Raw genomic sequence first — 66,941 nt, 5'->3', positions numbered from 1 at the left:
GAAAAGTGTGATAAACTTTCTCCTAGATATTGCGGTCCTTTCAAGGTCCTTAAGAAGATTGGGGACGTAGCCTACAAACTTGAGTTACCGGAGAGTTCTCAAGTTCATCCTGTCTTCCATGTTAGTAAACTGAAGAAATCAGTTCACGGGTTAGAGAACGTAGTTTCTCTAGATATTTTGATGGAATTGATCACTCCACCAAAGATACCACATGAACCGGAAAGGATTCTTGGGTATCGAGACGGACAAACCCGACGTAAAGTGTACCAGGAGGTACTTGTTAAATGGACAGATAGGGATGAGGAGTAGCAACCTGGGAACGCCGCAGTGCAATTTCCAAAAGGTTTCCCCAGTATGTTTTCGAGGACGAAAACTCTTCTTAAGGGGGGGGTAATGTCACGTAGGCTGTAATGCCTGTGACCGACGGCAGACCGGATGGCCATGTCCGGGGTTCAGTGGGAGAGGACGCCCATGCGGAGTCATGGGCGGCCAGGCTAGTGTGGACGGCAGGCCACACACTATATAGCCTGGGGGATGAGGGGCAATCCTCATTCTTCCTCTATGGCTGGGTGGTGAGCCAGAGGCCGTCCCCTCTTGTGGTAATGCCCGTAGCGGCGTTACGGGAATGTAACAGCAAAGGGTGAGCTAAACATCGGAGAAGTGGCTAGGTAGTGTGTCCCCTAGATTCTCTATGCAGCTTCTCTGTTAGAGACTTGACCCAGATCAATTTATCTTCAACTGTAGCTACTGAAGGTTTTGTTGTGAAGTGTCGCCCCGGGGTCTATCTGAGGGGAACCCTTAAGTTTTATTTATTGTTTCTTCTTATGTTTGTGCCCAGGTCTCAGGGCTGTTGAGACACTATTGAGTTTTGTCTATCTCAAGCACAGAGAGTTGGGTTGGTGTCAGAGATGAGTGATTGCAGAGTCCTTTGATTTGATGTTTTAGTTGTGATGAAAATGTTATTTTTTTCCTTGATTTCATGAAGATAGAGCCTCTGAGTGGGTGTCAGTCTGATGACTGGGAAACTGTTGCTGAGTCAGTGTTGACTCACTCTGCATTTGCTGAGAAGGTACAGAGACAGTTCTATGTCAGTTGAGCATCAATATAGTCAGCTAATGGTGTAGATTTCTTGGTTTGACTTGTCTGAGTTGAAAGGAAGAGTTTTTTACTTAGGTTTGATAGTCAGAGGACTGTCAGCTTATCAGCAGTTAGATAGGTTTGAGGTCTGAATGGTTTCAGTATTAGCTATGTGTGAGCTGCTATCAGATGAGTGTCCATTATGATGGATCCTAGTTTGGTTTGAGTGTTCAAAGTATCTAGACGTGTCAGCGGGGACACAATGGACAAGAAGCATGCATAAGCTAAGTTAGTTTGGTCAATTTTAATAGGACAGTCAGGTGTGAACTTGTAATAGTCAAGCAGAGAGCTCAAAGTGTAATCTCTCTTTAAGTTTAGAGCAACCTGAGGGTCTGAGAGTGTCAAAGGACATACGTGAGAAGGTTTTTGTTTCAGTGGAGTCAGATGAATCAACCACTTCTGTGGGCAGGCTTCTAAGTCGATTTTCAATCGAGTTCAGTCAAAGCCTCCTATCAGCAGAAGGTCAACAGGGTCAACCAAGTGTTCAGGAAGAACCCGGGGTTGTGGCTTTAAGGTCAACTGATATTGGAGGAAGATTGGTGAGCCTCGAGGACAAGAGGAGGGTTTCGAAGGTAGTTTTCTGTCAATTGTGTATCGATTGAGGTGAATTCAGGTCAGCAAAGGAGTGTTGACAAGTGCTATGGAGCTCTAAAGCAAGGTCTTGTACTGTGCTGACGTTGGAGAACAGTTTGGGAGTCAAGCGGACGTATATTTAACTAGAGTCAACATCAACATTCGGACATACTTTTCAGACAGAATCTGATCTGTCTATGTCTGCTCAGAGTATTTCCAGTTAGTTGGTAGTCAGTTGAGGTCAGCTGAAGGGTTGTAAGGAAGAACACACCCATTGGAGGTCAGAGTTGACCAGGGAAGATGTTTGGAGTAGTCAACTGGGCTATCTTGAAGGGTTTGAAGAGTGCTCAAGTATCTACCTATGTCAATTGGAGACCAGGGAATGTCAACTAAGAGTATTGGTGCCTTCATTTGGTGTTTGTGCTGGGTTGTGGTGTTAGGTGGTAGTTTCCTCCTCATGGTGGTGTGTTTCGAACGAGCTATAGAGGCAGATCTCCCTGACACATCACTGTTTACAAGAGAGGGCATAAAGAGTGTGCAAGATAGAGCACAATTTTATGTGAACCAAAAGTGACGACCAACTAGAGTCCTAGAAGAAGGTTAATGGGTTTACTTGAGGGTTCCAAAAGATTCTCATGTAGGTGATGTGGACTGGAGAAGTCTATAAGTTGTCTCCAAGATGTCTCCAAGATGTGTTGGACCTTATATTATCTTGAAAAAGATTAATGAGGTTTCTTATGCGGTTGTATCTCCTCCCAGATGGACTACTTGTGCAACTTGTCTTTCATGTTAGTAGATTGAAAGAGGTATTGGGTGCAGGAGATAACTTGGCTTCTGAGACTAAAGACTTACGAGACTCAAAGATGTATATGTCTATGTTACCCATGAGCCAATGGTTGTTTAGGATCTTAACGATCACACCCTTAAGAATAGGATTGTTCTTGAGTAATTGAGTAGATGGAGAGGTTGTACAAATGTAGACAACACTTAGGAGAATGTTGCTTCACTCTGATGCTAATATCTTGATTTTATCTCCCATTTTTCCTCTCATTAGCAAGGGAAGAACGTTATGTCCCATGTCTGGACATAATAAGGCTAGTGTTTAGATATTGGTCAATGTGAATTTTTCATTGAGCTTTCTAGTTAGGTTTGTGGCTCTTGTAATAGAGTTCATGTGTTGAAGGGACCTGTCCTATGGTTAGCTGACTACTCGTTCTATGCCAGTGATAGTCATGAGTACTGGGGGGTTCTGGTATGGGACACACATGCCTTGTGTGTGTGGGCTTGCAAGGATTATGTTTCTCTCGAACTCGAGGTGGCTTAGTGTTGTGTATGGTTTGGAGCCAGTGAGTGCTAGTTGAACTCTTTTTTTATGTTCCTTTTTTTGTGTGTTCATGTGTTGATTGGATGTGCATGATTGTAGCGGCTTAGGCATGCTTCTCGGGCATACAATTATGAGTAATTGGCCTTGGACACACACATCAAAGTGGACGCTTACTTGGGGTGTTTCATATATAGTTATATTTCATTCACTATTCACTACAATGAATAGTTTCAAACAAAAGTAAACTTAATGAGTCGTCGATATGATTGTGCTTTTCTTTGATGATTCAGCATCAATGCCAACACCTAGTAAGTAAAGTCATCCAATGAGGTGATAAAAAGGCAAAGAAAGTCTTTGATCTACCACTTGTTTTGCTAGCAAAACCACAACCCAAGCACATTGCCCAACAAAACCACTGCCCAAGCACACTAATTACCTAATAAAATGATTACTTAAGCCTAATTATGGTTTTGTAATAGCGCTTAATAAAATATTTGAGCATAGATTGCATAGTATTTTCCTCGCTTTATAGTATTTATTGAGCCTAATTATGATTTTATAATAGCGCTTAATAAAATATTTGAGCATAGATTGCATAATATTTTCCTTGATCTATAGTATTTATTGAGCCTTATAATGGTTTTGTAATAGCACTTAATAAAAAGGTTGAGCATATTCCATGCTATTTCATATTCATAAAACTACATATATGTCGCATTATTTAAATGGCTTATCATGCTCACATAGTACGAAAGTCAGCCTTAGTGGCCCCATGGGATGAGGAGTATTCCATTGGAACAAAAACAATGTTGCCCTCCCTCCTTGCCTAGTCATTCTTGCACCTCTGAGCTACATGAGAGAGAGAGAGAGAGAGAGAGAGAGAGAGAGAGAGAGAGAGAGAGTAAACCCCTTCCCCTGGTACTCGTGCACGCATGCGCGACATGTGTGAGAGAGAGAAAGAAAGCTGTATTAGCGTCTACAAGAGGCCGAACTCGACCTATGAGACAAATCAATGTACAACTGTCAATGTCTTCTGGATGTCCATTAAAAAAAGGACAAAATGAATATGAAATAAAGTATGAAAGTACTGAGCTAGTGGGGGGCGGGGGTGTGATGGATGGAGCACTACTACTAGAGGCTTAGTATGCAACCTATATGCGTAGGGTATACAAGAATGCAATGCAGATCTCTCTAGCTCCAACCAATACCATAATGGGGGTGCAATATGTGATACATAGGCGATGGTGAGGCAAAAATACCTCGGAGCATGATCTCCGGGTACGAGTGTAAGTGAGCTAGCCGCTCTTGGATATGGTGCTGATGTCAAGCCCATATCTGTGTGATCTCCCTCTGATGTAGTCTAGGAGTCTGGTAGCCTGGTGCTCTCGGTCTCTGTCTGGCTCGGAGATCCGCTCTTGGATATGGTGCTGATGTCAAGCCCATATCTCTGTGATCTCCCTCTGATGTAGTCTAGGAGTCTGGTAGCCTGGTGCTCTCGGTCTCTGTCTGGCTCGGAGATCCGCAACGCGCTAAAGTGTAACCCCCTCCTGTGTCAGGGTAGGCACTGGGGTAGATCTCTGGAAGAAATCAGTGAGCTGTGTCACCCACCTCTCCTTGTGGTATGAGTCCGTATCAATCTCTCCGTGTGGCGCTGTCTCTAACAAGAACTAGCCAAATCTACGTTGGTCTGCGGACTCCATGATCTGGAGTGAGGGATGTCCACTGAAGATGGTAGTGTATCTCTCTCTAATCACACTATATGCTCTGCATTTGCATATACAATGTTCCTCACTCTCAATCTCCTCCTGGCATAGTCTGCATATCCTCTTTGCTCTGAGGATCCGTGCTACCCTACCTACCTCAATCTCAAGCTGGTGTGATGACACTCTGAGCTGTCCAATCGCCACTCGGGCACTGTGAGGCATGTACACATCCATGTATCCAGGTCTCTGTATGAATCCATCCGCTGAGATACGTATAAACTGATCTCTGTAGTATAGCATCTTCGGCGGTAGAGGCTGACTGGGTGTAATCCAAGTCTCTTGAGTGTATCGTTGCCATAAATCCTGCCGAAGGACTCTGTTCCTCTCACTATGAGACTGAGTGTGTATGCATGCACGAGAGAGAGAGAGAGAGAGAGAGAGAGAGAGAGAGAGAGAGAGAGGGATTGCACTTCTTTATATTCAAGCGAAATTGCCACATCGAGTGTAAGAAGAACAAGAAAAAATAAACCTACCCTACACTAAACCACACAAAAATTCTTATAAGTCTAAATCTTGGAGAAGAGCACGACACACAAGGAAAATAACTTTCTATTATTATAAAAAACATGTACAGTAATGCTCCTTGTAGGAGATACATCAAGCTAGATATAGACTAGCATCTATTTAAGATCAAGAGTGTCATAAAAGTAAATGCATGAGATTGGACTATGATTCAACCATATAATATCCAAATGATCTAACATCGAGATGCATGGCCTTGTTGAACATCCTCTACATGAAAATCTTTCCAAGGATTGGACTGGCTTGGAAAAAGCAAACACGGCCTACTTTGTAAGGTTGAAAGGCTTCAAAAAGAAAAAGAAACAATCCCTAAGGTTCAAGCTCCTTGTTAATTGAGAGAGTACACGTGACAAGATTTGATTCGACGAGGGAGGACACGTCACAAGGATTCTAAATTTGTTTGCTTGTGATGATACATGCTACACAAACTCATTAATACACTAAGGTCAAACCTTAGAGCACTAGGGATGATATATGCTACACAAACTCATTAATTAATACACTAAGGTCAAAACCTTAGAGCACTAGGGATGTGGCGTTTCCAATATAAAGGTCACTAGTGATGTGGCATCTCCAGCCTTGCCACCTCAAGGAGGTGCTGTCCACTAGTATCGAAGGTCACGAAGTAGAACTTGATCCTCAAAGTGTCAATGCTAAGAACATTCCTTAGTACCGAAAAAGCTCAGTAGGGGAGAAGTCCATAGTGAGCACTTTTGCTCGGCCTCTTCATGGGCATTACAATAGTTGCACAACCTTTTGGAATGAGAGTGAAGACGCTCACCTTATATTCCTGTGTGGTGGGGTAGGGAACACATGGATTTACAAGCTTTAAAAAGTTATTCACTAAACGACCTTGTAACTACTCCAATGCATAATTTCAACATGTTTAAAGCTTTAAATTATATCTCAACACGCCCAGCAAAATTAGTGTTTGGTGAAACTGCCCAAAAATATGAGTTCAATCTGACCACATACTACTGCGTCCAAACATGTACTCAATGGCCCAAACATTGTATCTATTTGCAATTTTTTAGCTCTTTCACAAAGAATGGTGGGCCGGTCTAATGTGAATGCATACAATTCAAGGATTGAGTCTCTGCAGGTCCTTCCAAACATGGAGGCTGTAACATAAAAACAAAGACCTAAAAGGCAATATAATTTTACTATTTAATGTTGATGTAAACCTATCCAATGATATGACCATGAATCTACTGAATAATCCCACTTGTAGAGACACCCGTGAGTGCCAAACAAATACATTTTCCGAGCCCACAGTGGGAATAACTTATAGCATTAGTAGAATGAAGGCAGCCAAGCACATAGCCCCCCTGATCAGCTCGATCAAAGTTTGGCCAATGCGTTCAGCAAAGATTTATAGGCTGCACCACAATCCTTGAATTTCGCCTCGGCTGTGACCTGCAAATAGATACTTCCGCCACGAAATGAAATAGCTAACAAAAGGCCCAAATGTGAAAACGAACAGCATTGAGCTCAGGAAAAAAATATATTTTAGTTCTTTTTCCACAAGAAAGAGACTTCTATCAAGTATGAAAAAAGCGAACAGCTTTTTCCGTAAAGAAAACCAAAAAATGATCTCAGTTCCCCTCTTGGCTTTTTGGGGATGGACGGAAGAGAGAGAGAGAGAGAGAAGAAGAAGAAGATGATGATGATGATGATATATTAATGTCCATGGAAGCTAAATATGACCTATGCGACAAAAAACAGCTACAAAACGTCACATGTAAAATCTAGATAAAGCGAGAACGATGCTGATGATGATATATTAATGTCCATGGATCCTAAATATGACCTATGCGACAAAAAACAGCTACAAAATGTCACATGTAAAATCTAGCTAAAGTGAGGGTGCTAAATATGACCTATGCAACAAAAAACAACTACAAAACGTCACATGTAAAATCTAGCTAAAGTGAGGGTGTGCCCAGTTGGCCGTTGAAAGACCGGTGACCTCCCACGACTTGCACCCCCCCCCCCCCACCCAATTTCCAACATGGTATCATAGCCAAGGGTTGAAGTGTAACCTCTAAGCCACTAAAAGAGTAGCCAAGTTGAGTCTTTGAGCCATGAAAACATGGATCAAAAAAAATGTTCAGCCTCTGAGCTAAGAAAAAGTGGACAAGTTGGCACCAAGGGGTGTGTTGAGAAAAGTGGTGCCAAAGCATAATACTAGGAGATTTCCAAAAAAGGATAGACTAGAAGTCCTCCATTGCCTTAAGGTTTTGGAGTCAACCAATTTGTGGAAACCTCCAGTTAAGCGTGCATTGGCATGAACATATCTAGGATGGGTGACCTCAAAAGGATAGACCAAAGGTCCTCCATCGCCTTAAAGTTTTGGGGTCGACCAATTTGTGGGAACCTCGGGTTAAGCGGACGTTGCCGTGAACATATCTAAGATGGGTGAACTCCACCAAGACCTGGCCCCTCCACCCAATTCCCAACACCTCCGAGAATGGAACCTAGGCACATGCTGCGATAGCTCCTGAGCCAGTTTGCAGAGATGACGAAGACTGGGTTCAGAACTCATATAACCCAAGAAATAATAAGAAACATCGATGCCTTCTCGGCATTAATTAACCTACCAGGGGATGAAGAGAAGAGATGGAGTATGGTCATCCTAGGATAAGACCCTCTCTCATAGCCAAGTTGATTTCGAAGTCCGATAGAATGGGAGATCTGTACAGCTATCTAGCTGCTTTCAAACAAGTCTGTACTGCAGAAAGGATGAACTGATCTTCGAACTAGGATAGATGCTTTCAGCCTAACTTTAGAGAATAACGCTTTGCTCTGGCTTCAATTGTTAGAAAATTCCCAAAGAGAAACCATAGCAGACTTTGAGCTTAAGGATCTATGAGACCAAAAAGCTATTACTTGTGATCCAGAGAGGGAGACAGAGAGCGAGAAAGAGAGATGTTATTAACGTCTACGAAAGACCGAAGGGTCTATCAGACCAACAAGCTATTACATGTGATCCACACAGAGAGAGAGAAAGAGAGATTGGAAAGACTAGTAGCTTCACATCATTATCCATCTTTTATCACCATGATGGCACCTTATAACAAAATCTAGTTTTTCAAAATAAACTGCATACATGGACTGTTCTGCAGAGCAGGCCAGAAAGGTGTTGCACTCAAGAATCTAAACAAGTTACAGAAATGACCACGTGTAAAAGATTGAATGACCACATGCAAAAGGATTAACAACTGACCTTGGCTGCATCTTCATGTCGATCTGGGTGCCACTTCAAAGCCGATGAGCGAAATCTGGATATCATAAAGTGGGATTTATTTTCATGTATATCCCTCATGACATAGTGACACAATTTTTTAAAACATGAGGAATGCCACAGATTGCAAACCAGACAGTGTGCAATAGAGTCCCCAGAAAAAGCAAGCAAAACAGATCCTTACGCTTTCTTTAACTCTTCCATTGTTAAAGAACCGGAGGGAGATAACCCAAGGGTTTGTCTATCTGAGGGTGACCCAATAGTGGGTGGCTCCGTCTTCACTTTCTTCTTGCCTAGGTATTCACTGTTGCCTGAAAAGCCACCTGCGCTGCTTCTTTCTTTTGAAAAAGGAGAATCATACACAAATCTGAACTCCTGGGAGAAGTAATCACCCCAGCATTGACTATATGCTGTTTGCCACATGAACTGAAAGGGATCTTTCTTGAAAGCTCTCTGAGAAGCCCCTTGATTAGACTGACCAGATCCTGCATGTAATATGGATAATCAGATAAACTTAAAATTTTCATTAGCATCTGGCAGCACTAGCCTGGTTACTCTGTCGCTGAACATTGCACCCACCATCCACACTGGCTATAGCACTTACGTCCCTAAAAATTTGCTTCTAACAACATTTTTGGTGCCTTTTATGAAAAGCTCATCTATGTACCAAGAACTACATGCATGGTTGTTAGTAGCAGTTTGCACCCATAGATGCAAAGGCTATCACCTGCAAAATACTGTGCAGAATATGACACTAAAGACGTTATTTCAAAGCCCCATACATCTAGCAGCATGACATTGGATGAAGTTGCAAGATGTAGTATCCGTTTCTCACTGTGGAGGATGTCCAAAAATTTATAGCTGTCCTACAACACTTCAATATGTGTAACAGCAGGATTATGGTCAACGTACAGAATGTAAGACAATACAAGGTTTGAATGTACGTAGGAAACACCCGCAAGAAGTAGGATCTTTCACAACGCAAAAATTAAGCTCAAACTGCTCAATGCTAGAGATAGAGAACAATACTGTATTACTGATGTGAGACAATAGATGTCTAAGCCCCACAACAGTGTGCTTCTCTAAAGGGAGTTTCAATGGCTGAACTATAACTGCTGAGATAAGAGGTTGTATGCTAATAGAAAGCTATAGTAAGGCAAATAACTAGTGAATGGATGGGCTAGAGTGTGAGTATATAAGTAGTCTTTGTGAACTGCGTTCAGTCCCAACGCTGTAGGTACCAATTTGGTCGATATTACTCTTCCATGTACACCCGCTAATAATGCTAATCACAAAAGACCTACAACCCTTCCCCATCCAAAACCATTTGGGTGCTTGTTCAGGCCCTACAACCAATTTTTTTTCCAAATAAAGATCATTCCATTAGTTATAAAGAAAAACCAGCCATATGGCTGAATACAACCCTACTAAAACGCAGTCTAAATATACATATGAAATAAGGAAGGGAGGGCTCCCTCATTGGCTGGCCAGTCTATCGGAGGGAAGTTTTACAACTGGAGGCGGAGGGAAAAGCCACACTGGGGGCCTGTAGTGCCAAGTAGCTCCACCATTCTCCCTGGCTAGGAAGGGTTAGGGGTCCATGAACGGAAGAAAGCTTCACGCCGCTGCTGAATGCACTTTGAATCACCAGTCAAGCGCTCAAAAAGGCACCATAGGGTGTGTATGAGATCAATCCAAACGGAACAGATGAGCTCCACTTTGGGAGGAGGGAGGGGGATCAAGCCATCGATGGCCTCATTGCATTGGGCTCACCACATGTGCCAAGCAGCTATGCTGCTGATGATCTCCCATTGCAAGCTAGTGTGTGACTCTGGAGTCCAAGGCCGTATCAGAGTTGCTGCTACAATCGTGAAAGAGATGTGTGTGAGACCCAAAGCAAAGCCTCGACCATCATCCTCATAAAGTAGGGCCTTGCCCACCTCTGCAACCAAGCTACAGCCCCCCATATGATGGTGCAGGCAGTGCTCAGATCAGTGGTGAATAGGCGGAGGATGCGCTGCCATACCTGCTGTGCCTTGGGGCAGTCCCACGGGCAATGTCTCTGGCTCTCCTCAAGGCTGCTGCAAAGGCAGCAACTCACTAGTATGCCTGCAATTGCCATCCATGAGATGTCGGGGGCAGGAGCCCTTCTGGTTCAATGGCAGAGTCGATGTCCCAGATCATAATGGATGCTCCTCTCAGGGTGCCCCAGCTGTCCTGCGTGTTGGCTCCGGGAATCAACAATAACTCAGAGAGGTGCCTAGAGTCTGAGCTGGCCCCCCGCAAAGCCAACCCCAAGAGGTGTCAGCTCAACATGTGTCCTAAGGGAAGTCGGAAATAAGGGTTCCAGGCCATGGGCTGTCTCTCTCTCTCTCCCCTCCTGGCAAGTAGGGGTGTAAGATCTACCAGGATCTCCCGAAACACAAACAGCCTGATTAGTACCAAATAGAGGGGGATCCCCTAAACACAAACAGCTAGATTAGTACCAAATAGAAGGAAAGCAGGCTAGCTCACCTCCCAACCGTAGATTCCATCTGGAATCACCCCCAAGCCGAGGCTAAGGCTCCAATCCCACAAACCATGCCAGTCAACATTGGTATACCACGAACGCCTGCCTGTTGAGGCCTTCGTCATGACCGTCCGTGATCCATCGAATCAAATCATCTTCCCAACAGTAATCCTAGTTCATCACAGACCAACATAATAATAAACCCATAAATCACTTATATAGTGGCTACTACTGCTATAAATAATTGTCCAGTCATAAATAGCCAATATACTTGGCATTATTAACCATGAGACTTAGCTTCTTATATCATCATGCTTTCCCTAATACCAGGGCTCCCCTAACCCTATCAAATTAGGCCACTGATCTCAAGGATTAGCATTAGGTACATAACATACTTTCCCTCTTAAGACATTTCCACTCTTGGAAATAAAGCAAGGGAAACATAGCCACCTCAAACATCTGCCTCTGAAATCAAGTTTCATACTTGTCTAACGAAACCACATAGCTAGGTATCCAGGAATCAACTCAACTGAAGTTGCTATTCCTCTAGATTATCACCGTGGAAACAAGACAAAACCAGAACCTCCTCAGGCTTTTAAGGAACACAGCAATCCCTCGATCTCACAACTCCTCAAGAAGTCAAAAAACCAGAAATCACCAAGACAACTGTCTGCAGAATATCTTCAAGAATGAGGCAATAAATATTTGGGACCATTTAATTAGTAAAAGAGATACAAAGGATGCAAGGAATGACTTACAAAACATTGGATGCCTTCAAAGTGCATGGCTAATTGTAAGTGAGAGTGGTAACACGATCCTACCAAAGGCAATATGGATATTAACCAAGAAGGAGCACAATAAGATGAAAAGTATGATTACCTCTTTTTGTACACCAATAGCAATAATGCATGCATTGAAAGGTACCTTCACAAAGACCAAAAAGAAAGGAGAGGTACAATTATATGGCCTCAAGACATATGATTGGCACAATATATTACAGATATATAAATATTCGCTTATTCATTTTCTCTTTACGGTACATAATTTTGAAGATGAGTTCAATGTGGTGTCTGAGTTATTAACGTAGATATGGAGAGCACGTTTTTGACACATGTCAGGATTTTTAGAGGCTTGAGCATGCGATGTGGGATATGTGGTATCTTCTGATACACATTTCGTGCCCTGTGTAGTACGAGAGGGGGACACATATTTTATAGTGTGGATCCTTGTGATTATAAGCTACATGGTGGATACCAGGGAATGACGAGAGGGATGTTTAATAGCATGGCACTGAGGAGATTTTGGCTATAGGATGTTTGTCATGTTTATCATGGTTGTTAAGATTGACATAGGGAATGCTTCTTACACTTTAAAATTCAGGGATAACTTCACTTACTCTGGATAGTTTATCTGTGATTTTTTAACAACCGTTCATGCAGAAATTTCGTCGGGTTGTCACTTCAATCGCAATTCACGTTTGTTATAGCCGAGTGCTAATGACTAGTTACATAGTGACTTCGTAGTTACTTTTCTGTACGATCATTGATCTTTCCTTTTTGACACTACTGATTAGGGAGCCTTGATTTTACAATATGGTCCCCAGGTCTTATCTATTGTATGAAGGATCATAGAGGAGATTGGGCACATTTTTGTTGTAGTGCACGGTACTCTTGGAGGTACTTTTTGAGCATCCTTTGGTAGAGGTTACGACTCTACGCTGGGGTTTAGTGGGGCTCCAGATATGGTGGTAATTTTGTGGCTCAGCCATGGGGAGCATGAGTCTTGACTACGATCAAGACCAATTCACGTATGTGATTTAATACACTGATGTGATTTCTCTATGGTCACATGAGATAGCTTTATATACCTAGATGAATCCAGGAACATGCCCAAATTCACCTTTTAGGAACGTGCATGTTAGTCAACCCACAAGACTATATAACTATCAACTCCATTATGCATAGTATGGACTAGATACTACAATATCCCCACTAATGTCATTAGTGCCCAATAGTGGGTGTAAAACTCTGTATCAAGATATGCTCTCTCTCTCTCTCTCTCACACACACACACACACACACACGAGCATATATTCACACAAAGCCCTTCGTACTGAGTTTCTGTCAAACCTCCGGAGATGCAAGGCAGACTCAGCCATAATGAAGCCTAGCACTAAGGAAAGTAGCAAATAGAAAGAATTAGTACATCAAATAAGTAGTTGATAGGGCAAATGTATTGCTAAAGATAGAAAGAATAAGCACAATATCAATTGGCCGCAACTCGGACAAAAACTTCACAATGTGAAATATGCATGTCCCCTAATACGAATTATACACCCATATGAATCTAGGAACATGCCCAAATTCACCTTTTAGAAACGTGCATGTTATATAGTCATGGTAGTCAACCCACAAGACTATATAACTATCAACTCTATTATGCATAGTATGGACTAGATACTACGACATCCCCACTAACGTCATCAGTGCCCAATAGTGGGTGTAGAACTCTGCATCAAGATATGCTCTCTCTCTCACACACACACACATAAGAGCATATATTCACATAAAGCCCTTCGTACTGAGTTTCTGTCAAACCTCCGAAGATGCAGGTTATAGTTATCTGCATGTGGAGGATGGGCCTCTCTCCAATCGATTTTCCTTGAGGTGTATTAGTTTTATTGGTATTTGTACATTTGTTGTATGGCTCCTCACGGGACTTTCTCTACTTAGTCTCGTCTTAGTGTTTCTAGACGAGAGATGCTATCGCTTCGTTATGTGAGAAGAGGTTCTTTGATAGAAGTTGGTTATCCAAGGATTTTGGATCTACTGGATAGGGCAGGCACATTGGAGTGGGCGGATACAAAGGCTGGAAAAGTGGTGAGTTTCCTCAGTACAATTGGGAGCTTCGTTGTGTTGGGAGTTATCGTCTCTTACGAGTAGTGTGATTCTGTTCTAAGTAATATTTGAGATTTCCTAGGATTCTTCTCTTGTTATTTGGGCAGTTGTCCATGGGTACTTTGATTGGCATGACGAGTTGTCTCTGCTTTTCAGAGATTATTGTGTAGGACTTTTCTGTGGTAGCAGTACTGGGAGACTGGGTAGCCATTTATGGCTGTGCTCAATGCTAGTGAGTAACTACAGGCACAATGTTCGTTGGGGTATTGACATAGTTTGTCATTTTTTTCAGTGTTAAGAACTTATGGTAGTCCCAAGATTGGAGGTCTTAGGAAATGTTGTATTGGCAAATTTATGTGGGGGTCTAACCTGAAAGTGGCTCACGTTCAGGTAGGAGTCTAGTTGTATCAAGACCGTGTCCAAGAAGGAATTGATCTTTCTAACTTGGGTTTATGGGTCTAAAGGAATTGATCACTCTAACGTGGACTTACGGGTCTAAAGGAAGTCTTCTATGAAGTATATCTTGGTGGCATGCGATGCTAGGATATGCTGCATATTGGATTTCCAGAGGCATCCATATTTCTATTTGGGTGTTAGTTAATTGAAGGTGAGACGCGTTGATTTCTGAATCAATTACAGGGAAGAGGGAAAAATCGATTGGGGATTGCAGATGATTGGAGTGCTCTTGTGGATTGATTGCATCTTTGATTGGATCTAGGATTGGGGTGGTGAAACTCTTTGTTTGGTCGCTAGTATGGTGAAGCTGTTATGTTTTGCCTATTCTGAGTGGTGTTGGGAAACCGGTTGGGTTACCAATGGATCTTGAGGCATACACATATATTTTGCATAGATCCATACTCAAAGATCTTATCACTAATGGCATTTCAGTGGATTTAATGGATAGATTTATTCTTTTGTGCTTTTGTGAAGGGTTAGTTTGTGTGCTGGATATCGCCAGCAACTTAAATATTCAGGGTCGCAGACTGGTGAGTTGATTTGTAAAACATATATGGAGCATATCGTGGTGGTATGGGACACTAGGGTCTACTTCATGTGCGGTTTACGGTTTTTCGGTGAGGTAGATGTTTTAACCTCCAATGTGATCCAGAACTTATGATTGCTGGATGGTAAACTGATGTTTTACTTGCCTTTGTTCATGAAGTATGAGCTCTATCCCCAAATGTGGCAAATATACAGTTATTGGATTTGTTATCTAGGACTGTGTGGTAGGGTGCTGGCTAGTGGGGTTATACTAGTTCGACTTGGTCCTAGTAACATTGTGATGCTTGACATAGTGGTTGGGCAGAATTTGAAGTTTCTAGGTAACATCAGGTAGTCAAGATTGACTGGGTTGAGTTCTTGCTCATGATGATTGTCCTCAGTCTGTCAGGCAGCAAAGAGGATATATCATATTTTGGTAAAAAATGTTGTACGCATTTGGCAAAAGGAGACCATATGATTTGGTCAAATTCGCCTATGATGATGCTAAGCATAGGACTTCTCGCGACAACTAGGTTATGTTTAGTGCGGGTTTTGATAGCCCGAGTTTCCCTAAGGTTAAGACCTTAGAACTTGAAGGTATAAACCTAGGAACAACTAACCCTGGAAAAGGGCAGATGGTTTGTAGTCATTGCAAGCATAGGACTCCTGGCAACAACTAGGTTAAGTTTAGTGCGGGTTTCGATAGCCTGGGTTTCCCTAAGACTTCAGAACTTGAAGGTAAAACTCTAGGAGCAGTTAACCTAGGAAAAGGACAGATGGTTTGTAGTCACTGCATGGATTTGCATTGACAGATATTGACTTGCACTAGAGGGTTTTTATCTATGGTTTCAATCTCTAGGAGCAATTAACCCTAAAAAGAGCGGATGGTTTCGAGTCATTGCATGGGTTTGCATTGACAAATATTGACTTGCACTAGAGGGTTTTTATCAGTGGTGTTCTGGATTGAACACAGTCCTGATAGAAGCATTCTCTAAGGTTACTTATGACGAGAGTGCAGAGATACCTATTAGTTATATGATTCTCGGATAGGGAAGTACTTGCATACATCTCTAGGTGACCATCTGATTGGGAGAGGTACATCCATATGGCATATGCTTTGTCAATGTTGTTCTAGCATTCGGATACTGCTCACAGTCTGAGTATGCTGATGTTCAGTTTTCAACCTTCATCTCCAGTAACTTTGGGACCTAAGGGTATTTGGATTGATGCGGCTGGAGATTTCCAAGAGGATAGCTAGTTAGTGAGCATGGTTATATTTTGATAGGAGGCATTCACCGAGGGAGGTACCCACTGGAATGGTTTGTTTGAGAGTAGCTAGGAGTTCTGAGACGTGGGGAAGGTTGGGAAGTTATCCCCTAGGTATGAGGTATTATGTTGTTCTCTCCACCCCGTAAAGGTTGCTCCCGTAAGAAGACCCCTCATAAGTAGTGGCTGAACCAACCACTGCCCTCTTGAAGGATTATCACCAGTTCCCACAAGAGTTGAATACTAGCATGGAACTAAGCTAGCAATTTGACTATCTTCCCCTCGAAGTAAGTTTTCTCCAACACCCCCTCTACCATGTCCCGCTGAACCTCCATATAAGCCCCTAACCTACGAGATCGTCTTCCTCATGGTCGTAGACATCTCACCAAGATGGAGCCATTCAGCCATGGGTAAGAGATAAAAACCGGAGAATGAAGACTGCTATCACAAGATAACCTATGTGACTGATTCTATCATTTCGCATTTAAAGAGAGAAAACCTACGCATTCACATGAGAAAACACGAGAGAATATGCAAAAAAAGCACTGCCTACCTATACTCCACACACGAGAATCGGAAACCTTGTGTATCCACATGAAGACTGTCTCCAAAGTTTCGTCACTCACCGAGTTAGAAAAGTTTGCTTTAGTCCCGCTTTTTAAGTAGGATAAAAATATCCCTATTTCCAAAAAAACATGACCTTGTTGCTTTTTAAATATAAAAATAACAACATGCTTTTTCCTTTAAAAAAATGTGGCCCCCAAATTTGCATCAGCCCCATGCGGCTGCATTTTTTTCTACTGCAAACTTGCTTGGCACCCCATGCAGTTCATGCACGTGTTCCCATAGGCAACTCCTATGCACATGATCCATAGCTACAAAAGCGCACTACAACCCATGCATAAAACCTGTACAACCTGTTGCTACAGCACGTATTCACCAGAGGTGTGTGGCGTATCTTCACCTTACAAGCAAATGTAGAATAACTTGTGAGACGCCTCATTTCAATCTCAATCAAAAATCATAACCCTTCATATTCTCATGTGATAAGACGAATCATAAGGTGTTTAAATAAACACCATTTGAACACATGCATAGGACATTGAATAGTCATCACTTCAAGGTTTGAAGAAGCAAAACCTTTATTATCATGATTTGTGTGCATGACTAGTGTTGTGGTTAGCAACACGTACACGGTTTCAAATCATGGCGTGAGAATTTTGCTCTCCTAGGGTGTAGCATTGTCAATTGACAATACCTCATTATCTAAGCAAATGTTAAATCAAGAGATGGTGGTGCAACAAATGAGTAGAAGGGCATGGCTCCATTTTTGAATTATTACACAAAGGAGTAAATTGTACTGGTTTATTTTTCCATTCTTCCACAAACAAATGGGAGGAGATGGCTCCACTTCTTTTATTCTTATAGAAAGCACACTGAAAGCTATCATGCTTGCAAATGTTTAGATAACTCGGTATGTAGGATAAAAAATAATCATGGTATATAAATAGATTGGCAGCCGTTACGTCTTCTTTACATAAAAGCATAAAAACTTTGGATGAATCTTTTAAATATTCTATCTTATATGTGCGACAAGAAGAAAAACATGCTCCAATTAGGCGTTCCGTGTTTCGGGTTTCCGGGACAGATTTCCCCCCCTTCTTGCACATACGCATACATACCACTCACTCACTCTCTCTCTCTCTCTCTCATGTGCGCCTAGAATCCACAAAGTTCTATCATGCAAGCAACCATCAAAAACACATACTTCTTTCTTGCAAATCAAACATAGATATGGTGACTGAGAGAGATACCTGAGTCCAACGCAAACTTGAAAAGCAATAGAAAGACATGCAAGCCTTATTCCTGCTTCCGCGAAGGATTTCTCCGATACCAACTGTGAGATCCACCAAGATCTCCCTAAACACAAACAACCACATTAGTACCAATAGAAGAGGTGCAGGCTAGCTTACCTCCCAACCGTAGATTCCATCCCGAGCTGGAGGCTATGGCTCCAATCCCATGAATCATGGTAGTCAGCGCTGGTATACCACCAACGCCTGCCTATTGAGGCCTTCGGCATGATCATCCGTGATCCGTCGAATCCAATCATGTTCCCGATGGTAATCTTGGTCCATCACAGAGACCAATAGTCAAGAAACATAATAATGAACCCAGAAGTCACTTATATATTGGCTACTGCTATTATAAATAATAGCCAGGTAATAAATAGCCAGTTTACTTGGTATTATTAACCATGAGCCTTAGCCGCATGATCAGCCTGCTTTCCCTAACCCCAATGCTCCCTAAATCCTACCGGATTAGACCACTAATCCTGAGGATTAACATTAGGTACGTAACAATGGGGAACTAAAATATCGATGCCAAACTGGCATCCAAGCTGCACAGCTATGTCATGAGGGATCAATTTGAACACAACTTGTCTCAGTTGATCCTCGCACCTAAAGCCAAGCAGAACTCAACCGTTACTACAAAGCAGCGGAGGTTCCCTTCCGAACCCGTGAGGTATGCTGCGATGTCATCTGCAAACTCTCCATCCAGTAACTCCTCCACGATGCAAATGGGCAAGTGCAACCCCCGGAGGCCTGTATCATGCACATGAAGAAAATAACTTAGCCATGAAAAGGAAGAAGAATGGTGCAAGCGGGCATCCCTGGCACATCCAAGCGGGAAATGGCAAAGCCCTCTCCTCCGCAGCCCTAAAGGACCTAGCTGTGGACTCCCTTGTAGAGGGTCGCAACTCCCTAGATCTAGGCGTGTGAGAATCCAAGTCTCATCATAGTCCCCTCCAAAAAAGCCCAATCAACTCTGTCATATGCTTTCTTTAAGTCAAGAAGCAAAACAGCCATATCCTCCCCCCAAGTCTAGATATAGTTGTCCCCTCCCAAAAGTTGAAGATATTATCCAAGATGTTGCGATGCCGGATGAAGCCAATCTGGGTAGCATGGATCGAATCCAGGAGGGAAGGCTGAATGTCATGTGCATGCATATGGACATGCCTAATCCAAGGCTAATCCCTGGTGGGCAGCACATAAACAGTAGATTAGGGCTTAGATTTATGCAGAAGACCTCCACGTGGGCAAGGATAGCAGTTGCTAGGTGGACAGGAGCCTGTAGATGTAGATGAAGTCAGCAGCATGTGTTTTATTGTTGTCCATGGAACTGGCCGACAACAGGTCGGCTAGTTCATTAAGTGTGCCAAGAGCCTATAAAAGGCATAACATTGGTCATTGTAGATCATCTCTCTCCCCTATGGAGTTAGGTCATAAATAGGCTTTTGAGTACCTCTTTTGGAAGGCCAAAGGCCTCAGAATACATGTACCTTTTTGTACTAAATGAATATACTGAATACACTGTGTTCTTGCATCAAGAGTTCCTATGAAGTGCTTAGGGTTGAAAGAAGACACCGAGCTTCCACGCATGTCACAGTGGATCAGAGCATCAGGCTCAGCTATGCCAAGTGTTGTTGGTGTCCTAGGAGAAGTGCACAGGTCCAAGGAGAGTAGCTCAGCATGTGTCAAGACCACCTTGAAGCTGGTTGGTGTCAGGCAAACCCAAGGGGAGGGTTTCATGAGAGTTGGCAGCCAGTTGGAGCTGCCCCCAAAAGCTTTTATGGAGCAACTCTAACCAATGATGTTCATCCAAGGGGTGGAGCCAAGGGTGCCAGGATCAGTTTCAAGAAGAAGGGATTGGAGTGGAAATAGAGACAGGGCAAGGTTTTCCGTGAAATGGTTGCCATGACGGGAAGGATGGCAAGTATGGGAGACCATATGTGGAGACAAGGGATGATGATAGTCATCCAGGGTCAAAGGTTGGAATCCCATCATCAAGTTTAGCATGAGGGGATGTCATGTGCATGCACATGGACATGCCTAAACAAAGGCTAATCCCTGGTGGGCAGGGATAAACATTAGATTAGGGCTCAGTGTGAGGATTATGTTGTTAATCCCTCATATTGTGTAGTAATTACTACTTAAGTACTTAACTTAGAGAACAAAAGCCTTCAGGAGAACACTTGAGAGAAGACCTGAATTGACTTGAATTGAATTGATTAAACTGAGTACAATAGGTCTCTTATATAGGAGATGAAGAGACACATTTAAAGAGGCATGTCCTTTGGCGAAAGGACATGACCATAGACGAAAGGATACAACTTTAGGCTAAGGGATGTGTCTATTCGATGTAGAGGCACAACCATTCATCAAGGGATACAACCATTCGTCGAAGGGATGTGGCTATTCGATGAAGTGGTACATCCTTTGGCGAAGAGTCGCAACCAATTGAGGGTAGGGGTTCCCTTGGCTGGTTACTCTTTGCATCTGCAAGCAACAGGAATCAGCAATGAAGAGAGTATCTGATACATACATATGTCGCAATCGTGACATTCCCTCCCATTTAAAATAAAACCCATGTGTCAAATGATAGACATCCGTTTGTCAAAGAACTCCTGAAGAAGATTAGGGTACTGCTACATTTCTTCATCTGTTTGCCAAGTGGAATCAGACTCATCCAAATCCATCCACTTCACAAGAAATTCTGTAGTCAACTTTCTTCTTGTTTCCTTCTGTCGTACGTCAAGAATTACTTCTGGAACAAGGATAATATGGTCATCTTCAATTTTTGGTACATATGAAGATAAGTCTGGAACAGGCGAATCTCCTTGAACATACTGTTTGAGCCAAGAAATGTGAAAAGTCGGATGAACCTTCCCCCATGAAGGTGGAAGTTCCAACTTGTAATTGACAACTGAATTTTTCTTAAGAATCTTGAAAGACCCATAGAAGCGAGGTCGCAACTTTGGAAAAACTGACTTCACTGTTTTGTAGCGGTGAGGTGCCACATATAACAAGACCAAATCTCCTTCTTGAAAATCTGCATGTCGACGATGCTTGTTGGCTTGTTTTTTATATGTTTGTTGCAAATGGACCAATTTATCTCGAACTTGCACAAGCACATCTTGCATCTCCTGAACCAACTGATCTGCCAATGCCACTTTGTGTTGTAAAACAAAGTTTGTAGGCACAAGAGAAGTATGCCCATATGTTGCTTGAAATGGAGTTAATCCAATTGTTGAATGATGGAAATTATTCTAAGCAAATTCCACGAGTGGCAAATAATCTTCCCATGATGCCAAACGGGATTGAATGTAATATCGAATCATTTCTTCCAAAATCTAATTGACTCTTTCAGTCTGACCATCTATTTGAGGATGATAGGCTAAACTGAACAACAAATTCATGCCAAGAGATTTGAACAAAGACGTCCAAAAATGTCCAGTGAACTTTGGATCTCTGTCAGAGATGGTCTTCGGCAAACCATGCAATTTGAAGACATGTTGCACGAACAATGACGCCACATCTAGGGCTAAAGCAGCTTTCTTGCAAGGAACGAAATGCGCCATTTTGGAAAATCGATCAACCACCACAAGAATCTGAGCATTGCCTTTGGATGAACGAGGCAAAGTGGTAATAAAATCCATACTGATACTTTCCCATCTCTCATTGGGAACTGGCAACGGTTGAAGTAACCCTTGAGGAAGTTGTCGAGATGCTTTCATTATCTGACATGAATGACAAGCTTTGACAAATTTGATAACATCTTACTGCATCTGAGGCCAGAAGTATGTAGCAGACAAAAGCCGATATGTCTTGTTGATACCAGGATGAGCAGCATAAGGAACTTCATGATGCTCTTGAATGAGAATCTTCCACAATGAAGTATTGTGAGGCACACAAATGCGATCAGAAAAGAACAGCAACTCATCCATGATGGTGTAGACTGCAAACATGTTCATTTCTGCAGGACTGGGATTAGAAGATTTGAGAGCACGGAACGCATCTCCAAAATCTCTATCAGTCAAATACTCATTTTTGAAACAAGCAGGGATTTCCATTTGCACATCTGTGATGGCAAAATTAGTGGCTCGAGGCATGCGGCTCAAAGCATCCGCAACCACATTCTGAAGACCAGGAACATACTAGATAATCATGTGGAAATTAGCCAAGAATTCAACCCATCGGCCTTGTCGAGAGTTCATAACAAGTTGAGTGAAAATATATGTCAGAGATTGATGATCTGTACGTACAACTGAATCTGCTCCAAGAAGATAATGTCTCCAAGTCCGATAAGCATGCACGATTGCCAAAAACTCCTTATCATACACAAGATACCTGCTTTGAATGGCTGAAAATTTCCTGCTGTCAAAAGCAATGACACAATCATTCTGCATCAAAACTCCACCAGAAGCACGATCTGAGGCATCTGTCATCAAAGGGTTGGGTGGGATCTGCAATGGCCAAGACCGGGGTTGTCGTCAAGGCATGCTTGAGATCATTGAAGGATTGTTCAGCTTCAGAAGACCACTGAAGTTTGTCCAACTTTGTCAATTCTGTCAAAGGGGCAGCAATCTCTGAAAACCTATGCACCTTGCTGTGATAAAAGTTAGCAAGTCCCAAGAAAGATCGAACATCTGAAATGGTGAGAGGCAAAGGCCAATCCACAATTGCCTGAATCTTCTTAGGATCTCCTGCAATCCCATTACCAGAAATGATGTGACCAAGATATTCCACATGGTTCTTGAAACCGGCCTTCAGATAAGCAAAGGGCGGTGAAACAAACACTCGCACATAAAACACTTCAACACCATTGAGGACCTAGAAAAGGAAAACAAACAGGGGGAGCTAGAGTGCTCCTGCAAATAGTACACGGACACCGATTGGCCCCAAATCGCAGTGGCGCCCCTTGCGGTATTTCTTTAATTGATTATAAGAGCTTTGATTACAATATAAGGTTGGGAACTCGGCCGTCACAGTAGAACCCCTGAAGCCTGCAAAGAACCTGCATCTGGCTTCTTGTCCACTCGGCATCCACAAACAAGTCCAGCCAATGTTCACATCGAAAGACTCTCTCACATTGAGTCTGCATACAGAAGCTTTCTCCCATGATCAAGGCTGCCACAACCATCCATAGCCTCTCACACTATGAACAGCATCACACCCTGACACATCCAGTGCTCCTACATCACAACACAGACTCCCAAACTCTCTCAAAAGAGTATCACACCACAGCATACCATACAGTTGACACACCTGTACAAATCCTCTCTACCTTCCAAGGGTACTATCCATCTCTGTCATGGATTCCCTGTCTCCTGCCCAATCAGTAGCAAGGCTGTACCAAACATGTGTCCAGTCCTGTACCTTCTGCCTGCATGTGACCTATCTCCTGGAGAAACCCAAAAACATGTCTCTTCGAGAAACCTACGACCTGTTTCCACATGAAACCCTTAGGCCTGTTTCCCTTTGAAACTTCTGTCCTGTTTCCATACATCTAGTTACATGTTCTCTCATGAAACATCTGGCAACATAGAGATGCCCATAACTGTAGGTCCCACTGTTCCTTTCTAGCAGGAAGAAAACAATCTGCTCCATGAGCACGCAGCCATGCGAGCTTGCATCACTCCCATGCCAAGAAACAAAACCAAATGACCTGTACTTGCAGCCAAAAACCCAAGCACATAGCTGAATTTGCAACCAAACAAAAACAGCCCATAAACAGTCCTGTTTCCACCCTCTGAACTGCCAAACCCTTCCTCTCACAAAGGGCTAGAGATAACCACTCTGGAACAGCCTTGAGCCAGTGAAAAGAGAGACTCCGAAGGACATCACCTGCAGTCCCACTTGCTCACAAAGAAAGAGAGACTTACAGTCTTTATGTCGCTTTCCACAAAAGAGAAAAAGACACGAGGTAAAGCCCCGTTGTGTCCTGCCTTCTTGTTCTGCAGTCCACGCCTTTGTGTCCAACTCTGCCTGTATGGACAGCAGCACAACCAGCCAGCTTCATGCCAAAAGCAAAGGGGAAAGAGGGATTCAATAGGCGCCTGTTTCTGTCCTGTCCCTACAGCTGTCCGTACAGCTGTCCGTACAGCTGCCACGTGAGCATATGCAAGCACTCAATGCATCCAAACACTACATCCACTAAGTACTTTCCCACATATGTCTCATGGCCATCCCGCAGGAGTCACACCCAGTGGTGCATCCTTGAACATAATAAAGCACTTGATGTATCATACCAACATACATGCAGCAGATGACACAATGCAGAGTATTTCCCAATGTATTCTCAATGGTACCAGGATCCAATGGCACCAGAATACAAAAATACCTCTACCTCAAAAAGTGTATGCATACATGCACTAATAGAATTCGATCCATATTTCCATGAATCAAACCAACTCTAGGACTGCTCGCAAGACTTATGTCCTCCATAGAGTTATCCATAGTTGCAGTTAGAGTTCAAGGTGCGCGCGACTGCCAACTTTACCATTTCATGTGACTAGTACACAATATCATAGAAGTCCCATAAGCAGATGTACTGTCAGCCTCAGTACCTTCGGGTGAATACAAAGATGTCACCAAGCGACTCCTAGATAACAAATGAGCCTGTCTGTAACAAGGGAGCGGAGGTGCTACTCCCCTCTTGAGCATCAGGCAATACTCCAGACCTATGCTCTGCTGAACCTGAATGAGCCGTAACAAGAGTCGACTCCAACTCATAGGCATCAAGATAAAGCTGCAACTCCTGAGGTGAATCTGCTAAGTCACCCTCCTCCATCCACTTCGCATCCATCAGTGAACCTCCTCCATCCACTTCGTATCCATTAGTGAACAGCTCTTGAACTTCACAGGATAGCGACGGGAAACCTTACCCTGTACCTTTCTTTCCTTATGTGCCAGTATCTGCTCGGGAATAAGAACATCGTCAAGTTCCTCCGCTTCCGTCTGAGCCTCATCTGATACATCCTCAGGCACCCAAAACCTGCTTGCACTCCACCCAAGTGATAAGCACAAGTCCTCGATGAAGCATAGTAGATCACCACTGCTAAACATAGAAAGAAACTGTCTTCCGAACCCATGAAGCCTCTATGAAGATACCACTGGTGACAAACTGTCGAAAGCCATAGCCTTCAACGCATCTCCTGCACCATAACACTTCAACTGCTTCTTGTTCCTGGCCAACTACTTCTTGTCTTGTCCTTGGTGTCTTTTCTCCTGAACTCCATCTTCAGCTCTTGCTCTTCACCTCATATAGGCAAAGACACAAAATCATGTACTGTGTCCTGCACTTCCTTTTCACTTTCCTCATGTTGAAGCTTTTGATGTGACTCTCATGAGACAACCACGAGCTCGCCTCCTTGAGAAAGTCGACGATGTGTCCCGGCAACGGAACCTTGTAACCGGCCTTCAGATAAGCAAAGGGCGGTGAAACAAACACTCGCACATAAAACACTTCAACACCATTGAGGACCTAGAAAAGGAAAACAAACAAGGGGAGCTAGAGTGCTCCTGCAAATAGTACACGGACACCGATTGGCCCCAAATCGCAGTGGCACCCCTTGCGGTATTTCTTTAATTGATTATAAGAGCTTTGATTACAATATAAGGCTGGGAACTCGGCCATCACAGTAGAACCCCTGAAGCCTACAAAGAACCTGCATCTGGCTTCTTGTCCACTCGGCATCCACAAACAAGTCCAACCAATGTTCACATCGAAAGACTCTCTCACATTGAGTCTGCATACAGAAGCTTTCTCCCATGATCAAGGCTGCCACAACCATCCATAGCCTCTCACACTATGAACAGCATCACACCCTGACACATCCAGTGCTCCTACATCACAACACAGACTCCCAAACTCTCTCAAAAGAGTATCACAGCACAGCATACCATACAGTTGACACACCTGTACAAACCCTCTCTACCTTCCAAGGGTACTATCCATCTCTGTCATGGATTCCCTGTCCCCTGCCCAATCAGTAGCAAGGCTGTACCAAACATGTGTCCAGTCCTGTACCTTCTGCCTGCATGTGACCCATCTCCTGGAGAAACCCAAAAACATGTCTCTTCGAGAAACCTACGACCTGTTTCCACATGAAACCCTTAGGCATGTTTCCCTTTGAAACTTCTGTCCTGTTTCCATACATCTAGTTACCTGTTCCCTCATGAAACATCTGGCAACATAGAGATGCCCATAACTGTAGGTCCCACTGTTCCTTTCTAGCAGGAAGAAAACAATCTGCTCCATGAGCACGCAGCCATGCGAACTTGCATCACTCCCATGCCAAGAAACATAACCAAATGACCTGTACTTGCAGCCAAAAACCCAAGCACATAGCTGAATTTGCAACCAAACAAAAACAGCCCATAAACAGTCCTGTTTCCACCCTCTGAACTGCCAAACCCTTCCTCTCACAAAGGGCTAGAGATAACCACTCTGGAACAGCCTTGAGCCAGTGAAAAGAGAGACTCCGAAGGACATCACCTGCAGTCCCACTTGCTCACAAAGAAAGAGAGACTTACAATCTTTATGTCGCTTTCCACAAAAGAGAAAAAGACACGAGGTAAAGCCCCATTGTGTCCTGCCTTCTTGTTCTACAGTCCACGCCTTTGTGTCCAACTCTGCCTGTATGGACAGCAGCGCAACCAGCCAGCTTCATGCCAAAAGCAAAGGGGAAAGAGGGATTCAATAGGCGCCTGTTTCTGTCCTGTCCGTATAGCTGTCCGTACAGCTGCCACGTGGACTGTACCTGCAACTGTACCTGACTGCGCCACCTGTGCCTGCAGCAGCCCTGACCTGCGCCGCCTGTACCTGCACCGCCTGAATCTGCACTTGCAGCAGCCTGTACCTGCACAGCCTGTACCTGCACAGCAGCCGTACACTGTACCTCCAGCAGTCGTACAGTTCTGCACAGGCTCTTCTGTGCGCAGCCAGCATGCAGTCCACTTCTCCCATGAAAAAGCCACACGCTTCCTCAAGAGTTAGGCGCCTCCTTTGCCTGCCAGCCCCTCTTCTTCCCAAAAAGCACACGTGGCCCCAAAATAGCATATGGGCCATGTTTTTCTTTAATGAAGGGCTTTATAATAATTTTTAAAGGTTTTTAAACCTTTGTCCCCACCAAAACCCTTTGCCCCCATGGGAGACTTTAATCACTTGGCCCCCTTCACACTTGGGGTTGTCCCACACATGGGTTTACTTTTTGACTCCAACCTGATGCCATTCACACTGTCCACCATGTCCCCGTGCACACCTGCATCTTGTCCAAAGAAAAACACAAGGTCGTGACTGTCTTGAAAAATTCGCTCTTCTTCTTGTTGATGTATAGCATATTGGTGCGTAGTACTTCAAAGACAATCTGTAAATGCTCTTTGTGATCGACCATAGATCGGCTAAAAACCAGAATATCATCGAGATAAACAATCACAAACTTGTCCAAGTACGGCCTAAAAATTTCATTCATCAGGGTCATGAAAGTGGCCGGGGCATTGGTTAACCCAAAAGGTATGACCAAGAATTCATAATGGCCATATTTTGTCCCAAAGGCTGTCTTGTATTCATCACCATTACGGATACGAATTTGATGATAGCCGGACTTCAAATCAATCTTGGAAAATACCTTTGCACCAAGCAATTGGTAACAACTCATCGATGCGAGGCAACGGAAATTTGTTCTTGATTGTCAGCTTGTTGAGAGCACGGTAATCAATGCAAATCCACATTGATCCATCCTTCTTTTTGACAAGCAAAACCGGGGCTCCGAAGGGACTTTTGCTGGGACGGATGTGACCTTTGTCCAGCAACTCCTATAATTGCCTTTGTATCTCCTGAGATTCAGAGTAAGAAACACGGTCTGGAGTTCGGGTTGGAGGAGGTTGACCTGGGATAAGATCAATCGCATGATCCACAGGACGACGAGGAGGCAAAGTCGTCGGAAGATCATTCGGAAACAGATCCTGAAAAGGCCAGAAGAAGGGTTGCTCCAAGTAAGCAGTTGTTGATGGCAAGGCTTGAGATTGCTCACTAGTTTCTACTTCAATCTCCCGTAACATGACCAAGGATGTTGTACAGTCACGTTTGCGAACGAGGCATTTGACTTGCAAGGCAAAAACAACAGTGATGGGTTTGGCACTAAAAAGGCCACGAAATTCTAGCTCTCGACCATCATGGTATAACTGGATTGAATGAGAACGAAAGCTGATCACTGGATCATATCGATACAGCCAAGATTGTCCCAGTATCATGTCATAATGTGACAACGGCATCCACCATCAGCAAGCTCTACTTGAAAAGCATCCACAAAATGTCAGGTTTGTAGGCGAAGCTTGTGAACCAAAGAAGTGCCCACAAAATTAGTGCAACAGCCACTGTCCAACCAGCACATTGATGGGATGGTCGCCAATGAAACCCAGAAGACTAAGGACCTGCTTGGAAAGATTCATCGGAAACGTGAACAGACCAAGCTATTTGTTTGTTTTTGTCTTTCACAGCATGATCAGCATGGTGGCAACTGTCCACCTGAGAATTGCGCCGAGTGTTGGAGGGTTTAGGGCGCTGAGGACATTCATACCACCGGTGATTGCTAGGACAAATGGTACAGAGGCCTAGACGACTAGGTTGGGATGAAGTGGCAGTCAATGAAGAGGTTTGCTGTCCGGAAGAGGTTTCTCGTTTGATGTTGCGCTGATCATTGCTGCAACGGTCCTGTCGGAACCGATCTCGGTTTCTGCTGCCAGAGAATTCGGTCTGAGAGAATCTTGTGTTTGACGCGGGAGCTTGCTCGGAAAAGCGCGACCGGAAGGACCGTTGTCTAGAATATGGTCGTCGAGAGTTGGGTTGTCCAGGATTGGGACGCTAGGGTTGGCTAGTACCATTGGATCGGGCGCCGGAGAAAAAGTTCCTGGAAGGACGCCTGTAATCACTAATGCGCTCGACATACGAGATTGCTTCATCCAGGGTGGCAGGATTGTACTTATGGACTTCGTCTTGGATCATGGGTTCAAGCCCGTCAATGAAGCTGTGAAGCTGGTCAGAGGGGCTGAGTGTCTATCTCGACAGCCAGTTTTTGAAACTCTGAGATATACGCAGCCACGGAGCCAGTTTGACTTAGGCGGCAGGGAGGACCTGGCATGAAAGTTCGCATTGGCACGCTCAAAAGCCTTGCGAAGAGCACGCCGAAATTTATCAAACTTGCCATCTGAAATCCTGCGTCGCCACCAAAGGAAGGCGGTATCTTTCAAGAGGGTATTGGCCAATGCCACCTTTTTTTTTTCGAGCAATTCGCTATTTGAGAAATAAACCTCCATCTTGTAGAGCCAGTGATCGATTAACCGCTTATCGCGGCGGCCATTGTAGGGCTCAGATAACTTGATATCCATCTTTCTTGTCTGTACTGTGGTCATTAATTTATACAAAAGTTTGAGTTCAACATTGTCTACGTCGGTGGTCGGATCGGGAGGAGTTGAGGGATCGTCTTGCTGGCCCACCGAGGATGATAATGATGATGTTGGAGAACGTGAACGACGCGCTCACTGTGACTTCCTGGATCCCTCGCGCTGGTGTTGGTGCCGTTGTTGCATGTCTTCCATTTGTGATCGCATTGATGCCATACCGTCGAAAAGGGCCCGTTGCAAGTCCTCCATCTGTTGTTGAAGAGTGGTCATCTGCAAGGCCTCCATCTGAGGATCGACGGGTGGCACGTTGTCGTGCGAAGTCAACATCTGGAGAACTCGGAGAGAGAGTACTGAGGTGAAGCAAGAAACGTCCACCCGAAATGTAGGATGGAAGGAACAGCGGCTGGAGAGACAGTAACAAGATCCTCGTACTCGAAGTTGGGATCCTCCACTTCCTCCGTATCGTTCTCGGAGGTTACTCCGTCTGCTTCCGCTTCTGCGTTTGGTTCCGCCAAAGAGCTGGGCACCGGAGATAATGGAGTATAATCGGGGACGAAGATCTCGAAGTAGAATGTCACAGGAGGGCGCGTGGAGGAGATATTGCGGAGGCCATCCACGCTACACTCTGGAAGAAAGTGTGCCAACTGAGGGTACCGTGACAGAAAATACTCGAAATGAGTAAGGTGCAGTGGCTCGAAGGTGAGGAAAATAGTCCAGATCGCCCATATGTCCGGTTCGGTTACATGCGGGCTCCTGACATGTATGCGGTACACCTGTGAGGCCGGGACTACTGGGATAGGAGAGTCTGGGAGACTTGGAATCCACCCAGCATCGGCGGGAAGTGGCACCGGTTTTGGAGTGGGGGCCGGAGGAGGGCTGTGTTCGGGAAGAAGAACCTCGGGGATCTCGTCGATGTAACTCAGATAGGAGATGTGCATGTAAGGCTCCTCTGGAAAATTGTCCATGAAGCATGCACGTGCATGGTGAGAGCGCACAGACGGTGTGGCGTGGGCAGAGCCGGGAGATTCCACTGACAGCCAGGAGGAGGATGGTCGCCGAATCGCCGGGGGAAGGGGAGCGAACGTGTAGTTGGCGGATGGTTGCCGAATCGCCAATGGAAAGGGGGGGCGGTTCGGTTCACACTAGCGCACGCCCCCTTTTTTTTTTATTAGAGACCCAAGTGTCAATGTTATTTATTTATTTTTTTAATGGTGTAAAGGTGACGGCCCTCGAGCCGACCGGAGGAAGGGTGCGCCGCTTCGAAAAAAGCGCCGCCAGCAACTATGCGAAGAGGTGGAGGACGGGTGCTATTCGGCGGCGAGGGGCTCAGGGCCGGCAGCTGCACGAAGCAAGCAAGGGGCTCACGGCCTGCAGCGAACGAAGCGACGAGGGGGGGGGGTGCTCCATATTCAGCAGAGAGGGGGCGGTTCCTACCATGCAGCGAACGACTACCACCACCGGCACAGCAGGGAGGGGGGTAATCCAGGTATGCAGTAAGGGTTCCCTCTCTGAAACACACACAGTGCGTGTTTATGGGTGTGGAATTTTTTTTTTTTTTTACATCACCATGGGCAAAAATTTACGCCAAGTCCACCATCGCTCCGCTGCTTCCATACAACACCGAGAAGAGGGGTGGACGAGGGAGTGCCGCGGAGAGGGTAAGGGCTTCACAACCCACGGGTAGGAAAAATTTTGCTTTGATACCACTGTAGGATTATGTTGTTAATCCCTCATATTGTGTACTAATTACTACTTAAGTACTTAACTTAGAGAATAAAAGCCTTCAGGAGAACACTTGAGAGAAGACCTGAATTGACTTGAATTGAATTGAATTGATTAAACTGAGTACAATAGGTCTCTTATATAGGAGATGAAGAGACACATTTAAAGAGGCATGTCCTTTGACGAAAGGACATGACCATAGACGAAAGGATACAACTTTAGGCTAAGGGATGTGTCTATTCGATGTAGAGGCACAACCATTCATCAAGGGATACAACCATTCATCGAAGGGATGTGGCTATTCGATGAAGATGTACATCCTTTGGCGAAGAGTCGCAACCAATCGAGTGTAAGGGTTCCCTTGGCTGGTTACTCTTTGCATCTGCAACAGGAATCAGCAATGAAGAGAGTATCTGATACATACATACGTCACAATCATGACACTCAGATTTATGCAAAAGACCTCCATGTGGGCGAGGACAGTAGTCGGCCAAGTGGACAAGGCGAAGTTGGCAGCATATATGTGTTTTATTGTTGTCCATGGACCTGGCCGACAGCAGCAGGTTGGCCACTTGATTAAGTGTGCCAAGAGAAAGGCATAACATTAGTCATTGTAGATCATCTCTCTCCCCTATGGAGCTGGGTCATAGATAGGTTTTTGAGTACCTCTTTTGGAAGACCAAAGACCACAGAACACATGCACCTTTTTGTACTATATGAATATACTGAATACACAACCATCTCTCTCTCTCTCTCTCTCGCTCTCTCTCTCTCTCTCTCTCTCTCTCTCTCTCTCTCTCTGTGTGTCTATGTTGATTGTCCTTGCATCAAGAGCTCCTATGCAGTGCTTAGGGCTGAAAGAAGACAGAGCTTCGGTGCATGTCACACTGAAGACGCAGGCTGATCCCCTTGGGCAGGATCTTGTATGCCATCCCTAAGAGAGTGATGGGTCTCCACCATCGGATACATGCAATTGCCACCTTCCTTCGGGATAAGGCATATCAGACCCTCGGAAATGCATTCGGGGAGTAAGCACGTCTGCATAACCTCATTGAAAGCAGCCCCCATGAGGTCCCAATGGCAAAGGAAGAGGGAAACCAGCAGACCATCCTCTCCTAGGCACTTCATGTGTGGAAAGGCCTTCAACGCGGCTATGCTGGGCAGCGGTGGTTCGCTAGGCATTAGCGCTGCTGGCTGCAGCTGAGTTGACGACAGGAGCAGAATGAGTCGCCGACGCGGAGCTTTCGAACAAGACGATGGTGCACAACACGAAAGTGACAGCATAGAGGATGAGGACAGCGGTCTGCTCTGGCCACAGGAACAGAACCTACTGTGATACCAAATGTTGGCCTAGGGTTCGGAGCAGCAGCTAGACTGAGGACCATCAAGTGCACCTATTGCAAAAAGCTTGGGCATACTAAAGACACGTTTTAAGAAGATGGCCAAAGAGGAATCAAAGGATCATGCAAATTTTGTGTAAGAGCATGAAGAAGAAGATAAAGCTGAAGCATCTACAACAGCCGAAGACAGTATTTGTCATGACAAATACTAACACGTTTTTGGATTTCAACCATCCCTACTTCCTCCATACTGGTGCCCCACTAGACTTCAAAGTTTTTAGCGAGCAAGAGGTGGGAGCTCATCAACAACATTGCCACCTGACACACTTGCTGTGCCAGATGTAGTGTTGTTGGCATTGAGGGATCCGTCACCCCACTGGCAGAAACTAAATGCTTCATTTGGATGAACATCATCAATACCCTCTGGGGATGATGGAAGCACCTCACAGGCAACTCAAATCGGATGTAGCAGCACCATGCAGCTTCCTTACACAAAGAGCCCAGGCCCTCTTTCACCGTGTGGGTTTTGCGGGGGGAGGGGGGGAGGGGGGGGGCTCATTTGGTAGTACAGGTCCACTATATAGCTTTTTCCACCCTTTCCTCGTATGTAGCCTCCCTCCGAGTGCGGCCAGCCAAAAAGGGAGCCCCCCCCCCCCCCCCCCCCCCCCCCCCCCCCTCTTCTTCTATTCTTCTTTGAGTTTCTCTAATCCTCGCATGAGGGACCATTTCTATCTTGTTGCCTCCATTGAGGGTTGTAGTCTGCATCATGCAAACGTTTTCTTTTGACTAATAGAAGGATCTATCCTTGAATTAATATAACCCAACTGGCTGTAACTAGCACAAAGACTTCAAGTGGATCACCCTTTCTCCATAAGAAGATTAAACAGAGTACACCTTTCTTTGCACTTTACAAGATAGATTTCTCCAAGAAGAAAGAACAAGTCATTTTATTGGGAGATTTCAATACTAGAACTCGTACTCGACAAGTCAAGTTGATTGAAGTATAAAGAGGATGCAATCAGATGGAGCAACTCTAGAAGAGTCTACTCTCCATCCTATTTTCTAGGGATGATATTTTTGTTGATATCAAGTTCCAGCAAGTGCTTCTTGCACTATACAAGAAAGATTTCTCCAACATGACACTGAACTGGAGGTTTCAATGCTAGAACTCGTACTCAACTAGGCAAGTTGATTGATATGCAGTTAGACGGAACCACTATAGAAAAGACTACTCTCCATCCTGTTTGATAGGGATGATGACGTACTGATATCACACCATAGGGCCTGCAATGACACTGAGATGCATTGTGAACCTTTTGCCAAGAGAGGGACCTCAAAGTGAACCTTGGAAAAAACCAAGATCATGCTTTTCCACACGAGTCATGGGAAGATTTCCTTGAACACGAGATTGTGAATGCACATACTTACCTCAAGGTCCACTTTTCGGGACCCAAGCAAGAGGATATGCATCACTAGCATGCCTAGAGCGATAGATCCTCCAGGCACATTTCCAGCCGGTCTACAGTAAGACCCTTCTTTTTGACCAGTTATCAAGCTAGCAACCATGTCTGCACCTCTTGCGTGTCACATACTTCGCATTTCTCCATGCTCCCATGTCAGCTTTGGTGTACAGCTTGTCTCTACATGCAACCAGTATCAAGCTGCCCGTGAAATATTTCTTCATGCATGTGGCAAGTGAATTTCTAGATATTTGGGCAGTGGATATGAAGCTGCCAAAGGTCACCTGTGATCAGAGTGTTTTGCTCCTGCCTGGTCAAATTAGGTGACTAGAGTGACTCTATTTCTGTATATTGAAAAGGTGGTAGGGTAGCCTAAGAAGAACCTGTCATCCATTGTGTAACATGCACACATCAACTGTTTTGTTCCTGAAGCAGCAGGCAGCAGGCAGCATGGAGGAGAAAAATGCCAACAATGGTAGCCTCTGTTTCCCATCTATCTTCCACGATGTGTATTCTTTGAAAATATGTGATCAGCTGAAATGAAGATTTGTATTGAGAAGGCAAGCTGCGAATTCAGCTAAAATAATTTGGAGACAGCATCGCATCAAATTCGGAGTCTCTCCCCTTGCATCCACTCTAGAGTAAGAGATCGACTGCTCCAGGCACAATTTGGGGATGATCACCCTTCCCACAGTTGCAAGAGGGATGCCGCATGCACCATCATCAATCATTGAATGCATGTCATGCCAGGCTAGCAATTATCGTTAGGTCACTAGACAAGGTTAAGGTTTAGCAAAATAATCCACCCATGTTGTGAACCCTAATCCAAAGGGACAAAAGAAACTATGTGTGACTGCAATTACAGATTAACAAAACAAGACAAAGTTAGCCAACTAGTTTGCCTACTTTTTCTATATATGGGACCCATCTTGAGTCATTCTAAACATCTTCTACATCGCTTGGTGCAACCAGCAAAGGGAGAAGATCAAGTAATCAAGAGTGGCACATCCGCCCAAATAGAAGCAAAAAAATGAAAATCAGTCCATGTCTTCCTATTGTAGAAGATTTCAGCAATTGGGAAGACTACATGAGGGTTTCTTGCAATGTTCACAGTCAACTTAGCATGCAGTTCAGTTTTAAGCAGATTTGGCAGGATTCCTTGTAAATATTTCAGCTTTATTCAATTCAGTAATATACAGTAGGTTAGGTAAAGAGAATCAAAAATCTTTCACTGTCTTTCCTCTCTTCCTCTTCTCTGTATTATGCCAGTCTGTGTTTCAAAGTGATTGAAGAGCCACGCGTTTGTTAGTGCAACCCCAATAGGGTTGATTTTCGTACTTTTTCCTACCAATAGAACGATCTCAAAAAAAATAAGAGGTATCTGTGAAATCTAAAGATTTAAAAATGGGGGAAGAATTTTACAGAAGTGGCATCATTTTCAAGTTCAATGAGCAGCAATATTTTGTCAAACCTAGCTGCTCTCTGGTTAAATAAGAGCATAAGCCAAGAATGTACAGTAAAGCATGGCTTGAAACAATCCTGGCTGAGAGCATGCGAATGAGAGGAGGATTACTCTTTTGCTTCTTGCATCCAAAATGCGCGTCATAATCTTTGGATTCCTTGTAGTTACAATTTTTACCACCCATCCATTTCCTTTGTGTCTTGTATGAGCTCAAACCATGGGACCAGTACAGCTGCGAAAGTGCACACATTACTTGCATGATGTTAAACAACCCACTAACTTTCAAGTACAACCCTACAAATCCATTAACACTAGTAAGGTTCTTCCTAGTATACCTCTTCAAAGTTCTCGATATGTATTTCACATGACCGCCACTTTAGTAAGTCCCTCTTTTCCGCAGCTCTTTTCTTTCTTTTAGTATAATTGACATACTCCTGTACTTGAGTACGTTGAGCACATAAGTATCTTATGATTGATTTGCAGAACTTTTGTTTCCACGGTTTTGTCATAACCAAAAACGCAATCATGTTAATGCAACAAACAATCAATTCCCTACTACCACAAGCATGTGAAGTTTCATTTTGAATGACCTAAAGAAATTCAATAACAAACATTGATGAACTAGCAAGCAAGTATATCATACCTTGTGGCCATAGCCTCTGTAAGACTGCAAAAGAAAGAGAATAGTGAGACCCAAGACCTCTCTCTCTCTCTCTCTCTCTCTCTCTCTCTCTCTCTCTCTCTCTCTTCGCTGCGCCTCCCTTTATTCTCTCTCTTCTCCCAGATGTTATCCATTAGGAGCTCCTGGTACCATACTTTTCCTCAGTTGTTTCAGTTTCAGTTAGTTGTTTAGTTGTTTTTAGCTTTCCTTACACAGACATTGTATCAGATCCACCAATTGTTGTAACCTTTTTGGTCTCATAGGTCATTTTGGCCTTTTGAAGACGTTAATATATCATTTCATTTTCATTTCATTTCTCTCTCTCTCTCTCTCTCTCTCTCTCTCTCTCTCTCTCTCCCACATGATATTGTATCCCCTCTCTATACTCCACTCACCTCCATAGCGTACCCCCCCTCACTATATTCACACCCTATAAGGGTTTCTGTTTACCTTCCAGTTCCAGTTTCATTTTCTAGGTGCCAGTAGTATCATCTTTATTTTTCATTTTCTGGTTTTTTATCCAGACATTGTATCAGATCCACCATGATGTAACTTTTTGGTCTCATAGGTCATTATGGCCTTTTGAAGACGTTAATATAACATTTCATTTCTCTCTCTCTCTCTCTTCGCCCTTCTTTCCGCACCCGCCCTTGCTCAAGCCCCCAAGGCAGCAACATAATCCTATCACACACACACACATACAGAGCGACCGAATGACTGTACACATGTACAAGTTGAGTTTGAGGTTTTCAAAAAACTTCACACATATTTAGCAACCCCCTGTTTCTGCTGAGACATTCATGTCCAGCACAACTGTACAAATAGAGACCATTTATCCTCCTAGATCAAACAGAAATCTTGGTGCATACACCTTCCAATTCTTCAAGCATTTTCCTCTGTCAAATAACCATTGATGCATCCTGTTACGATCTGCCATTTTCAGCAACCCCCTGGGCTCTTTATATATGGCATCATCAATATATTCTATTGCATTTCCTCCTCCATACCAGCTCACATAATCTTGTGATGGAAACAACCATTCCTCACCTCTACTCCTCTCTGACACATCTGAATCCCACTCATAATCATATACTGAATTAACAAACATCTAATGATCAACTTCCATCTCATGGTCATCCAATTTGCAACCTACATCATTGGCTTCCAACTCTTCCTCTGGACAAACCGCCAAACTAAGACTAACCAAACCACTCATCCATATGTTGAGCATCAACATGAGGTGTGTCCACCATAAACTCATTTCCTTTCAACCCATCAACATCAAACATAGCAACTTCATGCACTGTAGACTCATCATTGCCACTTCCCTGTAGTTTCTCTAGCTTCAAGACTATTGGTGATCCTTCAAGATTCTCCACATCTTGCACAGGCATCTCTACCAAGTCTAAGCTTCCTTAACTGCCAGGCAAAGCATCTTGGTCCCCTCGACTAACAACAATAGTCTCACATGCATTCTCACTACCGACAACCGACTCATTCTCTTGGGCATGACAAAAAACACACACCTTATGATCAGCAACCGCACATACAAAATCTATCACATCATCATCCAAAATAGCATCTAACTCATCATCAGTCACATCATCACTCCCTTCCTGCACAACTGGTATGCAAGTATTTGTTATCTTCTCCAAGGAAGCCAATTCCAACAGATCATCCAATGCATTATCAAGAATACAATTCAGCTCATCATCCAAATTTCCACAAGCTGCAATATCCAACTCATCACCCGGATCATCAATATGTACTTCATCCATAGTATCTCCATTAGTAACATTTTGATCATCACACTCCACCTTGACTGACTGAAGTACAGGCACATGCAAGTCATTACTCATTTCTGAATCAAAGAGATCATCCAAGTCATATCCATACTCAAACACATCAGGTTCCTCAACATTAGCATCACTCTCACAATCCACAGCATCGTCAATAATTCCATCCTCCTCCTCATCTTCTGAAAACTCTTCAGGGCTGATTCCAAAAACCTCACCCTTCTCCATTTCCAACAGGTTAATCTGTCCCATATCCTGCTCTGCAAATGTGTCCTTACGGACTTCATGAACATTGGGCTGAATTGCATCCTTCATCTGCATACTAGAGTCAATCACCCTATCATTCATTCCTATAGACAATTGATACATACCACCATTAGCTTTGGCTGGTTTCTCACATTGCGGACTGATATGACCCCACTCACCACAATTCCGGCATTGCACATCACTCGAATACCCTCTCCCTCTTCCAATATCTGCTGAACTTCCTTCAGAACCAGATGATGCATCAGTCTTCCTTCCCATAACACCTATGCCTCTTCCTCTTCCTGCTGCTGACTCTATCCAATTCAAACTTAAAGACTTCATGAGCTCCACTGCTTCATGAATATCTCTCTTCAATGAATCCTCCTGTTTAGGAACAACAACAGCTTCTCTTTCAGGATGCATACTCTCAATCTCTGGCATCTTCACAAACCTCTTCAGCTCTTCCTGTATTCCCATCTGCCTCAGACGCTTCACCTTCCACTCCTTCTCACGAGCAACTCTGACAGCCTTATCCAAGTTCTTCAGCTCCACCTTCAGACGGAGGGTAGGCTCCAGACCAGCCACAAACAGGTCTCCCTTTATCATTTGCGGGGGTACTTCAAGAATCAAAGCCTCACACCATAGACTCCACAGTCTACCAAACTCGATCAAAACTGATCCACATCCTGACCATCCTTCTGCTGAACTTTACACAACTCTTTCCACACATCATTCGGACTCCTCACACGGACAAACTGTGCCAAAAATGCAGCTCTAGCTACACGGTACTCAGGATCCTGTTGATGAGCATTCCTGTGTGTAGTCACAAACATCTGTAGCCATGCTTTTGCATCACCCTGCAAGCAATAAGTCAAAATCTGAGAGAGGATCTCCGGGGTTGCCCTGTCTTTCATCAAGGCTGTAAACTCCATCTTTTCCAGAAACCTGATTGCACTCTCCTGTGGCAATCCCCAATACTCTGGAAAATCTTGAGCCATCTCTTCAATCTTCTTCACACAAACCCTTGTCTTCTTTCACAAACCGAAGGAAATTTCTTCCTCTGTGGAGGCACCAAAAAGTGATGACACGGAAGCGGTATAGCTGTATATGCCTTTATAGAGTGTCACACTTCCACACACTGATACAAACACACCCAGAACACCAGACCACCCCAGCTCCTAGACAATAAAACAGGCCACTTCTCTTCTTGGCTTCTCCTGGCAACAAATACACACACACTGGCATTCTATACTCAGAGGCAATAATACAAACAAGAACGACCACCTCTCTCCTTTGCAGTAGCAGCAACAATCCAATGAAGCAGCACCATCACGCTTTGTGCTCAGAGGCGGCACCTTCAACAAGAAACTCGCTCTCTGCTGCGGCAGTAAGTACAACATGACACATTCTCCCTCTCTGTGCCAATCCCAAACACAGCTACACACCCATTCTCTGACGTCGTCAGCTTCAGACACCAGCTCCGCTCGCTATCGACTCTAAACTCTGCAGCAACTGTGGCAGCAATATGACATGCCAGCTGCAAGGCCACAATCATCATTCCCAGCCGTTCCGGCGACAAACAGCAACCCCTCCCCGCTACCAGAGGCGGCAACCCTACGAAAGATTCCCTCTCTGAAGTCGTCACCAGACGACCTTCTCTGTCTCCACGCCTGTAGTCAACGCCACCCCTTCACTCCTCCCTACTCTGCAGTCCATGCTCTCTATCTCTCTTGCACTCTTTCGCTGCAGTCGGCACCACCACCTCCTTCTCTGCAGACGATGTGCTCTCCCTTTCTCTCTTTTTGCTGCGCTCTCCTTCCTGGCCTGCAGTCGCCGCCACCCCTTCACAACTTCACTGCAGTCAACGCCAACCTCTCCTTCCTACCAGCCGTCCCAGCAACAAAACCCTCTCTCTGTTTCCCTGCAGTCCCCCAGCCTATCGACGTCCCCCTCTACAGCGAATGCCCCATCCTCTGGAAAAAGACCGCCGCCTGGCCTGAATCGGCATCTTCCTTCCGTCGAATGCTCTTGCGCCATCTCCTTCATTACCATGCACACACGTAGCCACCTTCTCGAATCTCCTTACCTTGGACATTTTCACCCTTCATGCACATATTATATTGGCCCCCTCAACAATTAATTGCCCTTATGCCCACGCACACTTTCGAATACAACCTACAAGTGCCCACTTTATTTTTTGGGACACGCACACATACAGAGCGACCGAATGACTGATACCATCTCCAGCAGACCACGCTCCGGACAAGTCTGTGCTTCCAAGATTTCATCATTTTCCTTGCATATACACTTCCATCAAAGCCTAAAGCCTGATTGCCGCATCCATGACGCCCACACCGAGTCAATGGGTGCTCCATGACTTTACCACAATACGAAACATCACTCATGTACACATGTACAAGTTGAGTTTGAGGTTTTCAAAAAACTTCACACAACAGGCTCCAGGAAGTGACTCAGAGATCATACACAGCACTATCAGGGTGAAGCAGGGCTGCCCCTTGTCTCCTACTCTATTTGGTCTATACATTGACGAGATCTTGGATTACATAGACAGACAGGGAGGACCAGGAGCACATTTGGCAGGAGTCCTTATACCGATCCTCTTGTATGCAGATGATATTGTTCTTATTTCTAATTCACCAGAGGGGCTGCAGAGGCATTTGGATGATTTACGGGCCTTTTGCGAGGACTGGGACCTCACTGTGAACCTTGGAAAGACCAAGGTCATGATCTTTAACACATCCTCATAATGGATAAGTAGATCTGCAGTACAGTTTACATACAGTGGAGAGCTTGTGGAGTATGTTACCTCATTATGGGATCACTTTTGTTGGACCTCAGTTCTCCATGCGGAAGGCGGCCGAAGCTAGATTGATGAGGGGTTATGTAGCCCTTGGCTCGCTAGAGAGGCAATGTTCACAGATACAGTTTCAGGAGTCGAGGATGAAGCTTTGGCTATTTGATACTCTAGTTACACCTGCACTACTGTATGGTGCCCCATCTGGGGTCCTAGCTTATACCACAAGAGAAGACAGAGGAAAGAGTCGGCCGAGACAAATACAGAGGAGGTATATGATGGGTGGAAGCCGATGGAGAGGCCCCTAGTAGCGATGATCTCACGCATGATTAGGAGTAAGCCATCAGTGCCACATGAGATTGTGCAGGCAGGGATGGGGGCTGCACTGATAGTGACGGAGGCTCTATTCCAGACAGTGACATACTGGCACAGGCTATGAGAGGTTCCACTTGATAAATACACCCGGCTAGCCCCTAGAGTCCTCGAGACAATTAACACTTGAGGGAGATACAGAGTGCTGGTACGCACAGGTAGGCACCTGGTTTGGCATGCACAGTATGCAAATGGAGGCACTCCCCCCGTTCCAGTACAAGTACAGTATAGAGGCCCAGTCATTTGCTCTCAACCGCACACAGCGGAACGGGGTTATCAAGAAGGACATTGTCAAACTGGATACTCAGAGGACATGGAGTTCACCTAGTCGACCACTAGGAACGAAGATGGCCTTCTACACAGATCACCTCCTATGCCTGGCAGAGGATGGGTTCATCATCTGCCCACGCTACATGGACACACACCTATCCTTTGGGGTGAGATGTGCAATCGGCCAGATCCGCACCTCGTCCCACCAGCTGAGAGTGGAGACTGCCAGATATGGGCCTAGGGCTTCCGCACAAGAGGACAGGATATGCCAGCTGTCACACAGAGCCTGAGACAGAGGATCATTACATATGTCGATGCCCTGTATACTATGAGATTCGGGGGAGGTTCCATTGCCTCTTCCGAGCTAGGTTCGGACCACTTTCCAGGATCATGGACTTCCCGGATCAGAGATGCCTGGGACTTTTTCTTCTAGAGCTCCGTAGACACAGGGAGTCCTTAGTGAGATCCACATCAACTGTACTTGCTCAAGGACGAGCGCAGTGAGCTCTCACCGACTTCTTCCATACCAACACTCCAAGGGCCGATCCACCCATCATACCCAGACCACAGGCTAGTGCAGGAGCTCGACCGAGAGGTGTGACACTCGACAAAGCCACTGAATTATGCAGAGCTCAACGCCCCAAACCCCGTGGCCCTCACCCACGGCCACGCCACCAAAGGAGGATTCGGGCCATCATCTCCCATCATCGTAGGACCTTCTCGCGTCAGCTCAGTTTTACCACCTTGAGCACCATGTCACAACGGCCCATGAGGGATGTATAAGGGTGATATAAGAGCTCTCTACTCATGTACCTAGATCAAATTTTATAGTTCTAGATTTTTGTTATCTTTCTTTATTACTATTTTGTACCTAGGATGCTGTACCTCATGGATATGATGTAACCTTTTGGTCTCATAGGTCATTTTGGCCTTTTGAAGACGTTAATACAACTTTCTTTCTTTCTCAATCCAAAGTAAGTGTCACTATATTGGGCATCTCCAAAATTCATGTGTATGAAAGGGCTTTGAACGCCCAAAAGATCAAGAATGGGAATGGGGGATTATCCAATACAGAGGACCATGTGTTCGTAGCATTGTCCAGGATCTCCAGAAAGTTTCTTGGACGCAAAAATGGGTTTTGGAGCTCAAGTGTCAAGTAGAAAGTATGTATGGCGAACTCTTGAGGATTTGGGAGAGATCGAGCAATGAAACAGGTTTCTACATAGTGCTTACATGTATTTCTCATGTGGTGGAACACAAAGAGATCTCCTAAATTTAGGAAAAGTTGCTATTTTTGGCAATCTCTGATGGAATTTGCAATCTCTGATGGAATTTCCGTTCGCGTCATTACCTCTGGCATTCGACAAAGATCGAGTATTGTCACAGCGCCATTGTGAAATTAGCTATCATCTGGGATATTTTTAGAGCTAAAGATTGTGGAATTTTTGGCCTTTGGATTTGGGACGTGGTAGATAAGAGGATAAAAGTGAGACAAGTGTCCTCACACTTGTCAATTCAGCTCTACACATGGCATTGTGGCATTTTCTTGCTTATTTGAACATAAGAGAGTTATCTCTTGGGCGAGTTTGAGCTTCAAGCAGGTTTTTGGAGGCTGAAAACTCTCATTTTTCAGCATTTCTCTTCATATCTAAGCCCACCATAGCCATATCCACCTTCGGGAAGATGATTTTCACTACTCTACACCATTTTGCACACCCTGGATGGCTGTTTTTCAGCAAAACAGTCCTAAAACTTACTGAAATTTCTGGTTTTATGCAATATACAGGCTGTTTTTCAGATTTTGGCACTGTGACCTTGGGGTCACTTATTGGACACAAGAGGTCTAGTAGTCACATGGTAACTTGGGGTTACCAAGGAAGCATGCAGGATCTCGTTCAACCTAGTGATATGGGAGGGGCCATCAAGCAGGCTCACGGCAATTAGACCTCAGGCTCAGAGGTGGTTCGAGGCACTGAACCTAGCATCGTGGTCCACTGAGAACTTGACAAATTTTCCAGTTCTACCTCGAGCCTTTTTTCCCTAATAATTTGATTAAAGTTTTTTGCTATTTTCTGCAATAACCTGTCTGTAAATAAAAATCTAAACCATGGCGATTAGAATGCACATGCATTCATAGGCCTATTACATTATATTCATAAACCGCAACAAAGGTCGAAACGTAGCAAAGCCACGCATTGACACATTTTGTACAAAGGCCCTCACAACATGCAGATAGAAACAGTTATGACGCGCGCGCACGTACACATACAGAGATTGGAGGACGTACAGATCTGAACTTTTCAGCCCGTTTCTCGTGGCAGATGGAAGAGGCGTGGAAGTATGCCGCTTTCAAGGTGAACAAAGTGCAGCTCTTCAGAGACGATGAGCTGGCAACGGCCGAAGGAAGCATGTTGAAAATTAGGTCGTGGTGGATGGATGAACAGAATGTGGGCTTTTCCGTCAACCAGCAGCTGCTGCGGCTCCCCCTCTCATCGTACTCTGCTCAACAATCCTTCTGAAAGGATCGCGCGAGCATCGTCCTCATTATTCGGATGCGCCAAGGCAAAACGTTGCGCGGTGAATCAGTGTGTGTAACACATTTTCGGTCTCTACGTACCAACAAAAACTTTTAAGTGTCCAGACGACAAGATTATGTCCGGACGGGGTGGTCAGTGGTCTCACCATCCTGCCCATGAACTTGGCTTCAGCATTTTGAGTCTGCTGGCAAACTTCAAAGGCCAGATAGTTCCCACCAAATTATGTGGTGTGTGGTGAGGCTTAAATACACATTCTTGTACAGCACTCGATCGACGTTATCACGTCCATCATCATCCCCACAATAATTCACGTAAATAACCGAGAATGAATCTCGAACAATCAGCAAATTGATTGAACAATTAACCGATGAAGGACTCCTCATCACTCTAAAAGTTTTATTTTTAATATAAATTCAACACCTCAACATAGCACAGAATCCCTCACTAGCTCCCATCTATTCCTTTCACTAGCTCCCATGTATTTCCTTCCTTTAATTGAACATGGCATCCAAGAACAACTGGAGTCAATTGTTATGTTTTTGCCATGCCTTTTGCCAAATAAGAGTCAGTCTCTAATGCATGATAGTATACGCATAGACTAGGTTCAACCACTATTGTTATAGATTAGAGGCATTCCTCTCACAAGAACAATGACTCTCTCCTTGATCTATGGTATGTTGTCTATTGATTGGTTCATTCACATGCCCAACATCGAATGGCCATTCTAGAAGATGTTTAATGAGTGCCTTGCCATTGGGCAATGACCTTTGGTGTGCTACTGATAGACACTTTGTAGGCAACACGGTGCAGTAGGTCCATTTAGTAGAGTGCACCACACAACGTCTTAGTTTTGCTCTTGGCTCAGCCATTTGCTTTGTGGGTAGTAAGGTGTTGGATTTTTGTGCACCTACTGTGCTGTAAGGAATTCTTTGAAAAAGAACTCAACCCCTTCATTTATAAAATGTGCATTATTTCTAGTGGGCAACCAAAACAAGTACACACATTTTTGTAAAGGAGCTTGGTGTGACAAAATATGTTGCATCAACTTTCTACGTAGCTTTGGCCACTTGGTGAAATAGTTAATTTGCAACTAAAGTAAAATATGCTTGGGTTCCCTTAGTGGTTTGGCTGAGCTATGGGAACATCAAAGTTTAAGCCCATTTTTCAAAAGGTTATTCTGAGATTATGGGGTTTAGGGGCATGAAAGTCGTTTCTTGGAGCATGGAAAACCTATGACATTCATTGTAGCATTTGACACTGAAGTCTATACCTTGTTTTTCAAATGGTTATTTCGAGATTATGGGGTTTATGAGCATGCAAGTCATATCTTGGAGCATGGAAAGCCTTTGACATTCATTACAGCATCTAACAAACTCTGTTACATCTCCAAAGAGTGTAGCCTACCATAAGCTAGTCCAAAGAACCTTGTGGGTTATTGTGTCCCTAACAAAGTGCCTTTTGTCGATGGTAATGAAATCATCTTCATGGATGGATTTCCTCACAATGTTATCTTGACCCTTCTTAAAAACCATTCCTGTTATCAATTAATAGGGGGCAACCTTCCTAATGAGGCATCTAGCTTTGTCCTTCTTAATGGGATAATATACTTTAAAATCCATTGGCTAAGAAGTGTGGACAATAAAATTCTAGAAAGGTAATTGACATAGATGGTGAGGTCAAACTCCAAAACAATTACAAACTATCTAGTGATGCACCCTAGGGTGCAAGGCTTATTCACCAAATAAAGTAAGACAAAGAAAAGTACATTTTGTAGCCAAGAAATAATGTCTAAACTACTTCTTTACAGCATACACCATGGCCAAACCCTCTCTCTATGATGGTGAGGTCAAACTCCAAAACAATTACCAACTATCTAGTGATGCACCCTAGGGTGCAAGGCTTATTCACCAAATAAAGTAAGACAAAGAAAAATACATTTTGCAACCAAGAAATAATGTCTGAACTACATCTTTACATCATACACCATGGCCAAGCCCTCTCTCTCTACGGTGGTGGTATAATTGTGTTTAGCATTTATTGAGTTGATGGCGAGCAAAGCTCATAAGGAAGTCCATGTTACACTCCCCTAGTTGTGTTAATATGCATATTAAATGTTGGAGCACCAATATACACATGTCCTAGTTGAGGGATCCCAAGATAGGTGTGCTTTCTACTATCTTCTTTAGCTTTTTATAAGCACATTGGCATTCATATGTCTCATTCGAAGACAACTGGAATATATTACATGTAATAATATGACTCTTCTAAATGCCCTACATGACTTATAAATTTATGCACCCCCGTGTTGTTGATGGGGGTGGCAACAATTCCAAGATCACATGGACCTTATTCTTATATTATGGAGGTTTCATTCTTGGAGACAATGTTTTGTCCAAGGATGACTCTGAAGCTGTAAGCCTCTACTTTGGTGACTCTCTCCAACATGAGGTTTAGTGTATGGTATGGCAATATATATTGATTGTGGCAAAATTAACATTTTTGAGATTTGACGCATACCCTAAGCTTTCCATTTGAATGTCACTATTGGTAACAAATCAATGTGCCTAATCTCATATAAAAATACTGCATTAATGAGCTTGTCTACTTTGACCATTTGTTTATATTTGGGATTCATGTGGAAGGATCTTTCTTTTAACCAACTATTATATTTGACTCATTAGGAGAGAATGCCTCGACCCATGGGATGCGTCTTCCCCATTTTTAGATCTATCTTCAAGGATTAGATACCCTTGCGTATATAAATGTGATTGGTTTCCCAATAATGAGTTGGCCTTGTGTCACATGCAAGACCTTCTGAGGATCATGGTGTATGACCATCATCTTGGAAATCCATCACCGCTAATGAGTGGTTGAAGCTTAGCCTGAATGTCTTAATTTTTACATCTTGAAGGACATTAAATGTTTTAGTTATGTTCCCATTGGCAAGCTTAACCACAAGACTTGTGCTACAAGTGGTGATGGGCTTCCCAAGGTCTCCCAACAATCCTTGGTGATTATGTTGACACCAACACCACCATCCAAGGTTTTGGAGATCATTTTCCCTTATAAAGGATAGGTGGTACAACATCTCATCGCTTTTGAATCTTGTTCATGGACACACATGTGTCTCTCCCAGCAAATTTTTTTCTAGTGTTTATAGAGTTTTCACACAACTTTGGTCAAGGATTTTCTCCACAAAGAGAGTGCTTCAAGCAATATCTAATCCGCACATCAATCTTGTGTAGGCTTGCACACCAATCTGTAGGAACACACATTAGCACTCATAGATATGGGTGGTAAGAGTCTACAAGTAGTGAGGGGGCATCCATCATGAGCTTAGAAAGTTTTGATTTTGGAGGTGGGCTTGGTAAACTACCAGTTGATGAGAGAATACCATACACAATTATCCCACATTCTCCTACACATTTTGTGGTGAATATTGAAAGAACTTTTATGAATTAGATTACTCCTCAAAGTGTTAACATGTTGAGCACATAGACACTACTCCTTTAGACCCAAATCAGACTACCAAAGGGAAATGCAATATCCTATTCAATGCATCAAAGTGTGTTAGAAGGCATGGAAACTAGAAAGGTATTCCTCATAAGTTATCTAGGCCCTACTATAATAGATATTACTATGGACACTAATTTGGGACACGTTGATATAAATGTCCTTAACTATCTTACCCCTAGGTGTGATACACAATTCAAAGATAAAGTTGATATAAATGTCCTTAGCTATCTTACCCCTAGGTGATGCATAATTGAAAGAGAGATTTGATACAAATTTCCTTAACTATCTTACCCCTAGGGGATACATAATTCAAAGAGAGTTTAAAAGCTTGGATTCTTGCACAAATATAGCAAGTAGCACCAACTATACTTTATCAAGTGCCACCTATCAACCTATAGCTACCCCTCAATAACCACTCACAATGGTGGTGCAAACTTATCTAAAACTTCTAGAGATCAAGGCCTAATATATGTAAAAAAAAGGATGGGGAAGCAAACCCTCAAAAAGGACATTTGTCTCTTCCTTCACTTATCTACACTAACTTTTGCAAAAAGTATATACCTCTTAACCAATAATCTAGATAGCTTAATTATCACGAATGACATAGGTACAAATTCTAATGCTAGCTAATCAATTCCAAACATTTATTAATTTTCATACCTTAATAGCCTCCAATAGGACATCTGAAAGTGTCCATGCTTTAAATGACATCAATAGTAGTAATGTATGGTGTATGATTCGCATAGCCAAGATGTGTTGGGCAATTTTTTAAAGACCTAGCCTATGTATACGTAATGTCAGAAAGCAAGTCTAGTTAGGGTGTTAGAAGGGCATACTCACATGTATTCATATTGTAACATGGCTTGGCATGTAGTGTGCTGCCAAAACCATATGCCCAAATTTCAGGTAAATACCTCTTATGCTCATTGCATGAGATTGCATGCACTTAGGGAAACAAACATGAGACTTTTCTATGCTATAGCCAATGTAGTATGTAGGTGTTACCCAACACCAACCTCTCTCTCTAATGAGCAATCAACCCCACCTATTACATGACATGTACTTATAAATCCAGCTTTAGTAGTGCTAAACACATCCTAAAAAGGCATCTCAAGGGTTCCAAAATTACCCTTAACCATATTCAGCCCAATTTCCTTAACCGTTGGCCCCCAAGTAATCTCTAAAGATGTAACACATGGAGATTCTAAAGTGTGACAACTTTGAAGCTATTAAAACAAAGGTGCAAGACATGGAGAGCCTAGAGTGTGACTAACTTTGAAGCTATTTGAAACAAAGGTTTCAAGACCAAGATACTTCCTTGTACATACAAGATAATATTTTGATACCATTGTTTTAAACAAGTGTACAACCCCGCAAGAAGGGAAATTTATATCAATATTATTACTAAAAGCTCCCCACACTACAATGTTATCAGTGTTAGTGCCCACATAAAGCGGTTGAGTGTCTTGTGAAATAAGCTACTGTAATGGTGAACCCTACTTTTACACCTTTATGTACTCGATATAGCATGGATCCTCCATGGGTCACTTGTATAAACATTGTCCTTTAAGAATTCCCACCACCCAAGCAGGTGCTCACCCCATGAGGCTCTACCTCTTAAGTGTTGTTCAAAGAGGCTCGATCACATTTATACCCTTTGATGTAATCACATATTGCAAACTAAGAAAAGAATCCATGTAAAGGAAATAGCTAAAGATTTAACTTATAAGAAAGGAAAAGCACATGCAAAACCATCAAGTGGTAAGAAATGAAAAGTCAGGCATGTTGGAAAGGATGACAACTAGATCACTATCCAAAGCAGATCTAGGGAAGAATGGCTTCTATAACTACATCATCACCTTCAAAAGTAAATCCCAGGAGTAACTATGCAAAATCTTGTCACTTAAGTAGGTGATACACGTAGGTGGAGCTTGTACAGCCAAAGGTCTCGTCAAATATTTAAATCCTCTATACAAAAATGTTTGGCTAGGAGAAGTATAGAGTTGGTTAGGGGATGCTAAGAGAGATTCAAGAGAAAATTATTAGCAATGGCATAGACACAATCCATCCCAACGCTATTTAGTTTACCAAACATGGAAACCATTAGAAGATAGAGGATATAGAAGAAGGGGACCCTTAGTGGGTCAATAAAATTTATTCTCAAGGGTTTTTGGGAGCCGCTTTATTTGAGAAACAAGTATCAATGTTGTGCACATATGTAGGGCCCAGGCTTATAACTAAGAGAGAAAGTATAGTTTAGCAAACATGGACCCATGATTGCTACATAAAAAACCATTTTCTACGATTCTTTTATAAAACTTAAAGTTTTCCTTCTCAATGAGCTAGATGGTTAAGAGTGTACCATAAAGCAAGTATTTTTTATTTTGGAAATATCCCAAAAATAGTACATCAACTCACCAACTAAACCAAATACCTCCAAAGTTTTTTGAATCTAAATCTCTAAGTTTTGATATATAACATATCTTGGAGTTTCAATAATTAAAGCAAAAAGTCACAAATGTTAGAATACAATAAACCATCACCAAAATCTCATGTGTTCCAATGTCATGAATATTAATAAAAAGATCAAATAAAATAAAAGAAAAAGTTATCTTCTTTCCAGAATTCCAATGTCATTACATCAACACAATGATGTGTTTTTAAATCATCCTTGTTATGGGCTACCACACCTCCTAAGAAGGAACTCTAAGAATTCATCATTGGAAGAAGCAATAGATCACAACCGTCATAGGGAACTTACCAATGCTTTGAGCTAGTGTCCCTTGAGGTCTCCAAGCTCACTTCGAGAAGCTCCACCTCCATGCTGTCACCATAGAGTTGCTCGCACCACCACACAGGGCAATCTCTCTCTCACACTCCTCTACACAAGCATACAAGCATAGAGAATGCACATGTACTAGATTACACTCTCACACTCTCTCTTAAGACAAGGCAAGAGCTCTCATAGCATAAAGGGGGATTGTGTCCATTCATTATGAGAAAATGACTTATATACAACTGGCCCTTATTCACACTCGGGTGCCCAAAACCTACTAACTCGGGTGCCCTTATTCACAGTCAGGTGCCCAAAACTTACTAACTAAGGCCTTGGGTGGCCAATGTCTCATAATGTTACAACTTTTATAGTGCCTTTGCATGACACTTATTAATGTCCTCAAATGGAGGAGCATACTTGTTAATCCAAGATGGGATTAACATCCCTCCCTACTTGATGTAGGTTATGTCCTCATAACCTATTATCGAGGTCGAAAGACCTGGTAACCAAACTCATGAGACGATAAAAGTTTCGGCAAGACTGAAGCTTTTTTAGGGTTTTTTTGAATGTAGAATGGGAAGTCCAGAATCCGGTGTCTACCATGTATTCAAATGTAACATGCATGTAAGCTGGTAGACATCTAAGGTGGTGGTATTACAACATCATGCCACGCTGATTGGGGCCATGGTTCATGTCGAAAAGTAGTTGATCTGCAGCGGAAAGCTAATCATAAAGGTAACAATTCTGATCTCTAGTAGATCCGCCAATTGAGGGTTGGCCAGTTTGGTGTGCTTTGCTGCATTTGCCCATAATGTTTCTTCTCCCGCCCAGAGGCAATAATTCCTCCAGTTCTGGAATTAGTGTACAGAGAGGATATGGTACATGAGGTTGCCTTGTAGACGTGACTTCGGAGTAGGCTTCTGGTAGCATTCGTCTCGTTGGTTCAAATGGTGTGATTTACATCAGCACCTTGAGCATCAATTTCGGCTTTAACAAGGGATTGCTTGCTCTGATTAATCCTTCATATTCTGCACCAGATAAAGACTCAAGCACAGTGTCATCAGTAAAAGGTTAATGTTATCTTATGATCAAGAGGTAAGAAGTAATTTCATGGTTTTCATTAATATTCTCAAAAGATTTCACTTCTCAACTCCTCTCAAGCTTGAGAAGTTTCAAATTAATTGTTTTCAATGCACTATAAGAATTCTAATGATTAATCACAAAAAAGTTAGTTTTTATGCTTAATTAGGATGCTTTTTATGTATATCTCCCTCTCCCAAAAGAATAGTCATTCCTATGACTAATTCTTAAGCAAATGAATGCTTCTCATTGATAAATTCTTAATTCAAAATCAATCTCTAAGCTTGTTAAGCTAGAGGTTAAGAAAATGGCTTTTTATGCTTTTATGCTAATAAAATTATGATAAACTTATGATTAATTCCATAAATTGGATTTAAGTCTAAGGATAGTCTTCTATCATAATTGTATTACAAAGTCTTATTCTTTCTAGAAATATTAAAAATTATCAGTAATAGCAGCGGAGCTATGGCAAAATTCTTAGAAATTAATACATAGCTCATTTTTATGCATAATGTGAAAAGAGGACTTCCTACCATATTCTAGGATTGAATATCCTATGCTAAAAGAATGATTTTCATCATATTCATTTTAGTGTTTATGCATAAATAAGTAATTAAGAAAAGAGATAATTTTGGTAATTTTATTTTTATGCAAAAAGAGGAATTCCCATGACATTTGGAATTCAATCATTTAAATGGTAAAAGTGAAATTCTTGGCATAATTTAAATAATGGATATTTTTATTAAAGAAAATAGAAATTTTAGATAAATTTATTTTATGATAAAAGAGGAATTCCCATGACATTTGGAATTCAATTATTTAAATGGTAAAAGTGGAATTCTTGGCATATTTGAAATAATACATATTTTTATTAAAGAAAAGAGAAATTTTAGATAAATTTATTTTATGATAAAAGAGTAATTCTCATAACATTTGGAATTCAATCATTTAAATGGTAAAAGTGGAATTCTTGGCATATTTGAAATAATGGATATTTTTATTAAAGAAAAGAGAAATTTTAGATAAATTTATTTCATGGATAAAAGAGGAATTCCCATGACATTTGAAATTCAATCATTTAAATGCAAAAAGAGGAATTCCCATGATATTTGAGATCCAAGAAATTAAATGGAAAAAGAGAAATTTTTTGCATAATTCAAATTATGAGTATTTATCAAAAGTGAAATTTTGAGCATTATTGGGAAATATGGGTAGAATTGATTTTTGTAAATCCCATGAATCTTTTACTCAAAAGAAGAATATTGAATATATTTCACTTGAGAAATTTGAGAAAGAATATGAAAATATCCATTGAGAAAAAGTATCTTTAACTAGGCCAAGCAATTGGCAGAAATTTAGAAAAAGTCCCATCGGTATCGAAAGTAGAAAATGTTACTAAATGTGAATAGATATAAATATGATGTGAATAAGATGAGAATACGATGTGATAAGATGTGAATGCAATGTGATAGGATGTGAGTGGATGTGATAAGATGTGAGTGGATGTGATAAGATGTGAATGCAATGTGATAGGATGTGAGTGGATGTGATAAGATGTGAGTGGATGTGATAAGATGTGAGTGAATGTAAATGGATGTGGATGCGAAGAGATGTGGATGGGATATAAATGGATGTAAATGGATGTGGATGCGAAGAGATGTGGATGGGATGTGATGTAAATGGATGTGGATGCGAAGAGATGTGGATGGGATGTGATGTGATGTAAATGGATGTGGATGGGATGTGATGTGATGTAAATAGATGTGGATGTGGATGTGAAGAGATGTGTATGGGATGTGATGTGATGTAAATGGATGTGGATGTAAATGTGATGAGATGAGATTGAGATGTGATGATATGTGAAAGGATGTGATGTGATGTAAATGAACGAGAATGAAATGTGGACGTGATGTAGTGTTGTGGATGGGATGTATGTGATGTGATGTAGATGTAATGAATGAGATGCATGTGAATAGATGCGATGAAATGTGAATGGATGACATGTGATGTGATGTAAATAGATGTAAATGGATGAGATGTGATGTGATGTGAAATGGATGTGATGTAAATAGATGTGAATGGATGAGATGCGATGTGATGTGATGTGAAATGAATGTGATGTGATGAGATGTGAATAGGGATAGATGTGAATGAATGAGATGTGATGTGATGTGAATTGGGATAGATGTGAATGGATGAGATATAATGTGAATCGGGATAGATGTGAATGGATGAGATGTGATGTGATGTGAATCGGGATAGATGTGAATGGATGAGATGCAATGTGAATGGATGTGATGTGATGTGATATGGATATGGGTAGATGTGAATGGATGAGATGTGATGAGATGTAATATGATGTGATGAGATGTAATATGATGTGACTAGATGAGAATGGATGAAGGATGATGGGAATACATATGATTGGATGTGGATTAAGCAATGTGAATTGATGTAAAAGAATGTGAAATAACGAGAAATGATGTGGAACAATGTGGAAAGATGAGAGTTCATTAGAAACTGTATTTATGAACTGTTTTTAAATAACTGTTTTATGTCAAAAATGCTGGGGAAGCATTTTGACCATCTTGTGAATGAGGTCGTGGGAGACCTAAGTGATAAAGTTGCAACAGCTGACGGAGAGTCAACGGAGGACGTCTCGTGTAGCAAGGTTGGCCGAGGTCTTGACCAGCCTCGGTTCGATTTAAATGTGAGCTTCCAGTGTACGATGGATGAGGGACCAAGGAAGCGGCCTATGAGTGAAGCGCTAGGTGACCTGCGAAGGAGCCTAGAGGGTGCTGACCATACGGTGCTCGGGCTCTAGGTCGCCCGAAGATACCCACACGTGCGTCGAGGAAGAAAATGGAACCAAGAGTTAGAGTTGTTTTCTGAACTCGGGCATGGATTTGGTTGATTGTCCTTGCTGGTCCTCAACGGATGAGTCCATGGCTCTTTTATATGGATCTGTTGGTTGATCTTGCTGATCTTCAACAGAGAGTCCATCTGGATTTTTATAAGTGAATATATTTCCAGGTACTATGAGCTAGGAACTATTGAAAAGGCCCCTGAGTAAACAGGTGGTGAGCGTTCTGGTTGCCAATGATGCCATAGGTACACCAATGAAAGAATGATTGGAAATTAGAATTCAACCTAGATATTTTGGAGGATTATGATCAATGATACTATGGTTTCATTAAAATATTGTTTTAAAGACAGTTGAATCTGTGAAACAGGAAATTTCATATTGGGTGTGTAAGTAGTGTAACTATCTTGAAGTTTGCTTGAAGCGCCGGCTAGGGGGCCTGGGAACTCTTTTCCCTGGTACCCGGGGCAAAACATAACCAAATTCCTAAATGGATCCTATCACTACAGTGGTTGGGGGCAGTTGGCTAACCCATGGGACTGGATGGGGTTAGGCTAGACTAATGGATCCCTAAAATGAGACTCAATTCTGTTATGGTACGATAGATGAAGTAGATCCCAGATAGTCTTTGTTCTATGGAAAAGAATCAACGACTGTGCCTCTTGATGAGGAAAAAAGCGTTGGTCTCTATGATCCAAGTGCACGTCTTTTCCTTGATCTGATCATGTGACTTACGGGTTCGATCGGATCAGTTTGGTTAGTTAAGGCTCTTGACTACGTTAGAATAAAAATATCTTGGAGGAATCACCCATGCTTTTTGGACGAGGGAAGTTTTTTCGCGTTTGGTTTTGGAAGAACTGAGGGATTAGTCTCTTGTCCGGATATCCGTGGGCGAGGCCTCGAGTGGTGAGAGGCTCTGCCTTATGCAAGAAGTGCTACTTTCGCTGCTAGCACCCCCGATTTCATTGCATAATGAGAGACATGGCACGGCAGGCTTTCTCTGTCACCTCATCTCGTATATTCTCGTATTCAGCCCCGTTTGAATTGTATGAGCTTTTCTTAAGCATGGCATCCAAGGGCACTTTCTCAAAGTTGTGAGAATGGATCTTCATTTGGCGGTGGCAGTTGCAAGGCCTCACGGATCGAATCTTCGAGGATGAGGACCTGTTCAGTGGTACCGTCTGCCTTGGTGACCTATCCTCGCTTAGTGGCCCTGTTACTCAGCACACAACTCTGTGTTGATTGCACGGGGAAGGCATTTAGACATTTGTCCTAGCCCTACCTTATCCAGCCTATTCTTGACTTCAGCATCCTCTAAAATCCATAGACATTCTAGGCTATGGTACTGCATGGCTATCTTCCCATGCACAGTTTGTACATCCTTGATAATTATGGATCCGTGGAACATCTGTGCATATTGTCCCGAATAGATGAGCTTTAGACCACGTGATGGTCCCTTTTTTATGTTCATTGGTGACCCTGAGGCACTTGCCTGTGTGACAGCTGGAGTTTCTACGACTTTCGATTCAGGTGTGTCGGATGTCAACATCTGTAACATTGATTAGAGAGTTAGTCATAATGACTGTTGAGAGCATGTGGTCTTCTCTTCTCTTCTTCTTCTTCTTCTTTGTTGATATAGTGTGTGTGTGTGTGTGTTATAGTGATGAGAAGTGTGTTAGTGGGGTGAGCAATAAACAAGTGTATAATACCTGAAGATGAAGATGTAGACGGGAAGGCATAAGCCATCACAGTGCATGATCTTTACCCATGAGATAGTAGGGTTTTAATTCATGAGACAATTAAGACGTGAGATGGTTAAGCCGTGAAGTGTCTTAACCTGTGAGACAGTTAAGATGTGAGATGGTTAAGCCATGAAGTGTCTTAACCAGTGAGAGTGCAGGGTCTTAACTGTGAGATAGCAGGTGGCTTAGCTTGTGAGACTTGTTAGCATGTGAGAGGGTTAAGCCGTGAAATGGCTAAGCTCAAGAGATGGTTAAGACGTGAGATGCCTTAACATGTGAGGTGGTTAGCCCGTGAGATAATAGGTTTTGACCCCGTGAGATAGCAGGTTCCTGACCCCGCGAGATAGCACTTTCTTGACCCATGAGACAACATGTTCCTGACCCGTGAGTTAGCAGGTTCCTGATGACCTATGAGTTAGCAGGGTCCGAACTCTAAGGGTTTTTTACTTTAAAAGCTTTGATTGGTCATCATTTTGAGAGTCAGATTGTGTGGCCTCTTTTTAAGGAGCAAGATGGGTGCTGGAAATATCAGGTGGCTAGTTTACAGGAAAATCAATCGCCTCTACGAGTGATCATTTTATGCACATTTCATAGGTATGATAAATGAACGTATGCACACATGCAGCAAGAGCGCAAAATAGAGCACTTGCAACATGGTTTCACTGCTCGCAAGACTTAACATGACATGCGATTTGTATGCAACAATTCACAAAGTAAAAGAAAGAAAACAAGATTAAAGCGCAAGCTCCCACCTCAAGTTGAAGTTGCAAACAATGCGGGGCAGAAGAGCACTTGGAAATCTGAAAGTGATGAGCTGCAATTCACGAGCAATGCAATCGTTGAAGAAATCACACAAGAGAAATACACAAAAAAGGAAAAAAATCGATTTAAGCGGTCATCGGCCTTGGCTGCTATCTTATAATGAAGTATGCCACATGCCATTCTATGATTGGCAAAGGGAATGTGACCATTTCACGATGTGAAGGAGTAAGGTAGTTCATGACGTGAACCATTTTGAACCAATTCATGACGTGAAGTGCTAAGGGTCTTACGAGGTGAACTATTTCTGATCATTTCACGGCGTGAAGGACTCCTAAGGCATTTCACGACGTGAACTATTTTTGATTCTGTGCATGCAAGGTTGATACGCTATGCTCCTTACATGCTCAAACACTCAATCATACAGTCATAAAATGGTTGAATACACATGAAACGAGTGATCATGTTTCATTGCATGAAGATCAAACATTTTGTGAGGTCCCCCTGTTCCCACCGAGCAACGGATTCAGGATACTAGCAGCGGAAGTAGCACATCATGCGTGGGTAGGGGTCTCACACTCGGGGCCTCACCCACGGATATCCGGACAAGAGACTAATCCGTCGGTTTGTCCAAAACCGAAACCGAAAAAACTTCCTTTACCCGGAAAGCATGGGCGATTCCACCAGGATGACTCTTTACTCTAACGTAGTCAAGATCATTACGGATCAACTGATCTGACTGCACCTTTAATGGTACTTGGTCAAATCAAGGAAGAACTTGCACTTGGATCATTGGGATCAACGCTTTTTTCCCCATCAAGAGGCACAGCCGTTGATTCCTATCCATAGAACAATTTCTATCCGGGATTTACTTCATCTATCGTAATAATAGAAATTAAATCTCGATTTACGGATCCATCAGTCCAGCCTAACCCCATCCGATCCCATGGGTTAGCCAACCGCCCACCAACCACTGTAGTGATGGGATCCAATTTGGAATTTGGTTAGGTTTTGTCCCGGGTACCAAGGAAAAGAGTTCCAAGGCCCCCTAGCCGGAAGTTCATGCAACATAAAATTAGGCACACCACTTACACACCCAATATGAAATTGCCTTTTTCTTAGCATCAGCTAACTTTAAAACAATCCTTTAATGAAACCATAGTACCACTGATCACAGTCTTCCAAATTATCCGATTGATTCTCAAATTTCCCATCATTCCTTTATCAGAGTATCTATGGCATCATTGGCAACTAGAACGCTCACCACCTGACCACTCAGGGGCCGTTTCTATAGTTCCTAGCCCATAATACTCGGCAATATAATCACTTATCAAGATGGACTCTCGTTGAAGATCAGCAAGATCAACCAACAGATCCATATAAAAGAGCCATGGACTCATCCGTTGAGGACCAGTAAGGTCAGTCAACCAGATCCATGCCCGGTTTCACAAAACAACTCTTACTCCTTGTTCCAATATCTTCCTCGACGCACGCGTGGGTATCCTAGGCGACCCAGAGCCCGAGCACCGTATGGTCAGCACCCTCTAGGATCCTTCGCAGGTGACCTAGCGCTTCACTCATAGGCCGCTTCCTTGGTCCCTCATCCACCGTACCGGAAGCTCACCATTTTAATCGAACCGAGGCTGGTCAAGACCTCGGCCGACCTTGCTACGCGAGACGTCCTCCATTGACTCTCCGTCCTCAGCAGTTGCAACTTTAACAGTTAGGTCTCCACGACCTTAATCACAAGACGGTCAAAATGCTTCCCCAGCATTCTTGACATAAAACAACCATTTACAAACAGCATTTTCAATAGTTTACAAATACAGTTTCTATATTAACTCTCATTTTTCCACATTATCCCTCATTAATCCACATTACTTATTCCACATTCCATTTATATATGTAATCCAATCACATCATTTTCCATCTCTTCACTTCAGATTCCTTCACATCACATATCATATATTCACATCCATATCCACATCCATACATCCACATCCACATCCACATTCACATCCATACATCCACATCTACATGCTTACCTCCATTTTCACATCCTCATTTATACATCCACATCCCGTATCCACATTCATACATACACATCCATATCCACATCCATACATCCACATCCACATCCACATTCACATCCATACATCCACATCTACATGCTTACCTCCATTTTCACATCCTCATTTATACATCCACATCCCGTATCCACATTCATACATACACATCCATATCCACATCCATACATCCACACCCACATGCATACATCCACTATCACGTCCTCATTCATACATCCACATCCACATTCTCATTCACATCTATACATCCACATCTACATCCACATACATACATCCATCCACATCCACATTCCACATTCACATCTACATCCACATTCACATACATCCACATCCACATTCCCATTCACATCTATACATCCACATCTACATCCATATACATACATACATCCACATCCACATTCCACATTCACATCTATACATCCACATCTACATCCACATTCACATACATCCACATCCACATCCACATTCCCATTCACATCCACATTCCCATTCCCATTCACATCCACATTCACATACATCCACATCCACATTCCCATTCACATCTATACATCCACATCTACATCCACATTCACATCTATGCATATACATCTTCATGCATACATCTACATCCATATTCACATCTATGCATATACATCTTCATGCATACATCCACTTTCACATTCATACATCCACATCTACATTCATCTATTTCTACCCATATACATCTTATCTCATCTCATACACTTCTTATCTCATCCCATACACATCTTAACTCATCTTATCACATCCTAACTCATCCCATAGGTCTCTTATCACGTCTTAACTCATCTTATCATATCCTAACTCATCTTATCACATCATAACTCTTCTCATATATGTCTTATCACATCATATCCCTTTCCATATCTATTTATAGAATATAAGAGAATTCTTATATTTGATATAAAATTTCTTTACGCATCTAATTATGCATAAATTCCATTTAAGGATACTAACACTTTCGAAATAAAAATCAATCTTTTATGCATCTTCCTATGCATAAATTCATTTTAAATGAGAATGACACTTTGAATTAAAATTCAATCTTTTATGCATCTTCCTATGCATAAATTCATTTTAGATGAGAATAACACTTTTGAATTAAAATCAATCTTTTATGCATCTTCTTATGCATAAATTCAATTTAGATGAGAATGACACTTTTGAATTAAAATCAATCTTTTATGCATCTTCTTATGCATAAATTCAATTTAGATGAGAAAGATACTTTTGAATTAAAATCAATCTTTATACATCTTCTTATGCATAAATTCAATTTAGTAGGAATTACACTTTTAGAATAAAAGAATTTCTCTTATACATCTAATTTATGCATAAAATCTTTTTATGATGAAAATCACACTTTTAGTATAAAAATATCTTTTACGCATAACCCTAAGCATCAAAACCAATTATGACAAAAGTATCATTTTTATAATATAATAATCATCTTTTATGCATACCTCTATGCAAGAATTTCAAATGTGATAAAAGCAACACTTTTACTATAAAAAAATATCCTTTATGCATACTTCTATGCATGAAAATTAAAAATGATAAAAGTAACACTTTTGATATAAAAAAATTATCCTTTATGCATACTTCTATACATGAAAATTAAAAATGATAAAAGTAACACTTTTGATATAAAAATTTTCTTTTATGCATACTTCTATGCATGAAAATTAAAAATGATAAAAGTAACACTTTTAATATTAAAAAAATATCCTTTATGCATACTTCTATGCATGAAAATTAAAAATGATAAAAGTAACACTTTTGATATAAAAATTTTCTTTTATGCATACTTCTATGCATGAAAATTAAAAATGATAAAAGTAACACTTTTAATATTAAAAAAATATCCTTTATGCATACTTCTATGCATGAAAATTAAAAATGATAAAAGTAACACTTTTGATATAAAAAATTTCTTTTATGCATACTTCTATGCATGAAAATTAAAAATGATAAAAGTAACACTTTTAATATTAAAAAAATATCCTTTATGCATACTTCTATGCATGAAAATTAAAAAATGATAAAAGTAACACTTTTGATATAAAAATTTTCTTTTATGCATACTTCTATGCATGAAAATTAAAAATGATAAAAGTAACACTTTTAATATTAAAAAAATATCCTTTATGCATACTTCTATGCATGAAAATGAAAATTGATAAAAGTAACACTTTTGATATAATTTTTTTTTCCTTTATGCATACTTCTATGCATGAAAATTAAAAATGATAAAAGTAACACTTTTAATATAAAAAAAATTATCTTTTATGCATACTTCTATGCATGAAAATCAATTATGCATAATATAAAAATCAATTTCTCTATGATTACAATGAATATCTTTCAATTTATCTAGGATGATAATTCCTAGAATATGGTAGGAAGTCCTCTTTTTATGCTTTGAATGAAATTATTTTATGCATAATTTTTATAAAAATTTTGCCATAGCTCCGCTGCTATGACTGATAAATCTCAATTTTTCTAAGGGATAAAGCTTATCATTAAGGAAATAATTAAAATGATCTCTAATTGGATCATTCATCCATAATGGATTGAATCATTAATATACATAAACTAAAAGCATAGAAAAAAGCCATTAATTTGGCCTCAAGCATAGCTTAATCTTGGGTTAAGGAAAAGCTTGATTTGGATTGAGAATGGGTCATGAGTATGACCATTTCTTGATTGAGAGAGAGAAATTACATAAAAACCATTAGAATTTAAACATAAATGGAAATTAAATTCAATAGCATTTATTAAATTATGTAACTCTTCACTACTATTCACCAATTAACTTCAATATCATTTAAAAAAACCATACCAATTAAGCTTCTCAAGCTTGAGAGGGGTTGAGAAGAGAGAAACATTGAGAAATTATAGAAAAAATCAATATTCACTAATTACCTTACAAATTGCTTGATTCTTTGTTCACGGTAGAGGCCCCCAACCAATCAATTGGTTAAGTATGTTGATGGAGCCACTAATAGGGATTGAAGAAAGAGGGAAGCTCCAAAAACTAGTGAATTATTAATGAATTCATAGTTCTTGGCTTAGGTGGAGTAGAGTAACGACGCATAAACACTATCTATTTTTCAACAAGGGGGAGGCTTCTATTTATAGGAAAAATTGAGCTCCTAACCAAACAAACTGATTCTAGAATTTTCTAAATCAGTTTGGTCAATATTTGACCATTTTTAGGTCAGTTATGCTAACTTTTTGGAACTAGACTTAAATGAGGAGAGAGGAGAGATGAAATATCTCAATTTTTATGAGTTTAAAACTCATTCAAGCATGTGAAATATGCACCTCCTTTAAAGAACTCCCCTTCCTTACATATGTCATACTTTTAATATTGCTTATAATTTTTTACTAATAAACCTTGTACATTTTCAACTCTTCATCTTATGTGAAATATGCACCTCCTTTAAAGAACTCCTCTTCCTTACATATGTCATACTTTTAATATTGCTCATAATTTTTTACTAATAAACCTTGTACATTTTCAACTCTTCATCTTATGTGAAATATGCACCTCCTTTAAAGAACTCCTCTTCCTTACATATGTCATACTTTTAATATTGCTCATAATTTTTTACTAATAAACCTTGTACATTTTCAACTCTTCATCTTATGTGAAATATGCACCTCCTTTAAAGAACTCCTCTTCCTTACATATGTCATACTTTTAATATTGCTCATAATTTTTTACTAATAAACCTTGTACATTTTCAACTCTTCATCTTATGTGAGCATTTACTCATTTTTGGGTATCTTCTTTTTCAAATTGGATTTATCTCCTCCCTACACATGGATTGATGCTATTGGCCCATAGGAACCTTAATTGGACCATAATCCAAAAATTTCTGAAAATCTAGACCCTTAGACTAAGGTCCTTTATACACATTTCTAATTAATTCCAATTGCACATTGGAAAGTTCTTTTTTGAATTTCTGTTTCAGGGGAACTTATTTTAATAAGATGAGATAATTTTCTATCTAAAAATATTAAAAATCTGAATATTCTCTCTCTAGAATATTTTTCTCTCTCTAGGCTAAAACAGATAGAAACAAGGTCTTTATATTTCTGAAGAGGGATTGATTACAGGGAAAGATACTAGACATCAAAAAGGGGGTGGGGGAGGAATCTTACACATTTTTACCTTGTACCCATTGTTGAGAAATGGATACCTTTTGTACTTCATCTCTGTTTATTGCCATGGAAACCAATGTGGCACCTTGGCACTTGTGGGAATTTTTTGTTGCAATCGTTTAAGTTCAGTGTGGAAGTGCTTGATCAGTGTGGGAGTGCTTGATCCTTCCGTCCATCCAACTGAAGAGTGCCTCCAATGAATCTTGCTGATTGGGTTCTGTCTCTTTTACATGTGGTTGCATGCTTTCTCTTCTTTTCTCCTTAACTTTGTCCATCTCTTTTATCTTGGTGGGTGCAGTTGGCGGTAGTGCTATCTTAAGCTCATTGTGTTGAATGGGCTTCTTTATCCAAACCAAATTTTGTACCTTCTTAGCATTTGCTTTAGCTAGAAATTAGTTTTGTTTGCTTTTATTGTCCTTCCCTATTTTTTTGAAAGTATTTGCAGTACTGAACCTTGGGTAGGACTTTGACACCCATATTGTCGTATTGCCTTGGTCATAGCCTTGTGTAGTTAGCAAATCCTTTTGAACTCATTGCTTTCTGAGTGCTTTGTGGATGGTGGTGTCATTTGGAATACTATTGGCTGACTTTGGATGGCCTTCTTTGTCCCTTGTCTGTAGCTTGAAATTTTTGCCTTGATCCCCGAGTTACTCCTTTTGTATCATAGTATTTCTAGGCTTGAAGTTTGTTCTTAGGAACTCACTGTTGAATTATTGGAGGCTTTGGCTGTTTTTTGCATGGGGACTGTGATGTTGACGCCTTCTTTAGTACAATAGCTCCTTTATTTGGCATTGGTGTTTCTATGCCATCTATCATAGCTTACTTTCCCTTGTTTAATGGGCTCCATAATGGCACGATAATGATATCCTTTCCCTCACTGAGTTGTGCATCCCTCTTTTCCCACCACTGGATATTATAATTACTAGTGCAAATCCAGGATCATCGAAGGATCATTTCTTCCTCCATAGATCCTGCAGGCATAACAAACACCTTTCCAACCAAGGGATTATTTCTAATGGAAATATTAACACTTAAGAATCCCACAGCTTTGGTAGTTAACAAATGCACACTTCATACTTGTGCATTGGTGGCCTCAAGGTGAGGTTTGTCTAGAGCTTCCAATGTTTCATAAGAGATTAGGTTATGAATTGATCCTGTATTGATTAATGCAATGCTCGTTGCATGAATTTCAGTCGTATAGATACTTTCACAGTGAGACATGCCGGCTCAATGTCGAGGTCATCCTCCTCAAGGAGGGCTAATGAAGCTATGTTCACATGCAATATTCTCTCCTGGACTCTTTATTTGGCCTTGGCTTCCCTTGCCTTGGCTTCTTCTTGAGCTTGCTTGATGTTTTCCTTAGCTAGCTCTTTCTTTTATTTTAGTAGATGCTCTTACATGACCATCTCTTGGGTTAGTGGTCCATAATACTTTTTAAGCTTGCTTTTATTGATGTAACCCTCCATTTGCACACCCTCAATAGTTTCAATTCAGACTGACCCTTGAGGTGTGATTTCGAACACTCGAAATGGTCCTAAAAATCCTCTGTACTTAAGTTTTTTTTTGGGTTTTTTTTTGTGCTTCCAACACCATACATGAGGACAAGGTCCCCTGTTTCTAGTTCTTTTCGTTTCAGGTTATGGTCAAACCAACGCTTTCTACGCAATTTCTCGACTATAAGCCCATATGATGCCATTAGTCGGGTTTCATCAAGTTTCTCTAAATCAACCAACATTTCGACTGATGCATTTTCAGTTAATCTCTCTTGCAACGTAATTTGTAGGCTTGAAACTAAGTACTCCATCGGCATTACTGTCTCAACGGCCATAAGCTAGACGGAACAGAGTATATCCCGTTGCTACCTTATACGATGTTCGATATGCCCATAAAGCTGCAGTTAACTTATGTTCCCAATCCGTAGGACTTGCTTCTAATGTTTTTGTCAAGATAGTACACATTGTACTCTTCGCTTGACCGTTTTGGACTATAAGGAATCCAGCAAGTAACTGATCAATCACCTCATTAATGAAATGTGAACCATGACTAATTCCAATGGGTAGCCAAATCTCGAAATGATTTGTTTATATAGAACTTAGCCATTGTTCATGCATCAGCTTGCTTAGAGGCTCTTGCCTCTGCCCATTTCGTGAAATAGTATGTGGCCACGATCACATATCGGGCTTGTGTGATGGATGCGCAACTAGAATAATGGGTCCAACAAAATCAATACCCCACTTCTCAAAAGGTTGTCTTACAATCACACGGGTAAGCGGCATCCTATCTCGTTGTTGTGGAATAGTGAATCTTTGACACTCTTTACACCTTTTTACAAATTCCATGGCATCCCCGAATAACGTGGGCCACCATAGTCCTGCTTGAAGCACCTTGTGTGTTGTGATCTCCCCAGTGAAGTGTCCTTCGGCTATTCCCGAGTGTGCGTCATCTAATATAGTGACAAATTCATCTGCCCACACACATCTTCTTAAGACATTGGCCTTAGCTAGCTTGTACAATTCTCCAACAATTAATTGATAAGGTGCAGCCAGCTTAATAAGCCGAAGCATTTTATCCTTGTTCAAAGGTCATTCTTTGTGGAAAACCATAAGCTAGATAGTTTGATATTTCTTCACTCCATTCCGACACCATGTCCAATTTGAATAAACAAGCATAAGGTAGATCATCGTCAACAGGTTCCCCATTCAGAATTCTAGACATATGATCAACCAACACATGTTGTGTTCCTTTCCTTCTGTGACCCCGTGAAGTCGAATTCCAAGAGTAACAGCAACGGGTGATTCTTCCCGTGGTGCAAGGCTTATTCACCAAATATAATAAGGCCTGATGGTCCATAAAAGAATATATTTTTTTTGGCCAATAGGTAATGTCGATGCTTCTTGACAGCATAAACCATGGCCAAACCCTCTCGTTTTGTGGTGGTGTAATTTACCTCTGCATCATTCAATTAGTGAGTAGCAAAGTAGACTGGGTAGTCCAATTTGAACTCACTAGGCTGTGCCAATACACATCCTATTACAAAGTTCGATGCATTGATGTGCACATGGAATATAAGATCCCAGTTGGGTGGTCTAAGAATTGGTGCACTGGCTAGTGCTTGCTCTTTAATTTATCATATGCTTCTTGGCATTCTTCAATCCATTCAAAGATAATGAGTAGCCTATATAATGGTCTAGCAATTTCAGCACATAAAATACTATGAAGTGACGATAATACACAACGTGGTCCATAAACCTCTGCACACCTTTGTAATTGGTGGGTGGGGGCAATTCCAAGATCAATTTGACCTTACTTTCGTCCATGGAAATGCCATTCTTAGAGGCAATGTGTCCCAAGTTCACACCATGTTTGGCATTTCAAAGAGTTTAAGGATATTCAATACAATCGACATCGCTCAAACACCTTTCTCAAACAAGCCAGATGTTTTGACCATCGTGAGTGTGCACATAGATCATCAATGGATACCTCCAACCACTTTTGCAAGTAGTCTTTGAAGGCTATGCACATCAACCCGTTGAAAAGTTGCAAAGGCATTAGTGAGGCCAAAAGACATAACCTTGTAAGTGTATGTTTCCCACATTGTATTGAAGACCGTTTTATGTTGGTCTTCGAGGTGCTATAGACACCTGATTGTAACTTGAAGATTCGTTTAAGAAGTTGTAAGCTTCTTCACCAGAGCTACCCATTCCAATACATATGTTCAGTATAAGGTAGTAGGTAATGGTTCTTCCTGGTAGTTGCATTGAACTTTTTGGGTCGACACAGACCCTA

General features: G+C 42.0%; 1 protein-coding gene across 3 annotated transcripts; it reads right to left on the bottom strand.

The window, feature by feature from the left end:
* Positions 1-6,233: 6,233 nt before the first annotated feature.
* On the bottom strand, positions 6,234-44,214 carry LOC147630643 (uncharacterized). Of its 3 annotated transcripts, none has more exons than XM_086810574.1 (7): positions 43,895-44,214; positions 36,091-36,114; positions 35,783-35,932; positions 35,559-35,679; positions 8,748-9,048; positions 8,546-8,600; positions 6,234-6,748 (listed from the first exon to the last, which is right to left on the bottom strand). In XM_086810574.1, exons 1-7 carry the CDS (start codon positions 44,015-44,017, stop codon positions 6,692-6,694), a joined length of 831 nt encoding a protein of 276 aa, XP_086666700.1. In that variant the 5' UTR covers positions 44,018-44,214; the 3' UTR covers positions 6,234-6,691. The 3 variants fall into 3 exon arrangements, with proteins under 3 accessions (XP_086666700.1, XP_086666699.1, XP_086666701.1); XM_086810573.1 differs by having other exon boundaries at positions 6,234-6,735; XM_086810575.1 differs by having other exon boundaries at positions 6,234-6,735; positions 35,783-35,881; positions 43,895-44,212.
* Positions 44,215-66,941: the final 22,727 nt, after the last annotated feature.

Source organism: Cibotium barometz, chromosome 16 (genome assembly GCF_041138505.1).
Source record: "Cibotium barometz isolate CiBa-2024 chromosome 16, ASM4113850v1, whole genome shotgun sequence".
Lineage (NCBI taxonomy): Eukaryota > Viridiplantae > Streptophyta > Polypodiopsida > Cyatheales > Cibotiaceae > Cibotium > Cibotium barometz.
Note: the sequence above shows the minus strand (reverse complement) of the source record. Positions and strands in the feature narration are given on the sequence as shown.

Excerpts from the sequence above, each read along its gene's own strand:
- LOC147630643 (XM_086810573.1), bottom strand. The coding sequence starts at position 44,017 with ATGCTTCCTTCGGCCGTTGCCAGCTCATCGTCTCTGAAGAGCTGCACT. Across the intron at positions 35,680-35,782 it reads ATATCGAGAACTTTGAAGAG|CTGTACTGGTCCCATGGTTT; the intron begins GTATACTAGGAA and ends GCACTTTCGCAG. Across the intron at positions 6,736-8,545 it reads GACATGAAGATGCAGCCAAG|GTCACAGCCGAGGCGAAATT; the intron begins GTCAGTTGTTAA and ends ATCTATTTGCAG.